Consider the following 72,089-nt stretch of genomic DNA (forward strand, 5'->3'; position numbering starts at 1 on the left):
TACTCCACACCACTCTACACCACTCCATGCAACACTAATCCACTCCACTCCATGTTACTCCACTTTACACCACTTCACTCTATTCTCCTCTATGCCACTCTCCTTTACACCACTCTCCTCTATGCCACTCTACTCTAAACCACCCCCCTAACTTTTAGAGACCAATTGACTTTGCCAGTGCTTGCTTTTTAGCAGGAGTTCTCCAAAGAATAGGTGTCACATTATAAGGCTATAGTGTGGAGAAAGCTTTGGAAGGCGAATGCATGAAATATATGCTAAGCTGAAAATTCCCAAAGGCATGACACATAAACAGAAACTTATTTGTAGTGTAACCAAGCGTACAGGTGGGGAACAGGTAGGGTGTTACAGTAAATAGCTAGCAGGTAAACCAGCAGACTGGATGGACCAAGGGATTTAAAGTTTGCATCTTGTGTTTCAGTGCAACAACGGTGCTGTTAGAGAGTAACAGATTTGAGAAAGCTGAATCTTTTAGAAAAATAAATGAGCATTGGCAAAGCCACTAGGTCTCCCTTATGTAAGAGCTACTGGCTTTGCAATGTCTTTTTTTCCATGTTGTAGAACAGCGAGGCTGCAATGCAGCATGGCTAACAGTTATTTTAAAAAGTTCTATTTTGCAGCCAATGCTGGTCATGTCATAGTGCTTTTTTCCTTATGGCTGGTGGGCAATACGGACAATGGGGTGGTGGGGGGCAGGGGGAAGAATCAACTTGGTCACAGCGATTGGTAGAGAAAATAAGAAACGCGAACAACAGGGGGTTGGAGGGGAAGAATCCACACAGAAAATAGGGGGTGGGGGCTGAACAAGGAAGATGAGAAAATAAAGAATAGTACTTCAAGCATGACGCGATCAGTGGAAGGACAGAAATCAAGCTGAAGTAATCAGTGTTTGGTCCATGCTCCAACTGAAAGAAGGGGAAGTGAAGCCATCTTGTGCTGCCATATTACAATGCAGCAGATAAGAGTGAGAATGAAGCCAAGGAATGGAAAGTAATGGTAAGTAATAGGTGGGATGCAAGCCCTTTGTTTGTATTAAACATCTTGAATGCACTGTTGCAGGCGAGACCTAAAAATGACTACTGGTGAATTAGTGAACAATGCAATGGTGAACAATGCAAGCTATTTATATGGCAAATATGGCTGCAGGTGCCATATAAAAGAGACCATCATTAATAGACGGAACACATGCCCACATGACTGCAGGAATTTTGTTTTTGTAAGGCTGGTAACGGTGTTTGCTGAAAAGTTCCAACATTCATGTATTATTTTTTGGGGGGGATTTCCGCAGAGCAAGGTGGATCCGCTGAGGGAAATCTGCCCTAGCTGTAAATTGGACATTGAGGGGCATATTTATGAGAGGGTTGCATCACGTTTGCACCATGGAACGTGGCACATGCATGGAGCAAACCTCCAAGTCAGATTTTGGAAGCCACACAAAACCACTTTGCATAGTTCTGAATGGCTTGAAAAATCTGGAGTAATGCAGCACAGCGCAAATTTCTGCATTGTGTTAACCTGCCCTAGAAAGGCGTTCCAAGGGCGTTGCGTGGGTGTTCCCACGCAACACTCATGGATTTTGATGCATCCCCAGATTTACAAGAACTTGTAAAGCTGGGGATAGGCCAAAATCTTACATCTTCCCAGGGGAGGCGTAACAAGGAGAAATATCTCTATTTCTCATTGTTTCTCCCTCTTTCTATGTGTGCTGCATTCTACATCACACATAGAAAGAGAAATATGCCTCCCAGGATTGTTTTTGTGCTGGAATGAGCCCCTTCCTGCACAAAAACAATCTTACATGTACCCTTGCCTCATGGTGCAAGGGTGTCTGAGTTGGCACTAGGCTGCCAAAAGGGCGCCAAGCAAGGGTAAGGCCAGGAATGCGCAGTATTTCCTTAAATACAGCACATTCCTGCCCGTTCCCTGTCACGCAGTGCAGTGCAGGAAGGTGACTTGCTGCACTGCACTGCGTCACAATCTCATAAATGAGCCAGAGTCCTGTGTGTTGCACTCTTCTAAAATGCACCTTTTCTCACCAAACAAATACACAATATTGCCATCCGAAGCATACAAATGTGGTCTCAAGAAGGGTGGATGAGAGGCAATATTATTATGCAAATAAACACAAATATGCAGATAAATAAGAAAGTAGTCGTTGGTTTATAGTCTTTGTTGCTTTATTTCAGATGTACGCAGCTTGTAACACTATAGACAGCCAACGCGTTTTGCCCAGACATGGGCTTCTTCAGGACTGTAATGGCATACAATACGTTGGTATTTTAGACATCCATTATGAAAAGAAGATAATATTTAGGCTGTGGTTTAAGAAGAATGGTGAGTTAAAGAACACAAAAAGGACAAGGGGACTAAAGAAAAGACAGGGACTAAGAGATTGGAAGAAAAAGGTCCAGAAAGAGAAGGATCTCATAGGAAAACCTATTACCGTGAATTCGTTGTGAAACCAGTGTGCGACTAGGAGAGACGGTGAGTATTTAAGGATGAAAAAGTGAGGTAACTTAACCATAATGTGTGCTGGGTAAAGCCCTGCATTCACAAAGAGAACACCAAAGTGCTAGAAGTGAAAAACTACTTGGGAAGTAAAAGTGTGCCAGCTTACCGATAGGAGTCACTGTATACGTCGTGCCAGGTTATAGGGCATCGGTGATCTGTCCAGTGTAGGACGAAAGGTATTGTATAGGACTAATGTTGGAGAAAAGAGGATATGAGTAGAAAAACTGATTGCCACCAGGGGAAAAAGGTAAACCAATAAACAATTCTGGAGATTACATACCTCAGGCAAGCGGGAATGCCTAAAATATATGTATGAAGGTCTCTGGCTCAGAGTCAGAAACACGATGAACGTGTTTATTAGAGGCTGCAAAAAATGTGGAGCCTAGGTCAGCTATAGTGGGGTGGGTGAGTGAAATGGAAAAAGAACACGTAGACTAATCTACAGGCGCCCCTCAAGCATAGCGTAGTCCAGAGTGGTCAGTTAATGCTATCAAATGTTGAGGGGTGCAAGGAACCCAAGACGATCACAGAGTAATGTAATCAATGTTTGAAAAGGCTGCTGGAAAAATTTGGAATTCTGCAGCTTTACAAGTGAATACCAGACACACTAGTCTAAATACAGCACATTTTGTAGCAAGGTAGTTGCCAAAATGTACCTCACCGAACCCAAACAGCTTCTGGATCTAATGCTCAAAATATTCAGTCTAAGGTTTTTGTGGAAGTCCCACAGATGTAAATGTCAGCACAAAATGAGTAATCTAATCAGCAGAGCGTGTTAGAAGAGTAATCATGGAATGAAAAGATTAGTCATTTTTTTCTCTCAAGCACTGTGAATTTGTTCTGAAAGAGAATATGGTGTATTTTATTCTGAGATATAAGTAGCGGGTGGAAGTGGTCAACATGCAAAATGGGAGGGTGGGTGGTGGGTGGGAAGAAGCAGCATGGTCACGAGGGATGGAGCGGGGAAGAAGCAACACAGATAATGAGGTGGAAGGGGGAGTACAAAAAGAATTGTACGTCAAGCACTGCGCGTTCAGAGGAAGGACAGCACTCAAGCTAAAGCAATCAGTACTTGGTCCATGCTCCAGACAAAAAAAGAGGAAGTAAGGCCAGCATGTGCTGCCCAGCACATAGGAGTGGCAATGAAGCCAATGAACTGCTATCTGAAAACCTGATGATCTGCCCGACTGACAGCAGACTGGGCAACCAAGGGTTAGATGGGTACTCTGTCACATTTATGATAGAATACCCTGCTCTCCAAACTCTAAATGAGGCCCTAATACATAGTTTCACATCCAGCAAAGACCTCTTTTACTTTCCAAGTTGTCTAGTCCTAATGCTGTTGATCCTTCTTGGTCTCCAGATTGACACTTGCTTTCTGAGTAGAGAGTGCCTGAGCCCAAAATCACATGTGACTGTCTTAGTCAAGCAAGCAGCAGAGTAAAGCAGCATTAAAGTGTTTGCTACCAGTACATGCGGTCTAGTGACAGATATTGGGATAAGTGGCAGAAAAGGGGTCTGGTGAACCAATCCTGATATACAATCCTAGTTTCTTCAACTGTGTGATTCTAGTCAAATTGCTCACTTTCCATATTTGCTAATACTTACAAATATGTTAATGTACAGCATTAGGGACTAGATAAAGATAGGATATTTATATTAGCACATTTTTTCTCGATGTAACCTCTTGAAGAAATGTAAGGTAATTTTCTTATTTTCTTATTCTCTACATTTAGGAAAATGTATGTGTTTTTGCTTGCAACACTGCGAGGAGGAACATGAGCAATTTTTTTCCCGAATTAATTTTGTAAGATCTATTTTGATTACACATTCGCCACAAAACTACATCTCTTTTTCTGCTAATACTAATTTATTTTGATACGAATTTTATGATGTCACAGGACATTACGTTACAGTACCCTTAGGTTTTTTTCTCCGATATTGCTCTTTCCATAAACTGCCTTGGCATTCCAGAGATATTTGCTCAGTTGCCACTGCGTTCTCGGGTGCTTTAAATAGCACTGGGTCGTTGCAGCAGGGGCAGCAACAAACCTCCAGAATTCGCATGGGCTCTTAGGTCACTCACGACGCTCGTGCTGGCTGGAGCTGATCTGTCTTCTATATTAGTGACAGACTCCATAGTTATCTCATTAAAAAACACTGCAGCTCACTGGGGGCAGCAACTCCCCTCCCCCCCCCCCCCCCCCCCCCCCCCCCTCCACACACACACGCCTCCGGTTTGGTAGCAGCAGTGCCTGCCTGGGGCTGAGCTCTCGCGTACGTGGAAACCTCCACGCTTCCAATCCACGTGGCGAAGAGTAAACAGATCATCCCCGCCCCAGGCAGGCACTCAAAAAACATTAAAATACAGCTGCTGTCAAACTGCAGGTAGAGCTAGGCCTGCAGGGCCCTTTCGTTGCAGCTGCGGTCCCCGCGCCACCGCACCACTGATAGTTACACTCCTGGACAAATCACAAAAACTTCGTAAAATGGCGCAGTTTTAAAACGCTGTCTTCTGATTTCTTCTGGGATCTCTAGGTCACAGGTTCGATCCCCGACTAGGACAACTCAGGCGTCCATGTTCCTAAGATATTAAATTACGTTCAAATACATTGGATAAAAGAACCACCTATATCAAGTTATTATTCTTAGCATCTGTACATAGCAAAAGCGGCCAAACATAACCAGCTGTTAATTGCCCGTTTTAATTATCAACCGTAGTTTCGGCTCAGGGAGGGCATGAGACGGTCAGGGGCACAACCTGGAGGATGGCCAATTAACAGCATCGCAAAAGGGAAAACATGCTTACTTAAGGCGCTTTACAAACCGAGTCATTAAGACTTTAGTCCGTCCGCCATGGGCCCGGGAATCGGGACCGATCGGCCATATCGCGGCAGTCCCCCACATGCAATTACAATACGACCGCCACTGTGGCGGTCGCATTGTGCATGTTTACCATTGCGGCGGGTGCTGCTGGCTGCAGCATCTGCCGCAATGGCAAAAATGCAAGTTGTGCATTCCCTGCACTACATGGCAGGCACCACGCGGGGCCTGCCACCTGGTGCAGGGAACTGAAGGGGGGCATGGTGCCCCCAAGTGCACAATTACATTGCCCCTGCTCAAGAGGGGAGCACAACGGTCCCCCAAAGTACATCCCCGCGAGCCTTTGAATGACGGTTGAACTGCCATTCAAAGGCTGGCGGGGATGCTGCATCCGAACGTGGCGGACACTCCCTGCTAGGCACCGCCACCAATCTAGGTATGCTGGCCGGGTCCGACAGGCAATCGTATTGATTGTATTATCAATGGGAACTAGCCTCAAAGGGCATAGGGATAGTATGTTTGTACGGAAGAAAGAAATATTATTTCTTTTGAAAGCCCTCACCCACCAACCTAGTTGGTGGCATGCTTCATCATCGGGCTCCACCTGGTGACACCGAATGTGTCCCGGGTGTGCTTCAACGCCTGTTTACAGCAGAGCTGGTTTCGTGGTGAATAAGTGTGCAGTGATAGCGTGTGAGTGTGAATTAAAAACTGTTCTCAGGTCCCAATTCCTATACTAGGTGTTATGTTAGCCAGGGCAGACATGTTAGCCAGGGCAGACGGCCGGACGGACGGACGTAGCTCGTCTCGACTCCCGGTCTGCGCTCGGCTCCTGATCACCTAACTGCTAGTAAACGGCGACTTCTCGGTCGGAAAGCACACCGGTAGCTGGCTGAAGATATGGAACACACATTGAGTGACACCAATTCCCGCTGCGGAACTCTTAGACCCAGCGGTGCAGCTTAGTAACGGAATCTCCAGAGTGCACCAAGATGGCGCCCGTCACCCCGCGGGAGAAGGGAACGCCGGAGATCCGGTGAAACGCCCAGCGAAGAGTGGCGTCATCGCGGTACCACTGACCTTGGCCGAAACGGACAATATTCACCGCCAGGAATGCTAGGGCTCCTACAGCGAGAGCACCGCTGCGGCCGTCCGGGCTCCAACACGGGCTGTTGAATGCTGCACGTGACTTCACGGAACCCGACAGGTATATGCGCAGTGAGAAAGGAAACCGGGGGCACCGGCCTGTTCTATTGTTGGGTTAAGCACCCCCATCAGCCGATCGCTCTTTGGTGGGAGAAGGAGGAATACTGACATTGCAGCCCAAGTCATACGCCATGCCCGACTCTAAAAGGGCGGCCAGGCTCTAATCACCGGCATCTGCTCCAGAGCCACTGTTTTGCTCCTCATAGTGCACGGCTCGCATATCCCCATTGTCGTCCCACCAGACCAACAAGCGATCTCAGGGCCGAGCAGTGGCTCATTTCCTGACGATACGAAGTGCACCGGGAGGAGGAATATTGGAGCTACCCAAGAGGGCCGCCTCCCCAAAATAGGCGGTCCGCCTCCCCCTGTTCTGGGATCGGTAGCTGAGAGTCCCTTCCCTGTCACTTCTTTGGACCTACCGAGCACGTTGCGGCCGCTCGGCTGCCCTGGCCTCCCGCGGTATCACTGCATAGATTACACCCCCTATGCTTTTGAGTCATTGAAAATTTTAGGGACCGACGGAACTTAACACCAAGGTCATAACCCCCTTGCCTGACCTCAAGATGGACACCTCAGTTGGTCTCTCCATGATGCTCTACCACTCCTGGACAATAGAACAGCCAACGACCTGATCTTAATCACATCCCTCACCTGACCTTGATCCTTCACTCATAGATTCCAGTGGAGCCGCCAGGACGTGGGATTCTTGCTTGTATCCGAGTGGGTCCCTTAAACACCACTGATGTGTTTAATATGGCTGGACTTGGGCTTGATCAAACCAACTTGTGACCTTAATACAAGAGAGACTTTTATCATTTGATTTTCCAGGCGTGATTGTTTTCAGCCATGATTTTGCCCTTTAAGACCGCTTTTGTCATCGACAATTTTATCCGGTTACTACTGAACCATTGAAGCTGTCATCACTTTTGCGTCCGTTACCTCTTTGGTTCTCATTCTTTCTGCTTGAGCGGTTTTCGCAGCAATGTTCTAATTGCATTGATTATAACCCCACCGGGTTGGTACTTCCACCGGTTTCTGGATCTTATGGTGTGGGACTTGTAGCTAACAGCCCTGAAGATTCAGAGATCATTGTTCTCTCTGATGTATCACGTGTCGGCTGGCTGCTTTATGTGACAACACATTAAAGAAGACTAAGATCAAGATATCCCTGTTGGATTTTGCTTTATCTGCTCTTGATGCTTTGACGTTGATTGTTGTAATATTGTATGTGTGCACAGGTCTTTTTGTTTAGCTTATGTAGTAGGGTTTCCCTGCGCAGAATAAGGGGTTATTAGGGTTTTCCCCTTCCTGGTTAGCACCATACCAAATATTTCTTCCTTTTTATAGGACACACTCACGTTGATTTGCTGAGCGCCACATCTTCCTTATGTTTGTTCACCATCTTCATTCACATTCACCCGACCGGTGACAGCTGGTCTCCCAGGGGCCGGCGGGATTCGCTTGGACGATTTCACCACTTCCTGAGGGTGAGGCTTTGGAGTGGGTTACGCCGAGGACAGTAGTCAAGTAACATTTCTCACTCTCAGTGTAAGCCTGCGGAAGCCGAGCTCGGGCGGCCCGCAACGAGGGAGCCGGAGCCCGGGGCGAAAACTGCAGACCCCGAAGATAGAGCGGTGAATGCAGCCGGCCTGATCCCTGCACAGAGTCTGCAAAACGGTTGGAGGGCGCAGTGCAATGAAAGTAGTGAGGCTCATTATTGCTATTGGAAGCCGCCCCGCTGGAAGACCAGATCGAGCGAGGCCCGCACTGTGATTAAGCTACCAGGATAAGCACTCATCCTGAAGCAGCTCCCCCGGCCCCACAGGCACCACCCAGACCGGCCACAGCTCCTCGTGCAGCAGGAAGTCCTTGATCAGCTTCAGGTGTGCCTGGTGCAGTCCGGCGTGAGGACGCGCTGAAGTCTTTTCCTTTCCTGATACAGGGAAGTGCGGGGATGTGCTGTGTTTTCTTTTTCCCGTTTATTTGCCTTTTTTTGGATTGCCATATATTGACGACAGCAAGGACACATTTAATAACACCCCAGAGTCCTGCCGAGGCCTGATCCAGACGGCTGAGCGTGGAGGGAAGTGGCCGTGCACGACGATTCCACTGGAGGAAAGGGGCAGAGCAGACGCCTGTGATGAGGTTGTGACCCGGGGGCGCGGAGGTCTCGATCAGTTTACACACTAAGAATGGCGACAGCACTCAAGGGGTGGTGGACGTAAAGCGGCGAGTTGCTGGCGAGCTACGGCACTCCCTTCAGACGCCTCGATCTCCAACTGCAATGCCGCCCGGCTGGAGAGGGCACACCCGGGCTGGTTAGACGGTGGTGGACTTGCGCGCCTCCCCACCCCCTGGCCGATAGAAGTGACTGCGTGGCTGGCGATCTGGGCGAGAGGAGACCAGACCTAGCAGACTCCAAGTCCCAGGAATCCTTGCTCTCCCAGGAGGGAAGAGCGTGAAAGCCCACACGCTACATGAAGCGCGGAGAACACTCACGGCGCGGGACACTGTTGCTGCTGGCTGGTTAGGGACTCCAAGACCTAGGAATCCTTGCTCTCCCAGGAGGGAGGAGCGTGAAAGCCCACGCACTACAAGAAGTGCGGAGAACACTGCTGGCTGGTTGGGGACTCCAAGTCCCAGGATTCCTTGCTCTGCCAGGAGAGAGGAGCGTGAAAGCCCACGCGCTTCAAGAAGCACGGAGAACACTCGCGGGGCGGGACACTGTTGCTGCTTGGAGATATGAACTTTGGTAATGTTTTAACTAGTCAGTCAATTACTATTTCTGTGATAACTCTTATTTGTTGACTCATAGTACGTTTCCATGCTTTTCTCATTAGTATTCTAAGTAGTTTTAAATCACATTTTGTAGTACTTTTCTTTTTTTTTTACATTTGGTGTGAACCTTTTGATCGGAATTATGGGCAAAACCATTCCCCCATCCACACGTCCTATTACATGCCAAACAGCCGTCTCAACAACACCACTCCCAAGCTTAACTGCAATAGACAAAATGCTTCAAAAGACTATTGGGGTGGTAGCTTCGGCCATAGAAAACACCGAAAGGCGCCTCTCGTTGACACCGACTATACTACCTAATACGCCACCTGGGAATGTTTCTTTAGCCACAGCTATGTCTCCTGACTCGCTGTTAGCAACCTCCTTTGCGGACCTTCCGTGCGCTCAGATAGAGTCAGAGGTAGGCTCTAGTAGTAATCTTCCTCCCCCTCTGGCTCGTCAGGTAGTTAACAAGCCATCTAAAAACTGCCCTAGAAAAAAGAAGCCTAAACCACAAAAAAAAGCCGCTAGGCCCACCACACCTGCCTCTGATACTCCACAGCCAGATGCAGGGCTCTCTTTTTCCTCTCTAGCTCCTCCTCTGTGGGCTACCCACTTAATAATTGATTTGCAAGCTCATATGGAACAACTTATCAAATCTCAGTTTAAAACCCTGATGAGTAGAATTGATAAAGTTGTGTCCATGATAAATACAAAAAGTGTCGTAGCCCCCCAGCTAACATCGCCGACTAGGAATATTTTCCCGACTCCGGACGTAGGCAATGCTAAACAGACAATCCAAGACCAAAGTCAATGTGTAGGACCTCGACCAGATAAACGGGAACAAGGGCCAGGTCCATCGTCTATGACCAATTGTCCTACTGGACATACTAATTTCTGCCCCGCCATTCTCTCTAGCGGACACTCAAGTATAGCGGGTCTTTGCACCAGTATCCCGACATCAACCTCAACGGGGATGAATAAACAGCTGCCAATTCGAGGAATGGTACCACATAAGTCTACACCTAAACTGCCAGCCAATACCCCCAAACAATTACTACCCTCCATCCAGCTACCTCCAGAGGCCTCACCCTCCGTAGTGGTACTATCTGGAGTTCTGCCATTGGCAGAAGAGCGAGGCGAAACGTTCACCGAGCTAAAGAATAAAATCATATTCTGGTTGAACACATGCAGGCCACTAACGAATTCAGGTCAAGGGGAAATATTATTTGCCAGAAGAGTTAGTTGGATAGGGAATAATACTAAAGATATTGGTGGGGATTGTGTGATCATTAATTTTAGAGATCCTGGCGTGGTTAATCATATACTAGAATGGGGTGGACCCTGTCATCAAGGTCCGATTACCCCCCTTCACTTAGGGTATTTTTACCCACAGGAAAGGTTCCCTGGTGGTTTTGGAGCATCCTACTATCATAAGGACGGTGAGAGGTCTAAATATAATATACCTGTGGAAAATAGATTTAGTGTTTTGAATAATGTGGATTGACTAGCCTCCTCCCATTGGCACAATGATATAGATCGTATTCCAGCCGAGTGCCCGGAGGGGAAGGCGGGTGAGAGGCTAGGGGAGGAGCTCCCTTAGACCACAGGGGGGCAGTACTAGTGGATCCACTGCCGCCTCTACTAATTGTAAATCTTAAAGCTCGCGGCCAAGGAGATGGAAGCGGGACAACCATTCAAGAAGGAATCCCTTGTATTTGCTTGCCAATGCCCGCCATAGCCAATTCCACAAGGCCCCAGCTACGTAGGTCATTTATAGGGTCTTGGAATGTAGTGGGGTTAGGCTCTAAGTTATCGAACCCAGATTGGGGGGAGTTGGTGGATCAATATGACGTTTGTCTGTTCCAAGAGACCTGGATGACATCCGTCCCCCTCAGGGTGGGCTATGCATGCTACCACATTCCAGCTGCACAGGGATTGAGGGGTAGACCATCGGGGGGCTTGTGCACATGGGTAGCTACTCATCTGGGGTGTTCAGTGACAGTGATCGATACACACTCCCCGGATCTTTTGTGCATTGCCCTTAAATATCTGCATGGCACGTCAGTAGTGATATTCAACATCTACCTGCGCCCCACTCCAGGGGGTCTCCCCTGATTGCGGCTATTGACGAACTCCTTGCACTGTACCCCACTCCTATACATAGAATATTGGGCGGTGATTTTAATTGTCATTTTGAACCATTGGTGGGGATCCCGTCTGTAACTGCAGAGGAGGATTCTATCTGGCATATTCAGGAGTGGTTATTGTATCCAGCTAAGCGCCTGACTCCATTGGCGCTGCAGATAAATAAGCTTTTAGTCTCCCATTCCCTTAGAGCTTGCAATGGCAGACTTCCTGCCGACTCCCCAGGGAAGCCCACTTACAATAGAGCGGGGAAAACTACGACCATTGACTATATTATGGTCAATGTTGAATTGTGGTCCCAAATTAAGACCTTCACTGTAATTGAGAGAGTGGATAGTGACCACAATCTCCTGTCTCTAGAATTTAATTTAGCATTGGGCAGTAAACTTGGAGTGAGGGAATACGATCCTTACCCAAACCCCAATTTAATCACTGTGGCAGGAGGCAGACGTATTAAATGGGCTAAGTTTGCATTGGCACCGGATAAAGTATCTGAACTCTACCAACTAGTTGCCTCGTCCTTTGCAGAGGCTTCCTTTTTGCCGGTTACTTATGATTACTCCTACTTTCGGGCGTTTGAGCTCATCCACTCTAATTTATTCACCTCCCTAGCTGATTATTTCTATATCCCAGCTCATGGGAGGGTCCGGTCAAGAATCCAGGAGCAGTGGTTTAACAAATCCTGTAGGGAGGCAAAACGCGCCCTTGTTAGAGTGGTTAAAACTGGGACAGTTGAGAGTATAAGAGGGGCTAGACTCGCTTACAAAAGCATTACAGCAGAGTCCAAATCAGAATGGGAGGCCCGTAGATGGGATAACATAAAAGATGCCCTAGATGGATGTGATTACAGGGCATTTTGGAACCTGGTTAGATCAGGTTCGTCCGAGGCGTTGAGTGCTATTACACCTAATTTGAGTGAAGATGTGTGGATAGCGCACTTTAAACCCCTCTTCGCGCATACTAATACTGTGACCCCAACAGACTCAGTCACACCTGCTCCAGACACAAAGGTCACTACTGACCCGGACTACTATCCAGTAACCCTGAAGGAAACTCAGGGAGCCTTTAAAAGTCTGGCCACAGGGAAAGCCCCCGGACTGGACCGCATACCGGGAGACCTGTTTCTGAGTGAGCAGAAGGTTTGGGTCCCTTACATGTGCCTATATTTTAACGCCATACTCCTGGGTATGGAAATTCCTCTAACTTGGCTGGGCGCGGATATTATTCCCATCCATAAAAAGGCATCCCCCCTGGACCCGGTCAACTACCGCCCCATCAGTCTTATTGACGTCTTCCAGAAATTAATGGCCCGCATTCTTCTATTAAGGTTGCAGTGTTGGACGGACGATCATCACATCCTGACCTCCCTACAAGCAGGTTTTCGTGCCAAAGTTTCCACCATAGACCAAATGTTTAGATTACAGATGGTATACTGGAAGACGGTGACTTTGGGGGCTGGCAGTTTGTATTTGATCTTTGTAGATCTTCGATCTGCATTTGACCTGGTCCAGAGGGAGAAGCTATGGGCCATTTTGTTGGAGATGGGTGTTCCAGCCTATTTGTGCCAATTATTTAAACGTCTACATCAGGGCACTTTTGCATGAGTGAGGTACGGGAGGAATGGGGAGCTTTCGGACGCCTTTCCGGTGGAAAAGGGAGTGAGGCAGGGGTACGTTTTGGCCCCCACGCTCTTCTCACTTTTTCTTAATGGGTTGATCAAACATCTTTGGGACGGGTGGGATTTAGATTCTCCCAGCTTGGCAGCCTGAAAGATACCAGCCCTGATGTTTGCTGACGATACCATTTTGTTATCAAAATCTTCAACGGGTATCCAGCGAACATTGGAGGCTTTCGGCTCCTTTTGCAGACTAAGAAACCTGGAGATCAACCTGTCCAAAACCAAATTTATGGTTTTTAACTCTAAATTGCCCAACTGTCCCCTTCCCCACATGGATGGCACGGTCCTTGAAAGAGTCTCTACTTTTGAATATTTAGGGGTAACACTGAATGACAAGATGGAATGGGGGACCCATATAGCCAAGGCAAATATGAAGGTGGCCCAAGCAGCGGGAGGTATTCTAAAGGTACATAATGAGTGCACATCCAAAATTGTGGGACCTCCTGTAGAAATCTATAAAGCACAAGAAAGAGGTGGGGCGCTCTACGGTGTAGAGCTATGGGGCCACGCCAATGCCTCCTCGCTCTCTATCTCTGAGAATAGTTTCATAAGTCGTCTGCTGAGACTCCCACAGAGCACACCGCTGATCCCGCTACGCCTTGACTTAGGTCTGGTCCCCATACATGAAGTTATCCCTAACTGTCCTCTATTGTACTGGAGGAGACTCTGGTCCACATCTGAACTCTTAAGTTATCAGGAGGAACTTAGTCATCTATTGACGCTAAGGTGTGTGGGAAAAATCCCTTGGTTAAAGCATGTTAAAGACTTATGCCTGGCCCTGGGGAAGGGAGATCTGTGGCTTGCCCCCGCACTCTCCTCTGTTACGACTCCCAAGAGGGCGCTGGTCAAAGCACTCAACTATTTCCGATTGGAACAGATGCACTAAGACCATCGTTGGGTAGGTTGTCCAGTAGCTTTTTCGAAGTCAAGGATAGGTACCAATTTGAGAAACTCTTGGACGCCATTCAGCCCCCACTGGCGAAGAAATTGTATGTCCAATTTAGACATGGATCTCTCCCAGTGAGGGCAGTAACAAACAAGTGGCCAATGGCTCATTATGCATCTAGCCTATGTCCGGGGTGTGAATACGCCGAAGAGACAGATCTGCACATTGTGCTCTTCTGCCCCTCATACTCCACGGCTAGAGCCAAATGGATCTTACAGTTATGCAAGTCCAGGGGCTTCAGGATTACAGGGTTGTGTTTAGATTGCTGAAATATGACTCTACCCCGTTGACTGTGTTTGCGACCTCCAGATTCTTGTTCTCTATATGGTGCTCTAGAGGAGTTTGAGTGGCCTGTTTTTATCTGTTTTTATTATTTAAATACTATTTATTGTTCTAGGTGTATTGTTTAATCATGTACACTTTGTATTGCTGCTCATTGGTGATCAATTGGGTGTCTTATGTAATTATGTATTCTTCGCTTTTATGGTTTTTAACCGATAATAAAGCTTTTTGACTGACTGGCTGACCTTATGTTTAAAACCCGTTCTCTGTATCTTGATCCTGCGCTCCCTCCAGGACTTGTACTCTTTGAACTTTTCCTCGACCGTGGAGATCCTGCTATTTGACTGAGGCCCGGTGGAGCTACCTGTTATCTGAAGAGGAGATGGGCATATAATCAATAGCGGAATCACGCCATGCTGCCGAATTGGTGGCGGACAGTTAAAAGATTACAAATGCTTACTCTTGAAATGATCAGAGCAAAGCTTCATGAGTATCCGGCATTGGGGACGGCTTAGACACGCCTTCTATTAAGTTAAAGAGGAGACATAGAAAAAGGTGAGTGAAGTCGCCTAGAGATCAAATAGAGGATCTCCCATGGCCTCGATAGTCAGCAAGTCCTTACAGACCCTACTTACTTGGGTGAAGCTCGGTCCCGCGTCAGCACCCACTTGGTATGCATCGGATCTCCGTGGATGTTCACCCTCAGTGTGCTCAGGCTTAAATACTCCCCACCATGTGCCAGCTGGAACCACTTCCTCAATTGTGTGATTAGCGTCTGCAGTGGGAGAAGAGGGGTAGACATAGAGGAAAGACTAGGCCCTCACTGTGTAGGTAGACATAGAGGAAATACCTCACTATGTGCCTGTGTCGGACCCGTGGTGGACAGGCTTTCCATCTGCCAGCGCACCACCTGCCATCCTTATCTTGCAGGCAGAGAATGTGGGTTCATCGCCATCGTAATGAGCCATCAAGTGCTTGAAAATGGCCTTGTAATTAGGCCACCAAAAAGTACTCGTTTTATCATCTGCTGGAGTTGAAGGAGAGGGGTTGGGGGCCAAATGGAGTCAAACCTGTGACCTTCAAGTAGCACACATGTTTTTAAGGAGTTGTTAACCCGCTGAGCCATCTGGCCACCTGGCTACCTGGGTGCCAAATGCAAATAGTAGTTCTTGAATTGTACTGTAGTATTTATATAGCACTTACCCAAACAGATGTCAAGCTACACTGTGTAGGACAGTACTTAATTTGTAAAATATTAAGTGCCAGGGCTCTGACCAGGAGGCCACTGCAGCTTGCACCACCCATCGCCCCTGTCATCGCTGCCAAAACAACTACTAACCATCTCTCTCGCATGTAAATGCGACAGTTCAGATTATTCCAGGTCCCCAAAGATAAAGGAATGGCTGGGGAGGCAGGTATTAGTAATTTTTTTATGTATATTGTTTCCCTAAACAACCAACTGTTATACTGCTCATCCCTGAATTACATGCGCAGCGCCAGCTTGTGGCAGGCTGCCATAAGTTTGGTGTTGTCAATTAGGTGCAGGTGTCGAGCACCGGAATCCAATTAAGTGCCAGTGCTCAGCACCGGAAAGCTCCGGCTCAAATTAAGCACTGGTGTAAGGTGTGTGACTGGAATGCTGTTTTTGTTTTTTTTTTGTTGGAAGTGTTTTCATGTCATGCATGATATCCACTAAGGTGTACTTATCATTTTATGGTATGAAGTGCCTTGTGGAGTGATGAGAATTGGTGACATAAGCAGTAACCATGCACCATTTTGTTTCATTTATTTATTAAAAGGCAGGGATACTGCCTACTGTAAAATAAATACACCCCTTAAGGAAGGAAGTGGAAGAGCCGTCAAATCTGGTAATCAGAGCAGGAATTATAGTAACTTTAAAAGGACAATATTCTACTATTCCAGCTAAATTGAAAGAAGCAAACATTTTAAAGGGGGACTTACACTCGAAGCAGCTTTCAAGCTCTTGAAGGCGGATGAGCACCAGAATTAGTTGGGTCATGGCTGAGAGTTCAGCAAGACTGGCTCCCTTCGCATGCGAGGGTGAGAGACAAACTGGTTGGTAGGTTGCTGCCCTGAAAGCACAAGAGTGAATTGGCCAACCATGCATTACTCTGTTGTCCTGACCTCTTCACCCACCCTAATACTTTTATGATATCCCTGAAACCCTTGTTCTGTCTAGTTTACATAAGGAAGCTTCCTCCTTCCTTTCTAGAATTTCCTCCCAGAACAACTTCCACTTTCGTTGTTAGTAGTAAATGGCATTTCACCATAAAAAGAGGCAGTGTGGTGAAAGCTAGGACAGCCGCGTGGAACTGATTTGGTAGTTCTCAATTTGTTCAATCTTAGATCAGCCCTTCTCTGACTTGTGAGCCTGGGGAAAAACACTTTTTATATATGTCTACACAATTTAACTTCCCTTCCAATCTCCTATGTCGGGTGCATTCCTACTCTCCTCAGCCCTGCCTCCCATTAACTCTGCTCTCACATCTAGCAAGAATACTTTGAACTAAAACAATAAATGCATAAAGGTGTCATTTTCTGTCTTGGACAACTAATCCAACCTCTCTGAATATTAGCTCCAGCCAGCAGTGTGCTGATTGAGTCTGCTGGATACCTGGAAAGCAGAACATTCGCCTGCCATGTGCAACCAAGTGATCTGGCCTTGGACCGCACGTGCACATTGGAGGGAAAAAAAATTACTACCCCTTGCTACTTTAAGGCTAGTGGCAAAGTCTCGGGCTAGCCGCACTGATTCCAGGTCACTTGGCCACATCCTGCTGGCCCTTTGCATTGCGAAGGTATAACCCACAATCTGCCTTAATCGACATTAGAAGATGAAAGTGCGCTTAGCCCTGCTAATCAGTAAAAATCAAACTACCGCTCCATGTTACGCTGGTCGCAGTGCCTTAGGCTAGCCTTGCTGATTCCTGGGCACTTGGTCCCATCCTGCTGATTGAAAGTTTTAAAAAGATGGAAACAAAATATACCTACATTTTTTCTTAGGAACCCACCGCCAGTGCTACTGAACGTAGGATTTGCTGAATAGCAAGGCTGGCTGCCCTTGATTCCACCTCATACATCTTTCTTCCACCCCCTTCCGCCTCCTATCTCTTTACTGCACTCTTGCAGTTTATTTTTCATCCCAACTTTCTCCCTTTACCACTGTTTTCCAATTGTTGTCGTGCTCCTTCTTTCTCCCTTTTCTGCCTTTTTAGGTCTCGCCTGAGACAGCGCTTTAGCGCTGCTCTGGCGAGACTTATAGTAAGCACTTTTGGAAGTGCAAACGAGTGCTTTCAGGCCACCAACTACTGTGCATGTGTGCCGGGCGCGCGCACCATTTGGCAGCCTGAAAGCACTCGTCTTTCACTTTCGCCTGTCACACAGCCGCGCTTTGAAGTGTGATCGCGATTGCGATCACTTACATTTCGAGGGCGCTTTGATGTTTTCAGTGAGCCGCGCGGCCACTGAGGACATCAAAGCGCCCGTGAACACCATTTGCCACCCCCACCTCTTCAGCCAACTTACTCGCCATGTCTGCTCTGGATTCTTGTGCCTCTTTTTGTAACTCAGGAGCAGTAACATTGTCGTGGTGTCACTAGGGCTTCAAGTGGATGCTTTTTCAATATTATATACAAGCCACAGTTACTGCTAATTTATCTTATGCAACTAACAACGATTGACAAAGCCAATAGTCCTAACTTGTTGTAGGTATCATGTTACTTGTTGTGTGTAGCTGTAAACACGTAGCTACAGCCGCCCACCTAGTGCTTAATTTGTAACAAATAAGTGCTGGTGTTTTAATGAGGCAGAAGCTTTACACTTTATACTTTTTTTTTATTTTGCGTAACACAGAGGACATCAACTGAAATTTAATAGTGGCTTGGCTACAGCCACTTTCCCAGTGCTTAATTTGTAACAGAAGAGGTGCCGGGGCTCTGATTAGGTGGCAACTTTACACAGCATGTTGTTTTGTTTAGCCTGCCTAACACAGAGCACACAAACCGGAAAAATGGGGAGGGGATGTTCTTTAAAGGCCACTACTGCTAACTTACGAGTTTTGAAACCAGGTTTTAATGTCTGAATATGCTTAATAGCCTGTGATTGTGGACAAATTAGTTGATATTTCTATAGACACAAACATAAATATGACCTAAAGTGGAGCTACGTTATTATTTTATTTGTGTGTAGCTGCAAACACGTAGCTACAGCCACCCTCCTAGTGCTTAATTTGTACCAAAGGAAGTGCCGGTGTTTTGATGAGGCAGCAGCTTTACACTGTATATGTCTTTATTTAGTTTGCGTAACACAGAGCATATAAACTAAAATTCAATAGTGTCTTGGCTACAGCCACTTTCCTAGTGCTTAATTTGTAACCAAAGAGGTGCCGGGGCTTTTATCATGTTGAAGCTTTACAGAGCATGTTTGAATGGTTAGCCTGCCTAACACAGAGCACAGAAACCCTACAAATGGGGAGGACATGTTGTTTAAAGGCCAAAACTGCTACATGCCACACACTGATGCACGCCACACACTGCTGCACGCCACACACTGTTGCATGCCGCTGCACACCACACACTGCTGCACGCCACACACTGCTGCACGACACACACTGCTACACGCCACACACTGCTGCACGACACACACTGCTGCACGCCACACACTACTGCATGCCACACACTGCTGCACGCCACACACTGCTGCACGCCACACACTGCTGCACGCCACACACTGCTGCACGCCACACACTGCTGCATGCCGCCACACACTGCTGCACGCCACACACTGCTGCACGCCACACACTGCTGCACACCGCACACTGCTGCAACCGTGACACTGCTACATGCCACACACTGCTGCACGCCACACACTGTTGCATGCCGCTGCACACCACACACTGCTGCACGCCACACACTGCTGCACGCGTAACACTGCTACACGCCACACACTGCTGCACGACACACACTGCTGCACGCCACACACTACTGCATGCCACACACTGCTGCACGCCACACACTGCTGCACGCCACACACTGCTGCACGCCACACACTGCTGCACGCCACACACTGCTGCATGCCGCCACACACTGCTGCACGCCACACACTGCTGCACGCCACACACTGCTGCACACCGCACACTGCTGCAACCGTGACACTGCTACATGCCACACACTGCTGCACGCCACACACTGCTGCACGCCACACACTGCTGCACGCCACACACTGCTGCACGCCACACACTACTGCATGCCACACACTGCTGCACGCCACACACTGCTGCACGCCACACACTGCTGCACGCCACACACTGCTGCACGCCACACACTGCTGCATGCCGCCACACACTGCTGCACGCCACACACTGCTGCACGCCACACACTGCTGCACACCGCACACTGCTGCAACCGTGACACTGCTACATGCCACACACTGATGCACGCCACACACTGATGCACGCCATACTTTTTTTTATTGTGCGTAACACAGAGGACATAAACTGTAATTTAATAGTGGCTTGGCTACAGCCACTTTCCCAGTGCTTAATTTGTAACAGAGGAGGTGCCGGGGCTCTGATTAGGTGGCAACTTTACACAGCATGTTGTTTTGTTTAGCCTGCCTTACACAGAGCACACAAACCGGAAAAATGGGGAGGGGATGTTCTTTAAAGTCCACTACTGCTAACCTACGAGTTTTGAAACCAGGTTTTAATGTCTGAATATGCTTAATAGCCTGTGATTGTGGACAAATTAGTTGATATTTCTATAGACACAAACATAAATATGACCTAAAGTGGAGCTACGTTATTATTTTTATTTGTGTGTAGCTGCAAACACGTAGCTACAGCCACCCTCCTAGTGCTTAATTTGTAACAAAGGAAGTGCCGGTGTTTTGATGAGGCAGCAGCTTTACACTGTATATGTCTTTATTTAGTTTGCGTAACACAGAGCATATAAACTAAAATTCAATAGTGTCTTGGCTACAGCCACTTTCCTAGTGCTTAATTTGTAACCAAAGAGGTGCCGGGGCTTTTATCATGTTGAAGCTTTACAGAGCAGGTTTGAATGGTTAGCCTGCCTAACACAGAGCACAGAAACCCTACAAATGGGAAGGACATGTTGTTTAAAGGCCAAAACTGCTACATGCCACACACTGATGCACGCCACACACTGCTGCATGCCGCTGCACACCACACACTGCTGCACGCCACACACTGATGCACGCGTAACACTGCTACACGCCACACACTGCTGCACGCCACACACTGCTGCACGCCACACACTGCTGCACGCCACACACTGCTGCATGCCACACACTGCTGCATGCCGCCACACACTGCTGCATGCCACACACTGCTGCATGCCGCCACACACTGCTGCATGCCGCCACACACTGCTGCATGCCGCCACACACTGCTGCATGCCACCACACACTGCTGCACGCCACACACTGCTGCACGCCACACACTGCTGCATGCCACACACTGCTGCATGCCACATACTGCTGCACGCCGCACACTGCTGCAACCGTGACACTGCTACATGCCACACACTGATGCACGCCACACACTGCTGCATGCCACACACTGCTGCACGCCACACACTGCTGCATGCCGCTGCACGCCACACACTGCTGCACGCCACACACTGCTGCACGCCACACACTGCTGCACGCCACACACTGCTGCACGCCACACACTGATGCACGCCACACACTTCTGCACGCCACACACTGCTGCATGCCGCTGCACGCCACACACTGCTGCACGCCACACACTGCTGCACGCCGCACACTGCTGCATGCCGCACAATGCTGCACACCGCACACTGCTACACGAAACACTGCTGCAGGCCACACACTGCAGCACGCCACACACTGCTGCACGCCACACACTGCTGCATGCCGCTGCACGTCTCACACTGCTGCACGTCTCACACTGCTGCACGCCGCACACTGCTGCACGCCGCACACTGCTGCACGCCGCACACTACTGCACGCCGCACGCCACACACTGCAGCACGCCACACACTGCAGCACGCCACACACTGCTGCAAGCCACACACTGCTGCATGACGCTGCACGCCACACACTGCTGCCCGCCGCACACTGCTGCCCGCCGCACACTGCTGCCCGCCGCACACTGCTGCACGCCGCACACTGCCCACATCTTCTGCACGCCGCACAATGCTGCACGCCGCACACTGCTGCACTCCCCACACTGCTTTTATGCGAGTTTATGCTACTGACATTGTAAATGACAATGCCTTTTGTTTGTTTTAAGACCAAAACATAAATAAAAGGAATTGTAATTTTACAATGCCAATAGCTCAAACTCTTATAATTGCGAGACCTATTGCATTGCAAATGCTTGTTCTCTCTAGCTGTGAGTCAAAGTCTGATGATGAAAAATACGTCCTGGTTCCCAAAGAGTGTTTGCAGCCTGCAGCCACTGGCACAAATTTAGCACTGTTTCTGCCCCCTCCTATCGCTTCACGGAAAATCTATCACACACTGGCAACAGTTTGACCTTCGCATGACTATGTAACATTTTGCTCGCATCACAGCATCTGAAGATTCACTAATCTCAGTTTTTCCAAACACTACAAGTTGCAATTTGTAAGGCCGCTATTTGCGTATCTAGGGCTATCTCCAAGGACAGCTCCATATTTTTCCTGAGTAGCAGCCCTCCAGTTGTCTAAAAAAATCAAAGACCGGTGTAGCAAGTGAGCCCAGGACAAACTTACAAGAGATAGCAGGGTCAAGCTAAACTGGTTACAAACTCTTAGCATGTCCAGTAAATTTAAACCAACACCATTTACAGGAAAGAACAAAACATGAAAAAACAAGCATGGGCAAAAAAAAACTATAGCTTCTCTTTTGAGTACCATCTTTAAGTTTAGCAAATGTTTATTTTGCTAAATGTTTAGTGTTGAGGTGCTGCTGGACCCTCGTCATTATTTCATTTTTTTAAGAACTTTGACTAAAAGCACAAAATTGTTTTTGATCTCAAAAACATGCATTGTCAAAGTAGTCCCTGACACTGAGTGGACCTGCTTTGTGTGGGGATGTGCTTCTTGTGAAAGGGCTGAAGGCCAAACCTCACAGTTAGAGCATGGAGCAGTGGGTCTGCTTACTGCAGCCATTGGATAACCTATGGGCAGAAAAAAAATGTAAAAGACACAACAACAAAGCATTGAGTGAAAAGGGCTGTTTAAAAGTTCCTAAAAGTAAGATATATATTTACATATATATATATATATGTATATATACATATTCACTTAAAAAAACATAGGTTTCACACAGGTTATAGTTAGGTGGACATTTCACTCGTAAAAAACCAATGAAATTCCCCCGTTATAGTTAGTTCAGATAACTATAACACGCGCGCCCGCAATCCACTGCTCATGACGTCACATATTACATCACTCATGACATGGTCAGTGGCATCACTCATGACATCACTGATGACATCATCCTTGTGATAGAGTGGCAGTCGCGCGAGTTATAGTTATCTGAACTAACTATAACGGGGGAATTTCATTGTTTTTTTACGAGTGAAATGTCCACCTAACTATAACCTGTGTGAAACCTATGGTTTTTTAAGTGAATTTGCAAGGTTTTTTAAATGCTAATTCCTAACTATAACGTGTGTGAAACCTATGGTTTTTTAAGTGAATTTGTACGTTTTTTTAAATGCTAAGTTATGTATTTATTAATAAATATATATATTTTTAAGGTTTTTCACCGTGCGCGCACCATGCGCGTGCTTTGGGCGCACGGTGTGCTTCGCGCAACGCGCGCGTGGGTTGGGCTTACGGTGCGCTGCGCGCACCGTGCACCGTGCGCGCACCGTGCGTGCACCCCGCAATTTTTGTAAAAAAAAAATAAAATGTTTATTTCACCCATGGGGGGTTCTTCTGTGACCCCCTGACAAAGGCTAGGGGGTCAGGAACTCTCTTCCCTGCCCCCTTTTCACGTTTTCCACCTTTTTTCCCCCTTTCCTTTTCAGTGCGAGAGACAAAATGGCGGCCGACACTTCCTGATTTCGACCGATTCGAATGTTGACTGACATCTAACAACCAATCAGAATTTCGCTCGCGCAGGCACCGTGCGCGCGTGTAGATATTTATATGCTTTTAAATGCTATTTTCTCAGGAAATACTGAACAGATTGACACCAGACCTGCAAAAGGCACTTCCCTGACCTGAAGACTACCTCTCTGCCAAATTTCAAGTAATTCTGTTCAGCCGCACGGGCTGTACCTTCGACTATAGGTCCTATGGAAAAATGCATGGGGAAAACGCGTTTTGGGACCCCCCTTTTTTCTCGGCCCCCGCTTGACGAATCACCCCGAGACTTTCAGGGTAGGAGCTGAGCAGAGCGCCCCATTAGTTTTGAAATTTTCGCGAGGATTCGTCAACCGGCGCCAAAGTTATTCAAAATAGAATTTTCATATTTCCTATGGAAACACGGTCCTAACTATAACTATCTACTGGCGACCGCCAGTAGATAATACATACATACATACATACATACATACATAAGTAACTCCGCTTGTACCATTCCCTGCAATTGGAAAAGACAGACACGGACCCTGAAGAACTGGTACTGTAAGTTTATTGCCAACAATACACCATGACGCGTTTCGGCCTGGACAGGCCTTGATTACATTTTTTTTGTAAAATCACAAGGTCTTAACGAACATCAAACCTAAACAAAAAATCTTAAAGTCCAGTCTACCGTTTTCATTGTCTGGCAGGCAGTGCTTAATTTGTAAATATATAAGTGCCAGGGCTCTTGGCAGGAGACCACTGCAGCTTGCACCACACATTGTGCCTGCCATGCTGCCAGTGATCGTAACAACACAACTACTAACCATCACACTCCTTCAAGTGTGACAATTCAGACTATTCCTGGCCCCAAAGCGATCAGAATGGTTTGGGCGGCAGGTAATAGTACTTTTTTATGTATATTGAATTAATAATTGACTGTTGTTGTGGTCATCGGAGACAGCACCACCTTGTGGCAGACTGTCTGAAGCACCGGTGTTGAAAATTAAGTGCCGGCGCAGAGCACCTGAAACCACCGGCTCAAATTAAGCACTGCTGGCAGGGTAAACCAGGAAAAGTGTTGCTATCGACGCTGTACATAGTGCATACCAAAAAGTGACTTGTTTCTGGGCCGTCAACTACAAACCCCGAAATGTAAAACATCTACACTGAAGCCATTATTCACCAGTACTGCATTTGGTCTACGGAGCACACTCCTGTCACTACTCAACATTTGACACAAAATCGGGAGCTCTACTCAAATGTATGGGTTAGTCCTCCCTTTCAAAAAGGCAAATCGTTTTTTGTAGTATAGTCCTCACCCACCAGGATTGCCCCTTGGTGGCATGCTTCATCACTTGATTCTTTCCGTTCTGCTACTACCTGTGTGTTACAGGGGAGAACTGTAATAGCATCAAGCCACAAAATAATGGAGAATAGGAGCTGGAGGGGTTCTTTTAGGTTTAAAAATACCTGCCTGGTAGGAAATCATCAGTGAGGGTTATCCTACAAAAAGCTTTTTGATTTTTTCTATAGGGGTACTAGCACATACATTTGAGTAGTACTCCCAATTTTGTGTTGTTTTATTTATAGTAAGGTGGATGAGCCCTCCTCTATAGCACCTCTTGCATCCCCCCTCATTTGTTATAAAACTACTCAGAACTCAACTAGGTATTCTCTCTTTAGGAAACCCGGTGAATTCACAACTATTCCAATTACACCTAAAATGAAGTGCATCGCCCCCCCCCCCATTTCCCTCTTTCTTTTACTCCAATTCCACAATTTGATTATACCTTATCATCTATTGATTCAGTTCCTGGTTTGCACTGTAATCTGCTATCACCATTTGTGAAGGACACATCTGGTGTAGAAAAATGAAAACAAATATTCTACTGATGCCCAACTGATTGGTACCCGGCCTATGAACCTCAGAAGGATGAAAGGCTAAATCAGCCTTTTTCGTTGCATGCTCATCGCTGCAGCAGGCAATCAACACTTTTGTACATCAGCACTTAAGTAAAAGTAATATCTCCTACTGCCACAGTTAGGCCCTCATTATGACTGACCCAGTATCCAACTCCGTAAATCCACCCCTAGGAGTTAGAGATTACGGGGGAAGTGGTAACGGCTAGGTGGTGGAGTTATGGTGGGATGGGCGAGTTACAAGTGGTTCAGGAGAAATTACCAGGTTAATGGGTAAATCTGGGTCTGATTAACCTGGTAAAAGTAACATATATTACTACCACAGTCAGGCCTTGTTGTGAGTGAACCAGTATCCAACTCAGTAATTCCGACCCTAGGAGTTGCCAATGCCGTGAAAACCGTAACTCCACGGTGGCGGTGTTACTGGGGTGTTACAAGTGATCTATGAGGAATTACCGGGGCAATAGCTGATTCTGGGTCTAATTACCCTGGTCGTTGTGCACTAGGGATTCACCTAGAGATGTAATCATCTTTCTGCACCTGCAGTTTCAGGGTGAAACAAATCAGATGTACAGGGCAGATTTATCATTTTTTCAAGCAGTGCAACGCTGCAAGCCACCTTGCTGCACTGCATGACACCAAAAGGGCGGGAATGTGCCGTAGTTACCATTACGTAGCGCATTTCTGTCCTTTCCTAGCGTTGGTGTACTTTTGTCTGCCTAGCACCAACGCACGCACCCTTGAGTCATGTTGCAAGGGTGCCCGCATTATAGGCAGGATTGTTTTTGTGTAGGAAGGGACGGCTTCTGCACAAAAACAATCCTGAGAAGCATTTTCCTTGTTCTGTGTGCTGCAATATGCAGCACATGTAGGAAGTGAAAAAAAATAAGGAGAAATAAAGATATCTCACCTCGTTGCGCTTCACCCGGGTAGGCTTAGCATTTTGGCGCATTCCCAGATCTACCACTAATAGTAAATCTGGGAGTGCGGGAAATTTTCATGACTGGGTGCGTTGGAACATCAACGTTACACCCATGGAACGCCTCTCTGCCGCAGAGTTATGCAAGGCAGCAATTTGCACTGCCTTGCGCTACTCTAGATTTATAACGCCATACAGGGGCATACAAGGTGGCCTTGCGTGGCTTGATAAATCTCCTTAGGGTTTTGCGTCGCCCTTGTGCCCCCTTGCATGGCGCAATAGTGACGGAAAACCTTGATAAATATGGGCTACGGTGTTCGCTCATACTTCAGTGGGAACAGTAACTCCTGCTGTTGCTGGTCCCATCCGAATTAAAAAGGACCATATAATGAAGCTCCTTGTGCTTGGGAGCGCCACAAATTAAATGCATTATTGTGAATTTTTGAAAACGTGTGCGTGCTTTTAAGCGTGCAAGTGTAAAACACAAGGCAGCAGCACTAACTGTGTGTAACACATTCCTCCATCTCGTTTACTCGACTTGCATCTCTAGGGGAGAAATGGGGCCCTCCTCCGCGCCCCACTCCTCACCTACAAATAGCAAAGGCCACTTGTATCCACTCTGGCCCTCCGCCTTCCCGCAGCCGGCCCTCCCCACTTCACCCGGAGGGGCGGGGGACTCCACGAGGACAATAGACCTTTCACGAGGGGCTCCTTGGTATGCCGCAGCTATCGGGGCCTGCGGGGGGAACCGGTGCCCTCTGCCAAGCGGCCCTGGCGCAGCCAGAGCCACCTTACCTTGGCCGAAGATATACGGTGTCATTTTGGCGTGGCTCCTCCCCCTGTGACCCTCCCCTCAGTTTGTTTCAAAAGCCTCCCTCCAGCGCGTGCAGGCTTCTGCTGCAGAAGGGAGCTCTCAGCCAACTGGACAGCTGCCTTGCCTCAGTGCGTACCCCGCGGGCCCGTCGCTGGAAAGGTACCGATGCTACGTTATGACGCCGTGTTATTGTTAATTAGCATGTGTACGACGCACACTCTGCCATTAGTATAGCATCTAAGAGGCTGTCTTAAGTTATGGCATCTTAAGTTACCTATAGGTTATCTGAACTTGATATAATATGTTATATGTTAATTTATGCATTTTCCACAACTTACTGGACGAAACAGAAAACCTTTAATTATAGTTTTCTCTCCGGTTGACAAAGTCGAATTCCCTCTTGAGCATTGTAGTTCATTTCCAAAAGTGTGTCCCTCAGCCCCCTGGGACGGTTTGTGTTCTTTCAAAAGCTGGTGAATGCTACCGTTCCAAAGTGATTTTTATCGCTTAATCCAATAAAAAGTACCTGTTGTATTCAACTTGTGCTTTTAATTTACTTCCTTGATTTCTTAAAAGGAGCTAACTCTTGCACCTTCCAGGCGCTGTTTCGGTGATCAAACTTAACAGTGAATTCTCTGGGTAATATTTCCAAGCCATCTCTGCTCAAAGGCAGCTTCATGCATTCATTGTATTAGTATCCATAAAAATAACTGTAAATTGAAAGGTTTAAATGGGAAGGTAACATTACAATACATCTGAGTATTAAATTGGTTAGTTTTAAAGTAAGATGGGGGTGCTCACATTGGTATCATCCATTTGTGAGATGTAAAACCACGGAGATTACACATGTAAGCCTGAGGTTTTGAGATGGCTCCAAAGTTATCCTTCTACAAGCCATTTTAACCTAAAACTTCATTTCAATATCTTCAACTGACATGAACAAGCGCTGTAGCTTCCAGAATGCACTATATATTTGTAAATCAGGATAATGTTGCGTAGGGAGGAGTTCCATTTGCTTGTAAAAAGTTGGTCAACCAATTTTTCTCTAGGGAAATAGAAAGCGTTTGTCGAAGAAGAGAACTCTGTTTAATGTCTTTCTAAAATGCTCAGGCTGTGTGTGAACACAGGTCGGGGCTTGGCAAGTGGCTATTGGCTGAGAAGCACCGTCGCACAAGGGGCGTGTGTGGACCAGTGTGTTTGCTCTAGGATTAGGCTACCGCAGACGTCATCAGGACGACCGACTCCCTCACCACTAGACCATAATTGTCTATTCCTGGGCATGCCTTTTGCATATGCCTCAGTTACAGAGCACTACCTAATTCTGTCAGGTATTTGGCAAAACGTTCTTCTTAAATTTCACTTTTCAGAGTAGATGCAGTGGCGGAAAAGAAAACAGCCCGAGAGAGATGAAAATACATGCGTTATTGGCACTTACATTTACTGTGGGTTCTCTGTATTTACTTACCATCGTTATTAGTCCCATAGATTTACAGGGCACACAAAGCTGTCTGCATGCAGCGCGTGCCTCGACCCTATAAGATATTTAAAATGCAGCCTTACAACGAATTAAAACCAAACAGATGTTCTGTCAAGTCCTTGTTGCCAATTTATTTCTGGTAGAGCTTTTAAAAAATAATTATATAATAGGACTATGGAGATGATTTTCATTACTCTGCCCCTTGTGCCCCACCCCCTTTTTGTTGTAAAACCTTGACCCCCAATGTATGGGTTCCCGAGATAAAGATTTTCCAGGTCCAGCACTTGCCGCTATCTTTGGTCCATGCTGACCTAGGATAGGCGGAAGAGGTGTATTTCATAAGGGAAGTGCCAGCGTTTTACCACCGAAAAAGGAGAACAAAAAATAGCGCATCCTGAACTCACTCATGTTTATTTTCTAAGAATCAGTAGAATGTAATGATTTCTCGTTCATTGCGATGTGGGCTTTCGAAACAGAGAGATGAGGATTTCAGCAGCCTGGTGGAGGTGAGTTTAGGGGCTTCCCCTGTCTCTCCGAGGTGGGCTTTAGAGTACGGGAGCGCCATTATTCTCTCCTGGGTGGGTAACAAGTTTGGCGACCATTTCCCTGCTCAATTAAATTCCCAGCACAGCTCATTTAACCCAGATGCGCATGATTAAGACCTAGAGACAGCGGGAGGAGCGCACGCGGCATGGGCAGGATGTGAGGAGGTAAGGGCGCGTGCACCGCATGAGGAGCTTGGACACATGGATAGAGCGCGAGGAACTGGGCACGTGGAGAGCGTCTGAGGCCCTTGGAGGCACGGCACGTAGAGAGCGCGAGGAGCTCGAAGCATTTGGACAGCGTGTCGGGAGCTTGGGGCACATCATGGACTGACCACGAGGAGCTCCGAGAACATGGAGATACAGTATGAGGAGCTCGAGCACCTGGACAGTGCGGAGAGCCCGGGGACAGTGCGAGGAGCTCGCGCACTGGGACAGTGCGAACAACTAGGGATACAAGGACAGAAAGAGTGAGGAGTGGACAGCTCCCATCTTAAATATTGCAGAGTGTAGCGTCCTATATCCACCTACTAGTGTTTGGAGCTGTAAATCGCGCCCTACCTGTTATTCAACTCATGGCGCTTTACCTGTGCAGAGGAAGCCAGTTGGTTGTAAAAGCGCTGTATGTTGTGACAATCCGTGACCACTAAATTGGTACACACACACACACACACACACACAAGGCCGGCTTTAGGGCAGTGGGACAGGTGCGGCCGCACTGGGCGCTGAACCTGGGGGGGGGGGGGGGGTTGCTGTGTTTAGCAATCACTTATAATTAGAGAGACATGAGGCACTTTTGCCCGCTGGTAGTAAGATAATTTGAGCAGGTGGTCTTGGTGGTGGGGGCGCCAAAAATGATTTTCGCACCGCGCGCCTCCAGTGCTAAAGCCGGCCCTGCACACACACCTGGGTAGTGTAAGAAGGCGACGCTTGGTTGTGTAGGGCACTCGGGTGACGCCCATCATCCCAGCGCCTCCTGGATATGGGTAGGAAAGCTAAGAGATCAGTCTTGGCCGGTTGGCAGCGCTGGTTAGCGCAACACAAGCAGCCTCAGGGCGGACACAATGACTAGCACAATCTGCTATTTGTTCTATGTTCCCTGTATGCTGTACAGCGCCCTGAAGCCACCGGCTCGCAACAGCGCCTTGCAACTGCATTTTATAGCTTCAAACATTTAATACGGTGTTGTTTTCTTTTTGCAATTGATTTTTTTTTCTGGAATGCCGAAACGAAGAACAGACATTGGCAATACCAATAGGTTTTGCTTCTATATACTGCACCCTGCTCTCACAAAGCATACCCTCACTCCACATTCACATGGGCACATTGCTTGCAATGCAATCACAGACCTAGTGCCCTGCACTCACTAGCTGAACACACTGCAAGCATACTCCTCTCACCCGGCACTATCTACCACTAACCTTACACTCATACACTGCTGTCCCTGCACCAAAGCTGCTAACCCCCTCTCTCCCTGCACTCATAATGTTCATCTTGCACTCATAATGTTCATCTTGCACTCACAGTGCCGTCTCACTCGCCACTCACATATCACTATCACACCATTCTCACTGATCACTCACTGCACTCAAAACCCAATCACCCTGGACACTAACAAACCACACACTCAACCTGCACTCACACTCCTCACAGACTTCAGCTTGTGCTCACACACAACACCACTCCTGCTGACTGTTCACTCTGCACTCATACACGTCTCACCCAGACTCAGACATCATTTACCCAGCACTCGCGCACGGCTCACCAGCACACATATACTAGTTGTTTTACACAGAGACACCATACATGGTGCAGTCACATACCACTCACTCTCTACTTACACCACTCACCCAGCACTCATACACCTTTTATCCAGCATTTACATAACCTCACGCTGAACTCACATATCCTAACACACCACCTGCTCACCCTACACCCACATTTATCCATCTGCACACTTTCACATCTCTCACTCTACACACTCACACACCGTTCGCCCTGTAGATTCATTGCTCCTCCTGCACACTCACATACCACACGCCCTGCACTCAGACACTACTCACCATGCAGTAAGACACTTTCACCCTGCAATTAGACACCTCTTACCCTGCACACTCACACTGACTCAGACATTTCTCCCCTATACTGCTCATCCAGCACTCTTGCACCACTCACCCTGCATAGACAGCACTCATACAGCTCATTCTGTACTCACACATTGCTTACACATTTCTCACCTTGCTCTCACGCTGCTCAACCAGTGCTCACTTACCTCTCACCCTCCAATCACATACCTCTCACGTTACATTCACAGTTCTTATCTTGCACTCAACTATCACCCACCTTGCACTCCCCCACCGATTACCATACACTCACACACTGCTTACCCTACACTCACACACTGGTCACATGCTTCTCACACTGCATTCAAACACCACATCTTGCAGTAACACTTTGCTCATCCTGCAAACTTACACACAGTGTGCACTGGGGCACCTCATCCTGCATTCATCCACCACTCATTGACCACACACCATACACAGAGTGCTAATGCTGCACTCACACTGCTCATCTTGGACTCATATACCTCTCAACCTCACTTATACTCTGCTCACCCTAAACTCACAAACTGCTCACCCTGCACTTATACACAATGCATGCATCTCTCACCCTGCACACACATACTTCCCACCATTAATTCATACACTACTCCCTACACTCATACACCACTCCCTGCACTCACACATCTCTTACCTTCTACTCACACATCGCTCACCTTGCACTTAAATACTGCTCACCCTGTTCTCACCCACCACTCTCCTTGCACTTATTTCTCACCCTGCACTGACATCTCACTCAGTATTTACACACTACACCCTACACACACATACTCCTCTCCCTGAATGCTCACTCACACGGTACACATACCACTCACCTTCACACTCATACCCCACTTTCTGCTCACACGGCTCAACTACCCCTCACACACTGCTCACCTTGCACTCAGATACCACTTACCCTATACTAAGATACTCCCCACTCTGAATAACCTACCACTCACATGCTTCTTGCTCTGCATCTCATGCACCACAGCATGTAATCACACACTATTCACATTCAGCTCACCTTGCAATCATATACCACTCACCACTCACCCTTCACTCACAAACTGCTCACACATCTTTCATCCTGCATTCACTCACACACCGATCACCCTGCACACTCATCCTGGCATCGGATATTGCTCAGTTTGCACTCGGACACCATTCACCTTGTAGTCAGACACCTCTCACGCAACACTCAGACACTGTTCCCCTTGCACTCAGACAATCCTCACCCAGCACTGAGGACCCCATACCTTGCACTCACACACCTGTTGATCAGGAGCAGCCTGCGGGTGACATCTGGGAAAGGAAAGGTGAGCCGTTGCTGCCAGTACTTGGAGTCTGTCCTGGGAGAGTCAACGTATCAGAAACTTCAAGGGCCACTGCTACAGACTGTGCATTCCAGCCGGTACATGCTCAAACACATTTTAGCATGCAACATTCTCTATTCATGACCCATTATGTGATTAACTGTGTGCGTGTAGTGGGGGTGAGGGCTTTAACTCGGTGTGTGCCTCTGTAATCGAACTCATGGCACTTTACCCGTGAAGAGGAAGCCAGGTAGTAGTAAAAGTGCTGTTTGGTGTGACAGTCATTGATCACTATATTGGTGCACACATGGGCATGGTAAGAAGAGGAAGCCTTGGTTACGAAGGACACTCTCGGGTAACGACCCCCCACCCCAGCGCCTTCTAGTGGCTGAGACCAGACTTAGCCAATTGGCACCATAGGTAGCGCAACCCAAATGCTAGAGGCATTTCAGATCACTGAGGGCACAACGAGGGCACAATGAGCAGCTTGTATGTTCACCTCATGTTGTACAGTGCCTTGACACCACCAGCTTGCATCAGCGCCATACAAATGCGAAGAACAGATATAGGCAAAGGCATTACGTCTGGCTTTAATATGTTGCACTCTACTCCCTCTAAAGCATACTCTCACTCCTCATCCACATGGGCGCACTGATCACCATGCAATCACACAGGTGCACACTCACAGTGAAATCACACATACCTTGCTCTCACAAACTGCATGCACTGCACCCATAGTCCTCTACCCCCACGACTCACTATGCACTTACTCTGTGGTCACACACTATGCACTCCGCTCACACTGCACTGACCCACCTCTCACCTGAAACCACCTACCTCACCTTGCACTCATAATGCACATCCTGCACTCACATTGTTCACCAGCATCTCAGCCTGCACGCGTATACCAATAACAGACAACACACTGACTGCTCACTCTGCACCCACAAACCACTCACCCTGCACTCACCTAAAACACAACTCATTCTGTACTCAGTTCTTACAGCTCTCACCCAGCACTGACACACCTGTCATCCTGCATCCACATACCTCTCACCTTGCCCTCACACTCCTCACAGATATTAGTCTGCACTCACACATGACTTGCTGACTGCTGCAGTTACGTATCACTCACCCTTTGCTGACATCATTCGCCCACCTCTATCCCAGCACTCATACACTTCTTAACACTCACATACCTCTCACCCTGCATTTGCACACCATGCACACATCTCTCATCCTGCACACTCATACACTGCACCCCCTGCACTCAGACACCACTCACGATGAAGTAAGACTCTTCCACCCTACAAATCACCCTGCTTTCAGACATCACTCACCCTGCACTGACACTGATCACCAGCACTCATTCATCACTCACCCTGCACAGACAGAACCCACACTGTATTCACACTGCTCATTCTGCAGTCTTACTTGGCTTACACACTTCTCACCTTGCACTCATACTGCTCACACTCACACTGCTCCCTCAGTACTCGCATACCTCTCACCCTGAACTCACACATCTCTCACTGCTCATCCTGATACTTTGAGTGCCACTGTTACAGATTGTGCTTTCGAGTACAGGCTCAGCCTCATAGCTGTGGCACAGCACCCCATTCCTGCAGTATACTGAGACCAGCAGATCAGGGGTATAACTCAGGCTCTTGCAGCCTCTCTGGTGCAGGGTGTACCCAGGCCTTCAGGGGCCTTCCAACCCTTCAGGAGGTCGTGTTAGCCCATGCCCAATGAATATCCGTGAGTTATGGGAGACTAAGGGGTCCCTCTTCACATCCTGCACAGGGGCACCATCATTTTTCATTACGCCACTGCATCAGATCCAATAGGGAGGGAAACTGAGCGAGGTAGTTCACGTCAAAACCGCTTGTTCATATGCCTTGTGGCACGACTGTCCCTTTCACTGCTGGACCACAGCTGCGCCACATAAGCTCATCACTGACCATTCCCTCCCCAGAAGAATGGACCGCAGCGCATGCAATAGCAGGAATGGCCCGCACAGCCAGGACCGGACGCCACAGGGACCTAGTGACGGCTCTGACCCCCTGAGGTGAGCCCAGATTCTAACTGCCACTCCCTCCTCACATCCAGAATATGCATGCCAGCAGCAGCAGGGGTTGCCTGGCAGCAGACTGGCTGTCACAGCCAAGCTCCAGTTTAGTGTCTGGTTGATGCCTGCCTCACCTTCAGTCACTGACAAGCAAAGTCTAGTCAGAGCTCGGTCTGAGCAGTGTTTACACAGAGCAGAGGCCCCTGTGGACTCCATAGCCAATTAGCACATCGAAATTCTGTGCAGCTGCCAGGATTAGCTGGGGTTGTACTAATGCCAATCCTACGTCACTTCACAGATAATGATCAACCCCGCTCCCAGAATATACCTACAAGTGGAGCTGGAGAACCAAGTTTGAACCTCAGCGTCATCCTGTGATTCTGGCCAAATCACTTAATCTTCCTGTTCCTACCAAAAAAATAACTGTGTCCTTGTGTAGCATAACTGGTGCTCATGTAAAGCGCTCCAATACCTTCAGGTTGAGTTTCCGCTATAAAAATCTGTAAACAAAAAAATGCCCAGCCACGGGATGAATTGTCTGGTGAGACAGAAGCACTGAAATTATCAACAGTGTCCGTGTTAGTTGCAGACAGGTGCTCACCAGCCACGGCCCCTGCAGGTAAGAGCGGTGAGGCAGAACCGGCAGAGGGGGGTTCGACTGACTACTAGGGAAAATTATTTATTTATTTACTTTTCCCTTTTCGTCTGTCGAAATCCCCCCCCCCCCACCCACCTTGCCACACCACTCTCACCTGCAAAGGCCGCGGCTGATGTTCACCTTAAAACTCACCCTAAGTTGGACATACACTCTCCACAGTGGTGCATCTTGTGAAGAGATATCAAGAGCAGTGCAGCCGAGGAGAGTTTTAAGTGGGACCAAAAAAGTGAGGGGTCTATGAAAGGGGTGTGTTAGGTGAGGGGATTTCCTCCACCAGCCAAGAGAAGCACAATACAAGAACTTCTTGAGAGCAAGCACACACCTCCTGCCCATTTAAATGCTCTGCTCAAGTGAACCACCTTCTTGATGGAGCCAAAGCCCCATTCAAGGAAGTACTTATAAAAGCTCTTTCATGTTTATTGCATCAGATCAACGACAGTTGCACCGTGTCAGCCAGACCTGAACAACTGATGGAGTAAATAGCAATTAAGTGAGTGGAAAATGAGTTAGGATCATTGCGTAGTTTAAGCCGGTAGTTTCCGGTGCTCGGTAATTGTCAACACCAGCACTTGTGCCAGTCTGCCAGATGGTGGCACCGTGTGGCTAATTTACAGATGAGCAGAAAAACAGTTGTTCATTAACTGAATATACATAAAAAAGATATATATATATATATATATATATATATATATATATATATGCGATCCAAGACATTCTTATGGCTTTGGGGGCCTCGAATAGTCTGAATTGTCTGTCACACTTGTAGGAGTATGATGGTTAGTAGTTGTGTTGGTACTATCAGTGGTGCGGTAGCAGGGGCAATGGGTGATGCACGCTGCAATAGCCTTCTAAAAAGGGCCTGGAACTTATTGTTTCACAAACCAAGCACTGTGTAGGGTTTGACCTTAAAATAATAGAATTCTATAACTTGTTAATGGTAAGAATGGTAGAAAAAAGTGTGTAAATTATTTCCCTTATGTTGTCGCTCAGCGCTATGAGGTTGTTCGGAATTGGATTAGGCTGTTGTCATTCTTACCATCTAGGGTCTTCAGTTTATTGAAAAGGCACAGGGAATGTCGGGGTATACAGGTAGAATGCAGGTTGTGTTACCTCTGTACACATTCTTAGTGACTCTTCATTTGCAGTGTTGTGCAAAGTTGTAGAAGCCACAACTGAAGTCTAGTCCAGTTTCTGGAGGAGATATATAGAGTCTTGTGTACAATTTTGGAGGACTCATATTGGGTTGTGTGCCCAGTTCTTGAAGAAACATTTGGAGTGTTGAGTCCAGTTCAGGAGGCCACGTCTTTGGTTTTGTGCCCAGTTCTTGAGAAAACATCTGGAGAGTTTCAACCAGTTCTGGGGGTCATATCATACGTACTGTGTCTAGTTCAGCAGGCCACATCCAAAGTATTACGTCAAGTTCTGAAGGATCCATCTCTAGGACTGTGTAGTTCTGGTGGTCTTATCTGGGGTCCTGGAAGCCACATTTCAAGTATTGTTTCTAGCTTTGAAGGTCACAACTGCTGTGCCTATTTCAGGAGACATTTGGATTGTTTCTATTCCTGTACGTCCCGCCTAGTGCATTTTGTTCCCATTTTGGGAGCATTCTGTGTAGTTCTAGATGCCACATTGGAAATGTCGTGAGCAGTTTAGGGGAGGACTGTGTCCAGATCACAAGGCCATACTTGCAGTATGTGTGCCGTTCTTTAGGGCTCATCTGAAGAAGTGTGTCCAGTTCTGTAGGCCACCACTACAGTCTGCTGCTGAGTTCTGTAGGCCACGTGTGAAATTGTGTGTCCCGCTCTGAGTCACCTCTCCGGATTGATACGGACACATTGTCGACAGTTTAAAGATGAGTGACACATGTAGCGCCTGGAAGAAGGGGTATTAGGCTTCAGTACATTGACACTGAAAGGAATGGCAGTGCTAGCAGTAAACACCATGCAAGCGGCTCCATATTTTAGTGCTCGAGGACTCCTAGCACCATAGGCCGCATCAGTTGGAAAGAGTGAAGGCCGGGTGTAGGAGCATGGGCTGTGTGTGATGCATGTCCTCTTTAATGTTTGCCTTTGGCATTTTTCAATAGTTTCTAGGGCCTTCTGGTGTTAATCCAATCAAACACCATTGATGTCCAGGGCTCTATTGGGGTCTCACTTGATGCATCCCCAGATAGAGACTTGGAGCAGGTACTGGAGAACAGTCAGACCTAGATGACCACACATTATCTCCAGCAGGATGGCTCTAAAACGGAGGCAGTCGTTTTCTCTATTAAAGGGGCGCATACAATAGCTATACTCAAAACACCCACAATTCTTGGCTTAGACCTGCAGTTTGGTCGAAAAAGTGTTTAGTGCAGGAAGCCAATTCCCAATACTTAAGACAAACAATGGCCATTGGGGATGGCAGATATACTTCCTGTGTGGGTTACTACAAATCCCATTATCGGGGTTACCCTAAGAGCTCAGTCAGTAAGCTGCACAAGGCACAGAATGCACCCATCAAAACTGTAGCAGTGCATAACAAACGGGGCCTATTTCAGTCACTTACAGGGCTCAGCATTGGCTTTGGGGAGCACACTGTATTCAGTCAAAGATTGCCAGCCTTCCTTTTAAATGCCTACGTCACTTGGTCCAGGCTATATATTTATAAAGAAATGCCCCCATGTGCCTCACTGATATTTACACAGCAAAGAGAAAGCTGCAGATGGCATCAGACTCCAACTTTCAGCACCAGAGGGGACCGCTCCTTCAGAGACCAGGCTCAGTATATGGAACTTGTTACCACAGCAGTCTAAGCCTTCCCCACCACTTACAATCCTCAAGAAACAGCTGCAGATGTGTTTATTTGACCAGACAATATTTTAAGATCAGCATCAAAAGACCCAGGGCCTTCTTACTGCCAATCCTCTAAAATGTGTGGCATGGAACACAGGCCTGTATCAGCAAGGGCGAGGCTGGAAGCCATGGAGAGCCTGTGACTAAAAGAGTAGTAAGAGGATGGGCAGACTTGATGAATCAGGGTGGCCTGGGTGGGTTTTGCCAGGCTTAGAATTGGTAGGTGTTCCTAAGAGTAACCCATATGTCACACATTGCCTCAGACATGCATATGCTCTCTTTTAGCTGTTAGTCCCTGGAATTCAGTCCAGGGCTCCCGCAGGGACAGGAGGCGGGGTTGAGGCTCAGAACTTAGCAACGCCCACAATAACACTCAATAAATCACTATCTAATCAGAAACATATTTGAATGTACACAAAGCTAAATACTAGACATAGAATAAACAAACTACAGTAGTCACATGAGTTTACTAAAGCACTGAAATCTGACTTCGACTTGCACCTTTTTGCTCATTTAAAGCATGGTTCTTTAACATATTATTTGATGTGTTTGTTGAACCCTAAAAGTCTTTTATGCACTCATTTTATTGCTGTTTTTAACATACGAACATTTTTGAATCTTTATGTGTGATTATAGCTATGTGTACTATTTCCATGTACTTTTATGGCCTATTGTTTTTTAGACCGAATAAAGTTATATTGAATTGCGTTTACCAAGGAGTATTAACAGTCACAGTTGTGCTACCTTTCAACGTAGCATCTATGGGGGAGGAATGAAGCAGAAACCCCCTGGGGCTGTCCCTGGTCTTCGATGGGGTGTCTGTGTTACAGACGCCTGGTCCACTGTAAAGGACCTGTGAGCATTCCTAAACTGTACATACATGTTGTGCAGGCTCTTTGGGTCCTCCATCTTGTATACTGCTCACACACAGGAGATCCAAAATGGATGCCTCTATGCTCACTATAATCCACACAAGTGACATGTTTAGTGCACCTCTGCATACATGTACCCTGCAACCTACCCTTGCGATGGCTGCTCCAGACAGCTAGACTCATATTAAATGGCGTGCACTGCAGGCTTCAGCTCATGATACAATTGGAAAAGAGCTCACAGTTTGTGAGACCCCATAAAGCAAACTTGTCACACAGAAGAGGTTCAAATATCAATGGTCTGAAACTGAAAAAGTAGGAGTTTTTAGAGATGAGAATCCATTTTCCTAACAGGGCGGGGAGGGATAGACACTGGTCTTTTCAGCTTCAATTCCCGCTTAGTTGTTAAGATCAGTTAAGCTGCAAGAAGGCATCACTGCTGCGTCTTCAACCATGGGGGCAGCAAAGGTACAAGACGGTGATTGTGGGCACTAAAGTAAATGTAATAATACCCAGCTCTCAGCATCCTTCTTCTTCCGGAAGTGGGTACACACAGCAGAGATTGAGCAGTCGCTGGCAATTGTGCAGCTGGTATTCTACGTTGGGCGAGGGGAAGCTTCCCTGTAGTCATAATCTTTGTGTAAATAAAAAAAACTCTGTGGGTGAAACTTTCATTTGAGTCCAGAATTCTCTTCCCCTTCTTTTGTCTGGTAGGACAGCTGACCAGATCCACGCAGAGATGCGTGTGTGAAACTTATGGAGCCTGGGTTGTCTCAGACTTTTATCCTTCTGAGATTGCGAAAAGGGGTTTCAAGTCTGTGGGGGGACAGTAGCTGTGCTGCGGAATGTGTGATGTCCCGGACTTTTGAGGCTGAAGGGCAGAGCGGGTGTATATATATATATATATAGGCCTGCCAAGTGCTTGTAAAGCTAGAGGTGGGCGAGACAACAAATTAACAGGAACAGCCGAGCCAAGGCTCAGAGCTGGCTCTAAATGCCTGACCTGCAACTGAGCCCTGAAAATATTTGGCATGCACATGATGCAACAGACATGGTGATGTAACAAGACACGCTGTCTTCAAAATGCAAAAAAAGGTCTATTTGTTTAACAAGGAGAAGCACTTCACATTTGTGCATCGCGGTATATTTCCGCAATGAGAAATATTCAATAAACGTGAGAGTTTTTAAACATTGATTGATCAACATTCCTGCGCCCGCCCTGATGACAATGCTATTCAGCAAGTCAGTTGTCATGTGCAGCCTATCTGTGGCCTAGATTCTTAATACAGATGGAGCGACATTATAGGCTATTGAATCAATTACAAGAGCACTGCACATCCTGAACTCACTTCATGCCAGTGCTCACCATGTGACCATGAATAAAAAGGAGGCTCGGTCTAGACGTGGGCAAGCCACTGAAAGCTCAAGCCAGGCTCGAGCCTGTAGCCTGGCTTCGACTCAGCTCGAGGTGGAACCTGGAGCCCATAACGAGCCAGGCATTCATGTGACTTCTGCCTGCCACCCTCCCTCTACACAGGATGTGGTGTTACAGTCAAAGCTGCAGACTTTGGAAGTGGGGAACCAAGTTCGAGTCTCGATGTCAGCTCAACATCCTGAGATTCAGGACAAAACTGTTACTCTCCCTGTATCTGTAAAAATGGATGTGTCCTTGTGTAACGTAACTTGTGCTTGTGTACAGCTCTTCAATACCTTCTGGTCCAGCTCCCGCTATATAAACAAGCATTTACAATGCAATGGTCTCGGCATTGGTAAAGTTAGAGCTATTGGCATTGCTCATGACAATGCCGTTTCTTTACATGTTTTAAAAACAAAAACATAAACAAAAAGAATGTCATGAGCAATGCCAATAGCTCTAACTTTACCAATGCCGAGACCATTGCATTGTAAATGCTTGTTTTCCAATGTGAGTAGCTGTGGATTTTAGGCCCTAGCTCAGCCGGCACCTGAGGAAACCTGCACATTTATTTATTTTTAAATTACACAAGTAAGGGAGCTTGACTTGTGTGGCTCTCACTAGTTAATTTTACCCAGAAGCACTTGCAAACATCAAACTTTGGTAAGAAACACATTTTCCTAACATTTCTGTGAAGGAAAGTTCTGCTATCTGCGGAGAGCCGCAAAGTTCCTACCACCCTGACCCACATAACCCATTGTGCTTTTATCCTACTCTTTAACCTTGCACTTCCTTGTGATTGGACTAGATACAGGACTGTGATTAAACTAAGGCCTGCATTTGCTGTCTTGCATGAGCCTGCGGATATTAATATGTGCATACTATTTTTACATATAGAAGCTTTCAGTCGGCTGTCTTAATTCACTTGTTTATTTCTTGTCATTTACATTTTCTTCCGTCCACTACAGCATACACCATTGGACAATGGGTCAGCTCTCTTCAGCCATTGGCTAACTTCACTAAGAGTAACAGCATTCTTTTCTTTGACAAGGAGCACATCCACACACAAAGGAGTTTCTTTGAGTGCCAAGTACAGCCACAGCAATGTGTTTCAGATCAAAGAGATATCATTTCACCATACACCATTCTGCAAAAAGGCCTAAAAGGAAGATCTTAATAAATCATCCAGTCTGATCTACTCTAATTACACTTCCAGGAGGAGATTTCAGCACCAACAGTTGTAGTAATGAGGACTGAACATAAATCCCAAAAGGGCTTTCCCAAAGAGAGACAACATAGCCATCCCTGTTAATTAACATTAAAGCTTCCTTTCAAGTTCTGGAGCCAGGCGGATATCGCACTGTAAATTTGTAAAACCTATATTTTGGCTTGCACACAAAGGCCACCGTGGCACTGCTGTAACCAAAATACTGTTTGTCAGATTCTTCTGGCTCCCTGTTCTTGTCGAGCTATGCGAGACAATGCTAAATACCGGCCAGATATGACAGAGCTTAGGAAAAGGCACTTTGCCACAACCAGACCAGATGTCCCATTTATCCTCCAACATCTGGAGTGAGGTGACCATCAATTTGTTGGGATCTCATCAGTATAGAACAGTTGCTTGTCGTCATAGAATAGCGTTCTGATTTTCCTGAAATCATGACAATTGCCAACACATCAGCAGAAGATGTAATATCTCCTATCAACAAGATATTTTCTAACTTTGAAATAACAGACATTTCACAATCGGCCAATAGTGCCCCTTTCTGTTTCAAAGACTTCAGAAACTTTGCTGATCACCATGGTTTTAAATAGCGTAATATTATTCATTTATGGCCACAAATTAATGACATCATGGAGCTTTTGATGAGAACTATAAAAAGAAGCTCTTCAGATTGACAAGACCACAAACTTGTCTGTTTCTGAGGACCTGTGTTAGACTCTCCATGAGTATTGAAACATGCCTACACCACTGCAGGTGCATCTCTGGCTGAAATCACGTTTGGCAGGAAACTCCAAAGATACCAAACATTTCAGGTGAAGAAAGCTATCCACTACATGAAAGTGTGTCGCATTCAAAAAGCAGAAGGAGAAACAATATCCAATGAAGAGAAGGGTTCGGCCATCCATGCTACTTGCAAAATCTATAGCCACCCCTTAAGGATGAGCCCAGTCTTGACCCATAACCCTCCCTAATTTCAGATATCAAAGGTTACGGGATGAATGCATGAACAGAGAAAAGCTATAATCTCCAATTCCTCATATTTTGAACGCTAAAAGGCGACCCCAAGGATATGTCATGAACGAGGCATTGGATAATGATATGGATCTTCAGTTAGAATATTTACTACCATGGTGGTGTGGAAGATTCTATTTAGAGATCTACTAGCTCTCCCTCCATTACAGCTCAAGACACCACTGACCCTGCTGTTTTATCTCCTTATCTTTCTCCTTTCCCTCCCATTTTAAATAGTTGTTGCAGAAACATTTGAGCCTCCAGAGAAACTCCTCAAAGTCATGGATATGCCTCATGTTAATATTTAAGTTGTGAGTGGATGTGATGCCTTATTATACCCTCGAGATGCCTGCTTGCGCATCTCAGCAGATGCACAGGTAGGAAGAGAAAAGAAGGCCAATGGAAGGTGAACGCAAAAGAAGAAATAACCATTCCCTCCCAACACTACACATTAAATTTAAGCCAGATTTATATCTCTTCTGTTATGTATGGTTCTCATAGAGAGCCCATAACGTTTATTTCAGTTTTTGAATTTCATACCCCCTCCTAAGACATAGCAACTGTTGATAACAAAACTGGTTACCCACTGTTGTGATGTCATCAACGCTTACCAGGTCAGGTGAGAGAGCTCTCCGAGAGCCTGTTGGTGCAGCCACTGCTTGTCTAGTTTGACTGAAAGCACAAAGCACAGCTCTATGAGAAGGCAGGGAAGGTGATGGGGTTTGGTCAAGGATGGCAGATAAGCCATTTTTGTAAGCCTTTGGGATAGGTATACATAACAGAGGCCATATTATGGTTGGCTCCCCATTACCCCTCTGCGTAGCAGTTGAAAGTAGGGGCAGATAATCTTGGGGCTCCCCCATTACTCCTCTGCGTAGCAGTTGAAAGTAGGGGCAGATGATCTTGGGGGCCATATATAGCATAAATGTATAAATGGGTAAAAAGTGGATTACAGATTGGTGAAAAACATCCATGTAATTCACTGTTACCCATCAATAATTATACATGTTTTTATCTGATGATTATCAGAAGAGCTGCTGCTACTAAGATGATAAGGAGACTCTCGTTGCCTTTACTCAAACACCAACACCACAGCTCCCCAGGGTGAAAGGGCGGTGCCACGGAGCACCCCGCCCCGCCCCTGCCAGGGTGGGCGGATCATAACATCTGGGGCAAAGGGCCCTCCTGCCGCGGTCTCATTTTCAGCCAGCCCCGGGATTGAGACAGCAGGGACCTGTGCTTGAGCCCATGAGAAACGCTCCAAACCCAAAACTACAACTCCCAGAGTGCACCTGTCCGTTTACAAAGCGGCCAACCGCCTCTGCCGCGGGACAAACCACGGCAGCATCGGGTGAGACTCGGTCAAAGTGAGTGACACTGCGGGGGGGCTGCAGCTGCCCCCGGTGGAATCTACCCCTCCCCAGCCCTCCAACATCCCCAGCCCACGGAGGCCCCCGGGGCCGAAGGCACCGGCGCCCCCTCCCTCGCCCCCGCTCAAGCACTCACCAGGCCCCCGAGGGCCCCGCCCGCAGCATGCTGCCCCTGTGCGGCCGGTACAAGGGCGCCGCCGGCTGTCAAAGCTGCACTTCCGGGATCGCGAGCGGGTCCGGCTGGAAACAGGGACCGGGGGGTGGGTTCCGGGGCCATAGACAGAGAGGACGGACAGCTGAGAGCAAACACAGAAGAAGGACTAGAGTACGTCAGACCCGGCGCACGGGTCCAACGGCAAACACCCGCCTCGGGAAGCTTCCGGATGCAGAGGGCATAGACAGAGAAGGACTGACGGACCAGTATCAGACATCAGGGCAGCGGTGCGTCGGGCGCGCGGGTCCGGCTGGAAACAAGGTTTCTGCTGGAGAGTTCCGGGAAACATCAGGGCATATCTAGTTTTTTTTTAAAGAGCTTTAAAGTATTTATAAGCATAGGTACAGTATGTAACAATGGGTGTAAAACAAGAAGCATTAGATAAGCAAACTGATTATACAATTTGGCGGAATAACATAAATTGTACCTAAAGACAAGGAGATCAGGTGAGGGAGCAACGCCGGGACACCACCGCCTTTCTCCGAGGCAGAGAAGAACTGCCTCGGAGAAACGCAGCCTCAGTTTCGGATTCGGGGGCGTGTTTCTTTTTCTCTCCTCTTGCCATTGGCTGGAGGAGAGAAAAACACGCCCTGCGAAAAGCAGCGAAAAAACACGCCCCCCGATCCGAAAAGGACGGGGCTTCAACCGAGTGACTGGACCTCTTCTCCAGTGGCTGGCCAGCATTTAAGAGGCCAGCCAATGGAGAACAGGAGAGAAGAGGGGCGGGTGCAAGCCCCTCTTCTCAAAGTCACTCAAAGTCATTAAATCTCGCGAGCGAGACTGCGCAAGCGCAGCCTTCGCTAGCCGAGACCTAAAAAACTACACAAAGAGGAAAAACTAAGGGGTAACGTTATAAAAGGAAATACAAATTGTTGACACACTTATGTAGCAATGGACTGACCTGTAAAAAAAAAATGCCGGTGGCTCTTACAGGCTAATTGGCCGGGGGGGGGGGGGCGTCGGTCATGTGGCAGGAGCCAATTAAAAGATGCTCCGGATCAGTTGAAGAGCCAGGTCTTGAGGTCCTTCCTGAACGAGTTTTAATAAGTTATTTTTCAGTGCAGTCCAATAATGTACCGTATTAAAGTAAAAAATTTCACGTTAAAGGAATACACTTTTGTGACCTTTGAAGAGATCTTATCACATTTTGCGTAATGTTTGGTGTCTGATTTACATTGCAAACATTTTCAGGACTCAACGTGCACGGACTTAAAGAGCCAAGCTGGGCCCTTGGCTCGGCTGTCCCTTTTAATTTATTTGCTCGCCCACCTCTACTCGGCTAAATAAAGTATTTGACTAGGACCACACAATTTCATCAAGCAGGGAAGCTGGGATTGGCACCGATTCCAGTTTGATGCTGTGCAATTTAGCAACTAGATGGGTATCTCCGTCATCAAAGGTTAATGCTTTGTCCTTAATTTTGCCCACAAACGACCCCCAAGATGACAACGAGATCTCAACACCACCGGAACGTCATTTTTTCCGACATTCTAGTGGCATTAAGTCTGTCGCTTTATTTACAAGGTGGCGTTAATGCCACCTTGTAAATAATGTCTGTACACGCAGCACTTAGCGTGGAAGGGGCGTGTAATGGGTGTTGCAGTGGATGTTCCGCCGCAACACCCATTGCTTTTTGAGCTGCCTCATATTTACAAGGTATGGGGCAGCACCAAAAATATCACCAGGGAATAATACCTGGTCTTAAGCGTGCGATACGAGGAGACATTTTTAATTTCTTCTCATATTTCGCTCTTTCCATGTGTGCTACATTCTGCAGCACAAATAGAATCAGCAAATCGCCTGAAAAGATGGTTTATGTGCAGGAAGATGTCCCTTCCTGCACATAAACAATCATCCCAGCAGCGCAGGCATCCTTGCAACATCACGCAAGGGTGCCTGTGCTGGCGCTAGGCAGCTTCTTCAGCGCCAGCGCTAGGAGAAACGCAGGGGTGCACTGCATTCTTGTAAATATGGCGCATCCCTGCGTTTTTTAAACTGACGGAGGGCAGAGTTGCCAATTGTGGATTAACACCGTGCTCCGCCATTCTCTAGTAAATATGCCCCATAATGATTGTAGCTACACGCAGCACAGCACAGCATTCTCTCTCGTGGTGATAACAGGCCTTACTGTAAGCTAGCTCAGGGGGGAATTACTCATTCTGACATCAGAAAGATATAGGGCTTAGAGAACGTGCAGGGGTGGACCATAGACCGCTGAAACAGGTGCATTAGCCCACTTGGCTATCATATCAAGCTCCGTCACGCTCCGCTGCCTGATATCCCAACAGCAGAGAAGTACTTCTCTTGTCAAGTCACATATTTGTAAACAGGAACTCGCCAGGAAACCGCGAGAAAACCAAAAAGGTTAACCGGCTACCACAAAACACTATATTGTTCTCAAGTTCTGACTTTCAACCTAGAGGCATCTTCTGAGTGCCTGAAACTACACCCGGGCGAGCTCATGAGGATGTAAGGGGGGAGGCGGGACGGGAGGCGCGTGCAGTGCCGCCCATGGTGGGCACTGCAGACGCAGCAGGCAGCGGAGAAGGAAGATGTGCCAGGTGGGAGACTGGCATCCCGGGACAGTGGCATGCCGCTGCAAGGACCACACAGAGACAGCAGGAGGCTGGGCACTGAATTGGTCTCGCGGGAGGTGGCACGTTCACAGTAGTGCAAAAGTGAAGGAGCGATTATGCAGCACTGAGACCTATATGAAAATCCCGAATAGCATTCGGTCTGGTGATGGCTCTCAGCTCTTTGGCCCTATGACAAAGCTTTTTTTATTGCGCCATTGGCTTTGTAAATCTTAATTGTAGAAGGAGCTGCCGGACCCAAGCCAATGGGGGGGGGGGGGGGGGGGAAAGATTGCCAAGAAATTTCGTAAAAGCAAAAATATTTTTGGGGGTCACAAAAGCACACATTGACATGCTGGCCTGCTACATTACTGGGACTACTTGCTGTGGTGATGTGCTCCTTGTGAAATGGCAGAATGCCGTCACTCACTCACTGTGAAGTTCAAGTTAGCCAATGGTTGAAGTGGGCTAATCAATTGCCCTATGCTGGAGTGGACAAAGAAAAATGTGACGGACACAATATCCATAACTTCTACGGTACTTCTGTTGTTGAAAGTGACCATGGCACTGTTTCACTCTATTCTAATGTAATGCTGCCCTCTTCTGGCTAGACCCAGCACGATAACACGTTTGTAACCAGAAAGGACGGTGCTACATATATTACGATCATTGTAAGCAGCAGAAATGTGTGCGTGCATGGTGGCGCTAGCGTGCGCATACATCAAACTGCCTTGATTTTTTGGGGGTAATGTTTTTGCCGATGCTGCTCCGCATAGGTACACATGCTTTTTTAGGTCTCGCCTGACCCAGCGCATGCGCTGGTCTGGCGAGACATTTTGTGAGGGCTCCAAAAAGTGCTACCAGGCCAGCCTAGAGCTACAGTGCATTTGCGCGGGTGCGCGCGTCGCGCTTTACAGCGATTACTTTCACTTTCACGGCCGTCGTTCTCCGTGAGGCTTCAATAGATTGCAGCAGTTAAAACAAGCATTGTCATAGCCAATAGGTCTCGCTTTTGGGACCTTATAAGTGTTTAGTTATGCAACTGTTGCATGGCTAAACACTTAAAAGGTCCCAAAGGCTAGACCTATTGGCTATGCCAATGCTTGTTTTTCTTGCATTGTTTCCTTTTTCCGAGGTGGAACAATGGCAAATTTTTTTGAGCAAAGCTAGAAATTCGGGTAACACCCTTGAAGAGTGAGATTTACTTGCTTTCCAATGCTTGTCCAGAGGAGTTTGTAAATTCTTGCACCAAAGAAATGCAAGTAACACACTCAACAGTCGCCCCTGCTTTGTTTAAAAGTTTGTAGTGGTCTGCGTCACAATATGCAACGTTGGGGGAAAAATCCAACATGCATCACATACTTTTTCAGCAATTTTGTCTCATTAAAACAAACCTTGAAGGTTAATATAATTACAGAACCGCATTGCTGTTGCTCTCGCTGTGAGTTAATGATGAAAAAAGCGGTTCTTACCGAGTGATTTACCTACCTGCAATGGGTGGTCATTCCTGGCTTTTCAAATGACAGCATTTTCCCTGTTGGAACCTGTAGGTTCACAATACTAACGGAAAATCCCAAAGTGTAAGTCCAAAAATGTACAGTGCAGCTGGCTTAGAGGCAGGATTGTCTGAAAGTGCGACAGTTCTGTGATTTAGGGGCAAGTGGCAGTTATGTAGCTGAAGAAACTGAATGTGCCATAAGGACACTGGTGCTGCGGTGATGTCAAAGATCCAATGTTGTCACTGGTATGTCCTTCAGACTCAACAAAAGAAAGGTTACCCCATCTTCTCTAACCCAAAGCCCCAGTTCAGATTCTTGCTGGAACCTTCTTTTCCTCTAGCCGCAGCCCGTGCAGGTAACAACAGTGGGGGGGGGGGGGGGGGGGGGGGGATGGAGGGGATTTCAAAGGACGATGCAGAGGCAAAATTAATTAGTTAATTTTTTTATTAATTAGTTATTTATTTTTCGAAATGCCCCTCAACTCCACTGCGTCACTTTTAACCCATTCCGTGCTCATGACGAGCTCAGCTTGTCATGAGTCACAGTAGAGCTGTGCTCATGATGAGCTGAGCTCGTCATAACTGCCGCGGCCCGTCCACGCGCGATTAAGTACTCGCCTGTGCGGGAGAATTAATCAGTGGGCGGGGTCGTGAGGAGCTCAGCTTGTCACGAGCACAGGTCTCTTTGAGATATATTCAAAACCTTGCACCCTGCCCTCAATTCTCCCAACTCCTGTCTCATGTGCTGCAGCGTATATATTATAACTGCCTTTTCATGTACAGCCATCCAGTACTTTGTAGCTGCACTGTATAAATCCACATTATGCTTTGTTCAGTAAAGTGCAGCAGTCCGTGGTGGTCGGCCTTTGCGCAGAGAGCGCTTACCCACCAATTAGCTTAGTTTATAAAATTTTGGAGTTTCATACATTTCCAACATCTCATATTCTAACCAGTTTTCAATAGAACGATTTTCTGACTATCCACTATGATAATGTCTGAGAAAATGTAACATTTGCGGGAACATTAAGTGTCATGTAATTTCTTAATCTTTATTTGCTGCCTGAACACTTATCCAAACTATATTCTTCATGCCTCACATTTGATTTTAAACTGCTTATTTCAGAAAATGTAACAGCTACGATATGAAAATGGTCAAAGTAACAAATATATAAATAAAAAATATATATATTTTTTCAAATCACTAAAATTATTCCAAATACACTGTATCTACTTAAAAACCGAAAAATATATAATTTACTATATATGGCTTTCTTGTGAAACAAAACAGCATCTGATGGGGGTTTTGCTTTCTAAATTTGTTTGTTTTTATTAGGTTTTAGGAAACCACGGGAAAAGACTAACCCTGTAAGGTTGCAAAGTTTGACGACGAACAGTCACATTTCATCAATCACAAATGGAAGATTCCCACCCAAACCCAACTCCTCTAAATGTAGAGCATCAGGTAACTGAACAGGAAACAACGGCACCGACAAAAGTGGAAGATGAGGGTACACCGTGCACGTACTTCCAAGCTCAAAGTACAGCTGATGTTACAGCAGACGAGGACATAAAGAGTGTGGAGACTGTTGCAGCTGCAAGCACAGAAGACCACAGAAGTTCCGAAGACGCAGTAGAACCTGAAGATATGTCAAGAAAGGAGAAAGATGAGAGTGTGGAGTTACCTGAAAACCCAGGCACTGAAGGGCAGGAAATCTTGACAGAAGATGTAGCAGAAACACCTGGATCCTCCTCCGAACCATGTGTGACATCAGAGGAAGAAGCAATTTCTGACAAACATCCAGAGAGTACAGAACCACAAGCTGAATCCCCACAAGCTATTGATGATGCTGCAGAGAAGAAAATGGAAATTCATCCGGTAGAAGAGACAGTCCAAGAGGAAGATGCAGCTAAACATGAAGAAGTGTTGGAACATGGTGAGGGTGAAACCAGTTCCTCCTCTACTTCCGAAGACCACCATTCCAAGGAAGACTCTCATGGAAATCAAGAGGATTTGTCTTCCGAGTCTAACATCGGTGAACCACCAGAACCAGCAGACAGCGCTCACCAGGAAGAGGAAGCTCTGGCTGCGGATGAATCAAGTACAGAAATTCCTGTCATTACAGTGGAATCTGATGTGGCTACTCAGTCGCACAATACCGAGTCACCCTCTAGTGATACGAAAGATGCACCCGATTGCCAAACTGACCCCAGTGAAAGCCAGCATCCTGCAGAAGGCACAGAAGAAAAATCTCTTGAGGTGTCTGATCCTGTATCTCTTACAGAAGCACAGGAGGATGTGGTGAAGCCTGCAAATGACCTTGAGGAGGTCCCCAGCTCTGAAGAACATGGGAGTGCTGAAACCGCAGGGATAAAGAATGAGGGATGCAGTGGGTGCCATATAGATCAACACATACTCGTGGCCAAGGAAGAGCAAGTAAGATTTCATATTTATATAAAGAGTCATGTTTTGTTGTTGGGTAATAAAACCATTCAAGTGAATTAACTTACACGTCTTCTTCCAAATATTCCTGTTCATTTGAAACTAAGTAAAAAAAAAAAAAATCAAACGCCAGTAAAATTATATTTGAACGAGAATGTTTGAGTGGATTAAAAAGTGAATCTTTTGCATTTCAAAGCAGAAAACTGAGAACCAACCAATTCAATATACCCAACATTTGAAAATAAAGGTAGTAATTAGTATATTTTAGAGGGAATATCACAGCTTCAGTTGACTGGTAGATGTACATAAAAAGACAGAACCAACACAGAAAGGGGTTTTGGTTTAACCCCTTTCAGCCATTGTTGCTGGGAGTGTCAATCACATTTTGCAGCAGCCTACAGAATAACAGAGACAGGGTGGAGCAATGGGCAACCCTCTTCTGCCATTCCTTTGTTGGAAGTGGCATTCATGGTTAGAATACAGCCATGAGCCAGCCTTCCAGTGACTTGGGTGTTAGGGATCATGACTGGCATCCGGGTCTAAACTGGCAAGGGTCTAGCATTAGTTAAGGACTGGAGATAGCATTTTTGCCGCATCGATTTAAACAAACTAGTTTACGAGGTGAGCGAGAGGTAGTAGAACGTAAGGACACAATTTGCCCTTGCAATCCGACCCAAGTCACTTCCTAGCTTTCAACTAAGTGGAAGGCAACTCAGTCATACATTTCCAGCACACACCATCTCCCTCACTCTGCAGGGGCTGTCTGTGCCTCTCAAGAGCTACACAAAGCAAATCTAGCTGCTGACAGTTACATGGGTAAAATGGGACATAAATGTTTTCCAAAAAAGGCACAGGTTTCCAGCTCATTTCAAATGCTGCAACATAGAACCAGGACTACCAAGATAATACTAAAATATATGTTGCACGTGTGCAACCTCTTTCTTCCCTCCTTTTCTTCCCCACTCGTTTACATTTCTCATATTTTTTTTTTATGGGTTTAATAGGATGCCTCTCAGGGCAATATGTATTAAATGGCAAATACAATCATACCTCTTTGTGCAAAAAAATTATTTCTTGCCATTACGCTACATTTTCAGGAACAAGAATGTGACTGGAATAATTGTTTGTTACAGGATCAGTTTAAAGGTGATATCAGAGCATACCAAACTACTTCTGTCTGAAAATGGCACAAAACAGCAATGTCACATTGCTGACTTTTTGACAATACTGCTTCTTTTAGTCAACAGCATTGAGCATCATGGGCATTGTGGCAATCTGGAATTTTCCCAATGAGCTGCAGGCTAGGCAGCTGCTTTGACTGTAACGACCCAATCATAAAAGTCCATATGGCCCCATTCTAGCTGTGGTCTGTGTGTGTGTGTGGCCGGTTTTGGTTTCCAGTGAGTAATGGGGCATGTTATCACAGACACATTTAGGGGTCACAGCAGCTTACCCCTTGGGACCCCTGGCTTCAGAAGTAGCAAAATCGGTATAAAGAAGATTACTGGGGTGGCTCGCCCTTATGGGCATTGGAGTTCCACTCTCTTTGTGTTCTACCCAATACTTATACTATTCATGAAAAATAATTGAATATTCACTATGATTGTGATAAAAAAAAATGGAGCACCAGTGGTTCGACCAGGACTTACGCTGGCAGCTGATGTAAGAAAAAGGCACATTCTTATAAATGTATGTTGTATGCATGTGTTTGAGAGAGAGCATGCATGAGTGACAGCAAGTGAGCGAGAATGAATGAGTCCGAGTGACTGAGTGTAATTGAGAGGGAATCAGTGCTAGTAAATGACAATAGGAAAGACAGAGAATGAGTGACAGAGGAAGAGTGAGTGCAAGTGAATGTGAAAACCTGAGTGACAGTGAATGAGTGAGGTAAAGGGTACACGTGAGAATAACTGAGTGCAAGTGAGGGAGGATGAGTAAGTGTGAATGTAACTGAGTGAGAATGTGGTGTTATGCTTCCGAGTCTGCCACTTTCCCTTGAAGACAATTCCTGGCTTAAAGAGGAACCCATGGCAAAATGCTGGCCCTAGCATACTGGAGGCAATTCTTGGCATGACCCGCACCCATCGCAAAATATTGGAACTAGCATACTACAGGTAATACTTGGCATATGGGACATCTATGGCAAAATGCTGGCCCTAGCATACTGGAGACAAGTCTTTGCATGACCAGCACCCATCGCAAAATATTGGCACTAGCATACTACGGGTAATACTTGGCATATGGGACATCTATGGCAAAATGCTGGCCCTAGCATACTGGAGGCAAGTCTTTGCATGACCAGCACCCATCGCAAAATATTGGCACTAGCATACTACGGGTAATACTTGGCATATGGGACATCTATGGCAAAATGCTGGCCCTAGCATACTGGAGGCAAGTCTTTGCATGACCAGCACCGATCGCAAAATATTGGCACTAGCATACTACAGGTAATACTTGGCATATGGGACATCTATGGCCAAATGCTAGCATTGACATACAAGAAGTGATTCTTGGCACAGGCACACCTGTGGAAAAAAGCTGTGCTGGCATACTGGAGGAAATTCTTGGCATAAGGGCACCAGTGGCAAATTTCTAGCACTAGCACATTGTAGGCAAAGAGGTGCACAGCTGCCCAAATACTGACAGCTCAACCGCAAAGAATATTCATTGTTAACAGGGTGGGCTGTGTGTGGGCGGGATGGTGAAGTGGGGGAGATGAAAAGCAGTATGTGCAGGAGATAGTGAAAAGATGGTGCTCAAAAGAAAAGAGGTGACGTGAGAGATAGAGATGGGCTCTTTCAGATAAATGGGGAGAAAAAGGCGGTGAGAGTCTGCAGAGTAAAGCAATGTAAAAGGGAGAATGGAAGTGATGGCGACACTCCGAAGTCCATCCCCGCTGCACAGCAATGTTTAGTCTCATATTTTCAGATATGAAATATTTCAGTTCTGATTATTCACACCAAAATCGTTTACATTGCTCATGTATTTGATACCATCAACAAGCATTGTTAAAGAAAATAGGTATGACTTCTTTTAGGTGTATTTCCATTGTTGTGTTAAATGTCTGGAGGCAATAACTGAAAACTCACAGAAAGGCACCCAAATATTTGTCAGGTGGCATGACGCTTGAAACACAAGATTTTAGGTGACATGTTTTAGGCCACGCTCTTAAATACAAACGCCACAACTCCTGGGAAGGATTCATAGTTACGCTTATTCGACCAGTTCACTTTTAGAGCCCCCCCCTACACTTTTTATTCAACCTAAAGCACTGGGCTCACCTGTCATGGATGTCAATTAGAGGTACTGGTTGTACTTTGGTGCACCTACCACTGCCCTTTCTACTCCTGCTGTTAGGAGAAGGCACAAATATGAACTAATTGTAAATAAGGCTCTCAAAATTCCATTCGCTCTTCTTCCCCTAGAACATTGATACTCAAAGTATGGCCCGAGGGTCACATGAGGCCCTCCTGCCCTGCTGCTGTTTACTGGACTCAGCACCACCATTAAAAAAATGCAAGCATTTATTTAAACTTTAATTGCAGTTAAAGAAAGGAAGTTACGAGTGTGTGCTGCACCCCTCAAGTTTAAGAACACCTTCATTTTTTTAAGACCGCAGACGTGTAAAAATATGATACTCTTCCGAATTCAAAATGTGTATTTCATTAACCTGAAGAACTGTTTCATCTTAGCAAATCAGATTATAGCAGTGCATTTATAAGGATTTTTTGTGATCGTTTTCAAAAATGAATTTAGAAATGTTCATTCTCCCCCCATCCCTTGATGACAATGTCATTAGTGATAAAAATCCAAAACATAGAAGGTTTTATACAGCATACATCCTGAAGCCATGTATTTCGATGTCCTCTTACATGTGATAATGAAGAAAAAGCAGGGAAATTGAAATATAACAGCTGCCCAGGATCACACAATTTGGTCACGTAGAGAACACTAACTAGCTGTCTTTAATTTTTAAAAACTTAAGTAAATCACTCCAAATTCTTCAGTTCGTTTAAACTTCATTATTTATATATTTTTTTAATGAATTATTTTACTTGTTTTTCAGTTTTTGTTAAGAATTTTTAGTTTTATTTTATTTCCTTGTCAAACAGTTCACTTTTATTTAGTGAATACTTTGGACATTGCTAAAGAGGGTCCCCGCAATCCTTTCACTGCCCTTCCTACATGTTTTAGTGATAATGAAGCCAATCACTTAAACCCTTGCCCTTTTTTTTTTTCACCAATTTTTATTAGCAGTTGTTAACATTATATGCATATGTGACGTGACACATTCTCATGACACATTGCACAATAACGGCGGTCCCATCATGGAACAAGAATTGACATTACATTATAGAAGTATCAGTAGAACTCGGATCTTACCTGAAACATGGAATTGAAAACTAGAACACAGTAGGTCATGCAATGGCATTAGTTCGATCAGTAGTATTACAATCACTGGTTTGATTCCTTTAATCTCGGATCCACACTGTCTTAAACCCCGGACCTGTCACTGACATGTCTATCCCGAAAAATTAATGAGGTTGGTTATGTCAGGCATTAAAAAAAAATGCAGTCAAGAGGTTTTTGCTTTTTTTCCACTTACTTGTGAGCATCGGATCTATAATTCTTTTGAAATAACTGATATGAATATTGTGGAATAAATTAATTACCGAACAATATCCATATTTGTCCCGGGCTATACTTGCTTAAAAAAACCTCTGACACCGTAGGATTTAGAAGTATTTGCCCTCTGTGTTGGATAATACATCACTATCAGGACCCATTGGTCTTGTATGAACCACTGTTTTTCCTAAACTATAAAATACCCCTGGTTCAAAATATATATATACAGCATGGGAGGCATGAACACAAGAAGGGAAGCTACAAATTATTGAATAAAGAGGCAATAAAACAAGAAGGACAATGAAGCCAACCAATGGTAATCAATGGGCAGGTTCTAAGTCCAGTAAACCAACAATACATCTTGAAACAGACAGAGCATGCTGGGTTTAGTAGGTGAGGTCTAAAAACGAGCAAGTGAGTTCTACAACTTATTTTATAAGTCAATATTTTGTGCCACTAAGGTAAGAGTGCCAATGCCATCTGTTAACAGCCCAACATCTCTGAAAAACAAACTAATGGCAAGTGTGAATCCTGGTATTTTTGATATGTCTGTTTGTGTTAACCTATGTACTGATCAGCAGCTAGTGTATCACTAGCATGCGTTCTACTGGTCATCAAAATTTGATCATATTCCCTCCTGTGAATTTCCACAGACTCATTCATTATTCGCACTGCAATGTTAAATTGTAGCTATTGTGTTATGAAGTGTGGGCTTAGTGGTTTACAGGCCAATAAGTCGCAAGGTTCTTGCCATCAAGCCAAGCAATGGTACAAATCCCAAATACACATTTGGAAATCTGGTACCGGTACCATATCGGTTTCATCGCTGATTGTGCACGTAATTTTGCGGGGACCACTTCTTGTGCAAATCACACAAAGTGACCAGATAAGATTCTGGCTCTTTGTTTGAAGGTATGTGTGGTGAGACCTAAGAATTAAGTTGCAAGAATTACTTTTTCAGCAGAATACCTCCATTTTGCTCTGGTGACCAAAACCAATGACAAATAATGGCGTCCCATTTTGATTCCGACATCATACAGCCCACTAGCCACACTAAGTAAATGAATACTTACAGTTGGGCTAATTCAGTTCAAGAGTACAGTGAATATTAGGTTCCTTGAAGTTGCTTGGTGTGTATAACATTTCCCTGCTGGTGTATCGTAATCCACCCTTACCTCAAGTAGAGGCAGGATACGACAAGCAGTAGGTCAATTAAAAGTAGCAATGGCTCGCAGGGGTGCACATTCTAACTTGTCTTTTTCTCTCTAGGAAATATTGAGCGTCTAGACTTCGAGTCAAGAACACCTCAAAAATCCAACCCTGAATGACGGCAGAAGACCTAATCGCCAGCTGATCCCGACTCCATAATCTGATAAACATCATTTTCAGACAATCTTTTGATAATAGGGATTTAAACTCGGCAAATAATTGCTCAAGTCTACTTGAAGACGTGGTGGGCGATGGGAGGCAGGGCGTAAAACTCATCTTGTCCAGTGTAAGGAGTTTCAGATTATAACTTGATAATTTTAGTGTGGGCTGTCCTGAATTAATGCGAGGTTGAAAGTATCCAACATCTGAGCACCCAATGGGGCTGTGCTTCTGATCGTGGATCAGGGTCTTCCGGAATTCTCATCTGAGATCGAGATAGTTGGTTTCGGTGATCACAGCTACATATCATTAGAATGTAATTAAATTGCAACAGGAGATTTTGCCATGAGGCACATTTTGTTATCGTGGGCACCCATCTACCTCTGCATTTTTCACTAGATGGGACCCTTCCCATGCAGGTTCATAAACCCTGGGCCTGAGGATTCCTTTGCCTGCCACTGAGATGCAACATTTCTGAGCTCACCAGAGACGTCTGATTGCCCAGTTATCCCAGAGTTGCTTCACGCCAGCAGTTTTCGCTCCCTTACTCTTCCTTTATCCCATAGATGAATTTCCCAGTTCACCACAATATTATTCCTAACCTTAAATGGCTGCGCTTCTATGTTCTACTTGCCCCGAGATGACAGATTTTCAATTCTGCCAACATATACGATTGATTTTAGTTTTCCAACCCGCCGGAATTCCCTTATCGCACCGAGCTACCCGCCAGAATTCCCTTATCGCACACCGAGCTACAGATATACCCAGTTTCCACTGACCAAGCGGTCTGATTTTCCAGCAACCCTTGCTCCTCACTGCCTAAAATATAGGCCTCCAGAAGATGATTAGAAGCACTTTCCAACCCTAACAAAAAAAAAAATACATTCTCTGTACACACTAATGCATGCAGCAAAAACAACCAGATCACCAACTCATACTTTCCAAATTTCAACGTCAGCATCCCCATTCCCTCTACCTAGTTCTGCTAGTGTTCCCAGTTCCAGGAAGGGAATTCCCCTTTCCACTTACTACTGTAGTCCCTGAATTGTTGGGTTCTCTAAAATCTTAAATTTGCTTGCATCCCCACGCCAACATTCCAGAATTACCAGCTCATCTATCTCACACTAGAACCCTTTTCATTCAGCCAGAATAATTTTCCTCCTCCACAAACCGCTGGAAGTCCCAGTTCCCCTGTCCCCAAATTGGCAAAATTCCCTTATCCCCTTGTGATACAAGCTGGAAGAATGTCCAGACGCGTTACTTCACTCTATCGAACAATCCCCAAATCTTCCAAAAAGCCGTTCTGTCACACATTAGAATATTATTTGGCTTTTATGCCAGTAGTGAGTCTAAAATAAATGCATGCACAGTTCAAGTCCAGGGTACGCGTGTTGAACCTCCGGCTACATTTGGGACACATGAAGAAAGTGAACTACAAATTGTTGTGAAGAGCTCCCAACCTTTAGCACTTAAGTTGTATAACATGTGAAGCCAGACCTACGAGCTTGTTGCAAAATATTTAAAAGTTCTCAATTAATACAACATAACTAAGGCTGCCAAGGCAAAGCAGTAGTGCAACAGCTGTGAACTGAATATTTCAAAGAAAAAAACCTACAACGAATCAAACGTGTAGTCAATTAATCACCTTGAAATCAAGAATTTAAGGACACACAAACATCCTAAAAACACATGGATCCAGTGTTTTTAAACCTATGCTGCATGTTACCCACTGCAAGATTAAAGTAGTGCCTCCTTTTAGACTTCTGAATGCATACATTTTGCATACCATACATTTCCCAATGAGGTAGACAACCTGAAGAAGGTTGTGAAGTGTTTTAGAAAAAATCTGAAACATCCTAGATTCCCAAAAGAATGGTCTACTCATAAGAAGTAGACTAGGTGTTTTCATACCTATTAATTATTCACTGTGAAAGTCACTGTTACAATGGTCATTTTTGTGAGGGTGTTGTGTCAAGTTCTGGAAAATTGATTTGCAAGACAGGACATTTTCTGGAAGCCTCATTTGGATTGTGCGCAGCTCTGAAGGACTCATCTGCAGTTTTGCAGCCTCCATCTGGAGAAATTGTATAGCTCTAGAAGCCACCTCTGGAGAATTATGCATCAAGATAAAACATGTTGGGTTCTTTCAAACAGTTTATTATATTAACCCAGAAAAGACCGTCCAGATCTGCTCAGCCTATTACAATGTTCAGACAACAGGCACTAGCTTCTATTATCCGCTGCCTACAAAACATTCCATGGCCTGCTGACCTCCATCTTGAGCATTGAGTGAGCCCAGGAGAGCGCCTCTATCCCACAACTGATTTCCTAACTACGCCCCGGTGCTTGCTTTCCGAAATGGTTGTGACCAGGTCCTGGAGCGCAGCACTGATGCAGATGGTAGGGGTGTCAGCTGTCCTAGGGCCCAGACGCAACAATAGTTATAATGAAACTATTCGCCTGAATACAAAGTGCAGTTGGCTACAAAACCAAGACACACTAAAAATGGCTGCCATGGCAGGACACTAATTTCCCCCTATGAAAATAAGTGATGTCAACTTCTTTCCAAAACAGATGTAGGAAATTGCAGCCTGTGGTACGAGTAGTTTGATTGAATTTTCTCCGGTTTTGCTCTTCAACAATCAATCTAAATCTGCAAGGTGTTAATCTAGCTAAGTATGTTATCGATGGCAGCCAGGCCCTGTGTTGCTAAGATTTCAAGTAAGGTGAGTCAGATTCAACAGTGGCCTTGTGTGACAGGGAAAGGATTTTCAGATCATTCATTGGTGGAGTGGGCAACAGATTGTTATGGATTGAAATAGATAGTTCTGTGCTTTTGTGCAAGCATAAGGAATATTTGAAGGCTAAATAAAACCGACAGCTGATGAAATAAAGTGTAAGAGGACAATTAAGAAAGCAGAATGTGAACTACAAGACCATAAGCAACAGTAGAGCATATTCCTTTAAGATTTTACATGAAGCTCAGCCACTGGCATTGGGGCACATTTGACACTGCCCGATTTCTTTCTTCAAAGCTCAGTGCTTCCATTATCGTTTGACACGCACACATGATTGACGACGCAAATGGAAAAAGAAGACACTACTTAGAAAGAAGAGAACCAGAAGGGTAAAACTAACTTGGGAGTAATGGCTAAAAGAGGAGATGAAAGATTCTTCAAACATAAAACAATTCCATCTCTAAACATTCAATCAATTGATTTAACATATTTCTCTTATTTCCAGACATATCCAGAATGTTTCGAAATGTGCACATTTTCATGTAAATGCTTTGAGCTACAAGCATGCAGCAAAACAGTAATGTTAATTTTAATTCTATTGTGTCTGGGAAGTACCCAAAACATGACGGCAGGCACTGACCTGAGAATCAGAAGAATCCCAAATCACAAGGTAATATGTGCTACTGTCTCCTAAAGTGAAATACCACCAAACAGATATGGAGACCAGGCTCACAAAGCAAGAGGTCATTTTCCACAGTGTTTCGAAGGTGTGCAAGGAAACATGATAGTGAAAAGTGCATTCCTCATTTCGGACCAACAAATGCTTGCACAAAAGATGTGTGAAAGATATAAACTTACACGTGTGCAAAGGCTTGTAATGCAACATTTACAATGGCTTAATTTGCAGTCTGTGTACTCGCAGAAAACTAAATATATATATATATTTTTTGTTTTGCTTGCCCTTTAATAAATTTTATTCTAACACTTAAAGTGTATTTATTTTCGTGAGTTATATCAGTCAGTGGGATTTTCTCGTTGTGGTTTGGAATTAAACTGAGCATAGGAGTAACTGTTTTCTGTTCTTGAAATGCCTCTTTCACCAATTTGCACTAACATTGGTGAAGTTGTATAAGTTTGCAGTAGACCAGAACTAAGACCACTAAAATAGAGACATAATTTAGTAAATCCATTTTAAATATCGTAGGAATAGGTTGCTTCCCTCGGATATGGACAATTACCAGCAACATTTCGTAACAGGACTCTACTGTCTTCTGGACTACTCCGCCCAGCGCAAGAAAAAATCTATTTCATTTCATTTAATGCACAGCCTTTCAAGAGTTCCCCACTAACTGGGGAAAATGAAGAAAAACTTTCTGGTACCGCCTGCACATAAATGAAAACAAGATATCAAGGAGACAATTAGATAACAATTAGTTGATTTAAATAAAAAGCATCTCGCATAGTCCGGAGGTCACTTGTTCCCCATACCTGCCCAGAATAAACTAGATATGCAGAAACACCCTAACAGGCAAAACCCCCAATAACCTATTAATCTTAGCATCAAGCAGAATTCAAGGTCCAGTGTTATTCAAAATCGAGAGACAGATACAGACAGACACACACACGAGTTCACCAAGTAGGCTCTCAGTAAGGACATGGTGGGTCTGCGTCTTAATTTCTCACCTACTAGGTGGTGTATGGTTCCACCTAGCGAGTGGAATCATACCCCACCCAAAACCCACACTTCTAAATGAAATAAAGTGAATAAACCAAACCTTGCCACACTATGCCTCTAGCCAGAGGACAAATACGGGCAGGAAAATGTCGGGCTGTTCAGTCTAACTACCCTTCGAAAATCCATCAAGCAAAAACTTCTCCCAGTCTATAGGGAGGTTAGATAATGACCACTGCCAGAACCTGCCATATTAGACCGCTTCATTTGGAACCTCAGAGAAGAGAACACTGTTAAAAATCGTTTATAAACAAAGAAGAATTTACTAAAAGAGGTAGGACCAAACATTTTTACCTAGCAGATGATTAAGTTTCCCCTCAGGTGCTGGGTAAATTTAGCAGATAAGGAGAAAAAAAACCATACAGTGGCGAGCATGGAAGATTCCAAGTCATCAATTCTGCAGCTTTGTTCTTCAACTACCGGACCACCTAAGAGGTCTTTCCAACTGCAGTCTCCCCTGAGAGGGCTTCTCCTTAAACAGGGCTGATTACAGAGCAAATAAAAATATTGCAGACAAAATAACGTCAACTTTTCTCCCTTAATGGAGAAAGAGAACGCTTGAAAGACGTCTCTAGGACTTCTTGAAAGACGTCTCTAGGACTTCATACCTAAAGGTGCTGATCATCTCGGAGATTGTTTGCCAGGAAATACAGCAGGAAACATGGATGGAGGAAGTTCACAGGGGGCACTTAAGAGCCTTTTCATAAAAGTTCTGGAATGAGGATATCACAACCAAATTATCACTGGTGGAAAACGAAAACACTTATTACATAAACTAAATCTGTCCACTAAAAAGGAACAGGACCAACGGTGGAATAGCTGTGAGTGATGACATCAAAAAATATCTGGCTGGCAAAGGCCACAGGGATAAATCACATGAAGAGGAACATCGACACAAAGCTAAAGGAATAGTCAAACGTCACCACCTTCATTATTAACATTGTTGATGAGAGATCTGGCTTTGGAAGGCTGACTTCCTGACTACAGACAAGACAGCCTAATTTTAAAAGGGGCGAGTCTATATTTAATAGTCGCATCAAGATTAATGTTATTTCCATTCACAGGACAGCAAGATTCATTAGGTTTTAATGCCAAACCTTTTCCATGCAGTTCAGTTCATAAAGTCTTCATTTCGTTTAAAATAATTATAAAAGACTGTACAATCAATATTTAAAAAAACTTAAAGCAGAGAGAGAAGCTCACAGGTTAGTTCCAAACAGATATTATTACATACATGGGCCACAGTGTCAAATACATAAAATTAAGCATTTAATTTGAGATAGAAGTGTTATAATAAATTGATCCTTTAACTTGAAGTAAAAGTATTATAATACACAATAAAATCCATTGTTATCTTTTAAAATGATGATAAAAAGAATAACATTTATCAGCCCATCCATCAATTCATATCCGCTACACGTTAGTAACTTAGCAGCTGAGTGATTGTTACTCGGATGGGAGTTCCCTGAATCTTTTGGCTCAGATTACCCAAGCCCAGCTTAGGAATTTAGCCATGGCAATAACAATGGACTCCTGAGTGGTGGTCTGCATAATTCTTATTGCTTCCACAGCAGATCTAATACCCATGATCATACAGATGGGTTTAAGCCATTTGGACCTGGGAAGCTTGTAGGCAGGACATACAAATAAAACATGAGCTACAGATTCAGTCTGGTCTGTGCAAAAATCGCACAGATCCGACGTGGTCGGTAGCCATCTATTTTTAAAAGTGTTAGTTGGAAGGGAACCCACCCTGAACTGATGGTAGAGTTTCCTATCTAACAGTCTCAGGATGGTATCCCAGTAAGGTTCAAACACAGATTCCTGTTTCTGCATCAGAAAATCTCTGCATGCTTAATAGGCGTATGAGAACATGTAGGAGAAAATTATTTTGTGTGATTCTTTAAGAATTGTACAGTATATACAGAAATCACAGAACTCGCCATCTTAAAAATTCCAACTGTGTACAGTAAGGCTATAAAAACGTACATTAAAGCCTATAAAATCAATTGTCAACTGTGAAATCAGCTAGAGAGAATAAAAGAGGAAAAAGAAAGAATCCATTAGAAGACTACTAGCACAAATACAAACAACATTTTTCTGACTCCTCTATAAAATAAGGATTTGCATTACTTCCGTAAAAGAAATTCCCAGAGTACTTGTGCAAAATTAATTTGGTAATTTCAAGATGGTGCTTGCCATAAATAGGAAAATTGATGATGTAAGAATAAGGTCCAGTTTTACTAGCCCATCTACAAATTAAAAGAGGCGTGTATAACTTCCACCGATGGATAAAGAACAATGCCCAGTTTTACTAGCCTATCAATGAATTGAATTGTATGATTACTGCCACTGAATTCCCAAAGTGCCTGTGCAAAGTTCTTCAAGTAATTTCAGGATCCTGCCTACTTTCGTATTGGAGGATATATAAAATAAAAACAAGGCCCGATTTGCTGGCTTCCCTATAAAATTTATGGGGACCTATATAGCTTTCGAGAATGGATTTCCCACATGCATGTGCAAAATTTTACAACTTCTACAAGTTTCAAGAACATGCACACATTAAAGGAGAAGCCAGTGGCAATACCAACAGGTCAAGCATACATATAAACAAATGTACAGTTAAAAGCACTACCTATTTAACCCAATAAAACCAAAAACTTTAGTTAGTGTAAACACCCTCAAAGAATTAACACTGAAAAATCATGATATAAAAATTCAAACACAGATTCTTAATATAGCAGTTTAAACAAAGGTGGCTGTAATGAAGAAATGAGAATATTTTGTAAACAGTTAGCTGCTTTATAATAGTTTTTTGTGCTTTTCAATTATTATAAAATGGTTGATGACCCAACATGCAAGTTGAATATTTGCACATTCTATGCTTTTTTTCTAGGCTTGTCTACATGTACATATCTGCCGAGAATTAAGCAATGGTTTTAACAGGCAAATTCTCGCCTTTGAATTCTGGACATGTACATAAAATATGCTCAGAAGACCCATAATAATAAGCGCAGAAAGAGCATTACTTGGCTATAAGTGAATGTTCTTGTGGCGTGCAAAGTCTTTTGAGGGCAAACACTCAAATCTGTAGAGCAGGAGTCTCCTTTATGAAAACAAAGAGTGATTGGCAAAGGTATCGCTGGGGACTTAATTCATATGAGTTTATCACAAACCAGGCATGTGAGCGGGAGCATAAGGTGTTTTTGTCCTCAAGATACAATGCTTTCTTTGGTAGGGAATTAGCACCTAAAATAAAAAATAAAAAGTTGTATGACATCAGTGCTAGCCAGTAGTCCTGAAGCTCAATCTGGTTTATTGAATCCATGAGAAGGTACATCCACTGATTAACCACGGCCTGGGACTGGTTTGAAATGTCTTTCCAAATGTGGTGGCAATGTATTTTGATGATTTTATTTTATGCATTAATTTGATAAACACCAATTCGCTTACCGTACGTAAATTATAAAGGCAGAATTCAAGCCTGATCGGACATTGTGCAGTGTGTGATGGACGAGAAACATTTTCTGTAGACATTTGCAATCGGTGTGTTCAAATGAGTAACTATCCCAATCAGAAGCAAAGTAAGACTAAAGGTTAGTCCAGGCTACAGCTTGCCTTGGTTAGCTTTCAATAGAGGCTCGAATGGAAGGCCATGCAGATTAGCATTTTTTTTATAAGCAGCAGTCGAAGCTATCGCTTTTGATTCTAAAGAAGCTTTACGATCTTTAAATGGACCCCGGCTATCAAAAATGATGCCTAGATATTTATAAGAGCTGTCAAGATCCACTTGGCGGGAATTTAAGAACCAGACACTATTTTACCATGGTCTTTGCAGGCCCACTGTCATAACTTTACTTTTGTCCAGATTGATTTCCAGATCATTAGCTGTTCAGTAAGCCCGTAAGAAGTCCAATAGATGATGCAGGGCTTTGGATACATTACCAAACCAGACAAACAAGTTGAAAAGAAGAGAGGCTAAAACCCAGCCTTGCTTGAGTCTGTTAAAGGTTAGGAATTTTTTTCAAAATCACCCCCCCCCCTTTCCCGATTACCAATCATGTTGCCAGCCCAAGTGTCGGAATAAAGGAGCTGAATGCCTTTTAAAATGAGCAAGGGGATTTCAAATAGGAGTTTCTCTCATAATTTGGACTTCGAAATTTTTATCAAAAACAGACTTTAAAAAAAATCGTTTCAACTTATATAAAGTGGTGCATTTGCGTTAATTGCTTTGGTCTTCAGTATCAGTTACAAAAACAACAATTGATGGACAGAATGCAGAACAATGTCATACATTCACCCCAATACAGAAATCTGGGCCTAAATCCATTGTTTATTTGTTCACCATGCCATTCCAGTTTGGACCCAGCCATATGCAAATCAGTCTTGACCCTGTGCCTCATGGCAACAGTCCAGCCCTAACTGCCAGGCAGGTCCTCCCTGGACTGGAAACAAGCATCCTAGGACCGGTTTCTGGCCTTCAGCCCTCATCAGCCAAGATAGCTCGACTCCAGTGGCATGGAGAGCGCACGTGTCAATATCAATTAGGCCAGCATATTTTGTTCTTTTCCCATTCCATGACAAAACCCAGTTTGAACCAAGGGAATTAAATCTAGGCTACAGCTGCAATCCTCCAGCTCTTGTAAAGCTGCCTTTGCAAAATACTTTGCTTCAGTTTCAATTAGTGCTATTAGCCTATAATAATAATAATAATAACAGGTCACCTTTTTAATAATAAAAAATAATAGTTGCATTATCAAACCTTTCAAAGACTCGGGTATTGAATGCAAATAGGTACACTGGCTAAACAACTGGCACCCCAAAATCTCCCTATAGATAAAGTTGTGCTCACCTGGTTGTCATTCATACACATTAACGTTTGGTGATTAGGCACAGGCTGAAAAAGAGAAGTTACCAATTTGCAGGATTACAATAGAACATATTTAAGTTGTTGAGAGATTATAGAAACTGAACACATTTAATTTCTGATATATTTTGAACCTCCAAAGTTCTAGTGGTCTTCCCTGAATAGTTAATCAGAGACCACAAATTTCTACTGTTACCCTTTCTGGTAGCGTAGGGTAGAAATAACCAGTACGTTTCATGAGCAGTTTTTGCTTTTCACCCAAAAAAATTCTTTTAGATTTTTCATAATGTCACACCATTTGGAGTCCCACTGTAATTTTCTCAAACGTCTTAGCCCCCGGCTTAGATGTTTTTCTTTATCTGGAGAGCTTTGTTAAACAAATCATTTAGCAGGCCATTTTTAAGCTCAAGGGTTTTCTTTGGTATGGTGGTCTCCGAAATATGTGCCCAGTGGATTCGCTTGAGATATTCTTCTAGGATTCATGACTAGAATGTCAACTAAAACTTAATAATCAAGTGTCCGGCAGTCAAATTCGTCATATGATGTTTGGACCTTACAAGGGCAAGATGATACCTAGAGTAGTTAAACGTGCGAAGAGCGAAATCTGGTTTAAGATAACTAGAATTTGAAGGTGGTTGTCACTTTTTAAAATTAATTCTAAGCAACACTATGAAAACTAAACCGTGTAGTCAATGATGGTATTCCTGAATGGAGTCGGTTTAACGGGAATGTCATTGGGAAGCCTCCCATTAGGTGACTGAAGCCCCATAGTGTCTAATTAGGACAACTTCTCACATTCATAGTCCTATTTTTTTCGGTACGTAAACTTCTGGAGGATTCCCAGACCTCATTTTGACAATCTTCCATCTCTAATTCTTTGGATGTTTGCATAAAATTTACATTAAAGTCCCCTGTGAACAAAACATGATCCTCTACGGAATTGAGAAATAAAAAAATTGAATGAGCCTACTAGTTCTTTAATATGGGGTATTTTCAAGGGAAATCTGGGGTTAACGTTAATTATTTTAAAAAAATATGAGTTGAACTTCTGCACAAATTGCCTGCGACGTGTTGGACTCAGTCTTTACATTAGTTAACCTCAGATCTAAATCTACTTTTACTGATACTGCCAGCCCCCTGCAAGCCTTGAGAACCTGAGTTCTTATGGGCTTGCTTGAGAAAAGTTTAAAAGCCGTCAATTTGGGTTGATTTCAGGCTCCATGTCTCTTGCAGACATAATATGTACCACGTGAGGCTAAGAAATGTACCACTTCTTGGTCACGTGTTAGCCGTGCCCACCCTCCCACGTTCAAAAAGCATATGTTAATTTGTGACGGGGGTGGCTGTTCATGCTCTGGACTCCTTTAACATCTAGCCATTCCTAGTCTTCCATGGAATGAGTTGAGTGGAAGATGCTAACATGTCTAGATAGACTGACCCCCCCAGTCCAATACTGAGACAGTGTGCATTATTTTGCAGACTGGTGTCTCGGACTCATGCCTACTGCATTTTTAAGAACTGATTATGGATAATTGGGATGCTATACTTGAATTTTTCGGAGGAAAAGGCTCTACTAGATGTCCTTTTAGGCAGTGGGAGGAGAGGGTTGGGACAGTAGTGCATAATTGGCCTGTAAATGTCGATGCCCCATTGTGAGAATACTGCCTTATTGGAAAAAACAAAGCTGGCGATTTCGGCAGATGCCCATGTTAGCAAGGTTGCCTCACTTTGAAGTGGTACAGGTTGTATAAATTACATTGATAAAATATCTTTAGATGCTAGAACCTGTAATTCAGAATGGGCAGGCAGAAGCATCACAATGCTTCCTCTGTTTAAAATATGAGAACCAGCATGGAGACAGGGCAAAATAGAACATCTTTCAGTCATTAGTATCATGCCAAGGTTTTGGTTGGTGACTAATCAGGCACTCTTCAACAGAGAGCAAGAGTGATCGAACTTGCACTCGGTAGCAGGCCTCTTCACCCAGCCAATTCCATCCTGCAAACCATACAGTCAGGCTGTGGCTTTTGTGTTATGGACAGGAGTGGGGTAGCGTAAATGGCCTGCATACAGGATTGTGGATGCTATTATCACTGAGTTACAGGCCTTACATGCAGAATTCTTTAAGTACAGGAAAAAAGACTGAGCCACAGAATGGAAAAGGTTTGGGTGTTTTGCTACTCCAATACTGGTTTCCATTTTGGGAATGCAGTACTTGGTTCAAGCAGCATGTGGTGCATTATACAGATAGGGGTAGGTTGAAATATAGCTAAACTCTAAAAACGGTCCATTGCTCATGTAGTTTACCTTGTTAAGAGCATAAAGGAAAGATCTGGAGGGCTGCATTTTGCCCTGGGAACTCAGAAGGGCCAGTCAACAGGGCATAAACCCCAGTGTGCCCCCGATGTTGAAAAGGGACACAGAAGCATGTGCTGTCCAGAGGAGGCCTCGGAGGGTAGAGACCAATAAGATGTTTGCGGTTTGCAGAGTAGGGAGTATGCCACAGTGGCTTTGAAAATGTTGGAGGCCATTTGGCTTGAAATAAATTGGGAGACTGGGAGCCCTCACAGTTGTAGTCTCGAGAAGAAACTCCAATGTGGTACTACAAAGTGCCTGCCCTAGTAAAAGATGTAGGAGTGTGGCCTGCAAAACTAGTCATCAAATTAAGGGAATAGTGGCGAGAAGGGCAGCAGACGGCAAGATTATGGTGTCTCAGCTAGAAAGAGAATCTCAGAATATCAATCACTCTGAAGCGCTGGATTTCCGAGATGTGCGCTTAAGCTGTACTCAAGCAACAGATGAGTTTCCCCCTACATTACAGATCATGCGGAGACGTGGACTGTGGAGTATATTGTAAAATTATCCTTTCAGAGTGCAAATGTCCCACTGCTTTTGGTAAACTTCTATGCGACTTGTGGAACACCTGAACAGGCAGTAAGGTAACCTTTACTTGTTACACCAGTAACCAGGCCACGATATGTTTGATCCTTTGCTGTTGTGACATTCCAGAAGGATCTTTCTCCTAAAATCTGTATTCTCATTATTTGAAAACTGCAGAAAGGATTTAGGCAAAATCTTTGCCTATTTCTGGAGCACGAATGGGCAAGCCTGAAGGAGTATGTTGGACTGTATGTAGAAATCACACAAACTCAATGCTTGATGCAATCTATTTGTCAATATCTTCAAATTGTCTTCAAAGTTAGAATAATCAAATTCCCTTAAGTGCAGCTACTGAGTGGGCATGTAGCAACAGGACCAGGGTGAGTTTTTTCCTTGTAGAAGGCCAAGGAAGAGAAAACCCTGATCCATTCCAGTACACAAGGGTCTATCATTGTCTGCAGATTATGATTTTGAGCAGCCAACAACAGGTACAGCTCTTAAAAACTCAGCTCCCTCACTACATCTACAGACTGGGGAATAGAGTATAGTGAGCTGGCACCTCCAAACTGTATTCCAACGGTATGCTGGTTACACCACCCATAACATAATAGGTAGTCTTACCTAGCAGTTGCACAATCATCATCAAAACCACTTTATTCGATTATTTAAAATCATAAAAGTATACAGTACATGATTAAACAGTTTAAAAACATTCCAACAATTTCATAGTTAAAAAATAATTTATCTCGGTGGATCAAATTTGTAAAATCTAATTAATTTCCTCCAATATGGCTGCCTGTCTATTCCTCCTTGACCTAATGGATGCAACGAGGAAGCTGGCAACACCAAACATAGTTACAGGGGATTCCATGAATTGTAAAAACAATAATGCAGGTTTAATTTGTATGAAAGCTTTCTCTCTCAAAATAGGGAAAATAAACCTTCTCCTAGCTTCAAGGTACAGAGGACAGAAAAAAGTTGCACAATCAGTGAAAACTTTAATTTGCCCAACAGTTGACCTTTGCAGTGCTCATGCTTTTAAGAAAGGCCTCACGGACCCACTGCCGTATACTGCACCAGATTACCTACATTATGTAGCCTGTTCTCATGCATGGTACAACTTTAAAAAGATGGTAGCCATGTTGAAAGTAAAAATGTCTGCCCAGCCAAAACAGATACGACTATAGCACCCTAGCTCTAATCAACTAAGACAGAAAAGCGCACTACTCAAATTGGCAATAAATCAACCTGAACCTGTGGCGATGGGGGTAGTAATTCGCTTGGGCTTTTACCAGTATTGCCACATTCCCAACTTCAGAACAGGTAGATCGAACTGGGAAGACTGGTAGCGGCTCCATGTGAATGGATGCCTTCGGCTTAGAAAAATGGGCAGAATATATGTGTGGGAGTTCAAACTACAAAGTTCTTCTTTGAAACTTTCCATACTGAAACATCAGGGTTTATGTCCTGAAACTGTTCTTATGTAAAGTTCTCAGACACAGACGTGTCTGGTAGGCGCCATATAAAAATGCAAAATAAACACAGCATGTTCGACACTGTATAGCCACACACAGTGGACTTGTACACTATTACTCTGCTTTGCTGAATGACGAAATGATGGTCTCATTTTTTGCAGATGGCAACATACCCAGTAGTTCCTGTTGCTCTTATATTGCTCTCAAGGTTCGGTTGCTGTTAAATTAATGGAATATTCTGTTGGCAGATATTACTTTCTTTGAGTTTCATTAACATCTTCACAAAGGTTGGCCAAATATTTCTTTCATTTCCTTCCGCACCCCTGAAATTCATATTTGATTCTTCCTTTGCAGCAATGTAATGTTTCAAGGTTGCTCTCTCTTAAACCTTCTAAAACAAAGGTTCTATTATTTTGAGCCTCTGATAAACAGGCACACAAGCTTCACTTTCCTTTGGCTTTAATTGCCTCTACCCCTGTTGCCAAGAAGCCCAATTTGATTACTTTGCATTATTAAAAATGCACAATAGTCACTCACGCTTGACATATTTAACTGTACAATATGAAAAACATTTTATAGTGCACGGTTTTAATCCGTGGTCAATGCTAAAATCACGTGGTTTTCTTTTCTCATTAAATTGGTCATCCTCGTAAAGTACATTTTTGTAATATCTACACCCGGATTAGTAGATTCCTTGATTCGGGTGCCGCTTGATATACCATTCCTATCTTGTTTCACCATCCTAAGCACAGCTCAACTTGTTTCCACAAGGATGTTATTTCCAGTACTTTTTAAAGCAGATGGCGGACCATTAATTTGCCTCTGCCTTATCCAAACTGTTCAAGCGCCTTCGTCTCCAGCAGCCGGTCTTCTCATACCACCTGCCCCAAGTAAAGCCCCCTTTCTGTTCAGATCACTTTCTTTAATTTGCCACAAATTGTGGAGTGCACTTTCCCCTCTCTCAGAAATACATCTGTATGCTTTAGGACAGTGGTTCCCAAAATTTGGACTCCGGGGGACCCCACTCAGTCACCACTGGAAGCCGGGGACCCCCAAGCAATTTGTATGATTTAAATTTCAAACGTTAGAACAGTAATTTGAAAAAAATAAACACACGTGTGCACACAAAACAAATACTCAAATTACTAAGGATTTTAGGGGCATATTTACAAGCCCCTACCACCATGAAAACATCACTTTGTGCAACGTTTGCGTGTTGATAGGGGCTTCACCTGATTTACAAGGCAGCGGTAAGCCACTTAACATGGTTTAACGCTGCCTTGTAAATAAGGCCCCCTTTGGCGCAATGCTTAGCGTGAAAGGGGTGGGTAGAGGGTTTAGCGGTGAGCATTCTACCGCAAAACCCACTGATTTTGATTCTGCCCCCTATTCACAAGGGCAGGGTAAATAGGAGGCAGCTCCAAAATTAAGACCAGGGAAAACAAGAATAAAAGACATTTGTAGAGTGCACAGCTACCCCACATGGGGTGTCCCGGCGCTATAGTCAGCCAGTGAGCAGGGCAGAGGACAACGCAAGACTAGTCATTCTGACTAAAAAGACAGGTTTTTAAGGCCTTTCTGAATTCCTGTTTGGACTGCATCATGCGTAAGTGGGGAGGGAGGTTATTCCAACATTTGGTGGTACGCACCTCAAACGTTCTGCCACCCATTCTTGCTTTCG

General features: G+C 45.0%; 1 protein-coding gene across 1 annotated transcript; it reads left to right on the forward strand.

Annotated features, from left to right (window-relative positions):
- Window positions 1–27,137: 27,137 nt before the first annotated feature.
- Window positions 27,138–57,596, forward strand: LOC146856195 (uncharacterized). Its single transcript, XM_085654244.1, has 3 exons — window positions 27,138–27,270; window positions 49,613–50,713; window positions 56,618–57,596. The coding sequence occupies exons 2-3, from the start codon at window positions 49,694–49,696 to the stop codon at window positions 56,633–56,635; spliced, it is 1,038 nt and encodes a 345-aa protein (XP_085510370.1). The 5' UTR covers window positions 27,138–27,270; window positions 49,613–49,693; the 3' UTR covers window positions 56,636–57,596.
- The last annotated feature ends 14,493 nt before the right edge of the window (window positions 57,597–72,089 follow it).

Source organism: Triturus cristatus, chromosome 4_1 (assembly GCF_964204655.1).
Source record: "Triturus cristatus chromosome 4_1, aTriCri1.1, whole genome shotgun sequence".
In the NCBI taxonomy this organism is placed as follows: domain Eukaryota; kingdom Metazoa; phylum Chordata; class Amphibia; order Caudata; family Salamandridae; genus Triturus; species Triturus cristatus.

Bases quoted from the DNA above. Each gene is read 5' to 3' on its own strand.
- LOC146856195 (XM_085654244.1), top strand. From the start codon at position 49,694: ATGGAAGATTCCCACCCAAACCCAACTCCTCTAAATGTAGAGCATCAG.